This window comes from Bubalus kerabau, chromosome 17, assembly GCF_029407905.1.
Source record: "Bubalus kerabau isolate K-KA32 ecotype Philippines breed swamp buffalo chromosome 17, PCC_UOA_SB_1v2, whole genome shotgun sequence".
NCBI classification, from domain to species: domain Eukaryota; kingdom Metazoa; phylum Chordata; class Mammalia; order Artiodactyla; family Bovidae; genus Bubalus; species Bubalus kerabau.
The window spans coordinates 45,946,092-46,018,180 of record NC_073640.1 but is presented as its reverse complement, the minus strand read 5'-3'; the positions used below and the strand labels follow the sequence as shown (position 1 = coordinate 46,018,180).

At 43.6% G+C, this 72,089-nt stretch overlaps 2 long non-coding RNA genes across 6 annotated transcripts; both read left to right on the top strand.

The window, feature by feature from the left end:
* Positions 1 to 18,806: 18,806 nt before the first annotated feature.
* Positions 18,807 to 42,216, top strand: LOC129631833 (uncharacterized). 5 transcript variants are annotated; one of them, XR_008704192.1, is made up of 8 exons: positions 18,807 to 18,899; positions 24,285 to 24,549; positions 32,680 to 32,838; positions 36,556 to 36,680; positions 37,464 to 37,557; positions 39,104 to 39,188; positions 39,939 to 40,008; positions 41,072 to 42,216. It is a non-coding gene; the product is annotated as an uncharacterized LOC129631833 (long non-coding RNA). The 5 variants fall into 5 exon arrangements; XR_008704195.1 differs by lacking the exon at positions 32,680 to 32,838; XR_008704194.1 differs by lacking the exon at positions 36,556 to 36,680.
* A 20,891-nt stretch (positions 42,217 to 63,107) lies between these two features.
* Positions 63,108 to 65,332, top strand: LOC129631512 (uncharacterized). The gene is made up of 2 exons (XR_008704063.1): positions 63,108 to 63,361; positions 64,735 to 65,332. It is a non-coding gene; the product is annotated as an uncharacterized LOC129631512 (long non-coding RNA).
* The last annotated feature ends 6,757 nt before the right edge of the window (positions 65,333 to 72,089 follow it).

Genomic DNA, 72,089 nt, shown 5'->3' with positions numbered 1-72,089 from the left:
GAAAAACACCAATACAGTATACTAATGCATATATATGGAATTTAGAAAGATGGTAACAATGACCCTGTGTACGAGACAGCAAAAGAGACACTGATGTATAGAACAGTCTTACGGACTCTGTGGGAGAGGGAGAGGGTGGGAAGATTTGGGAGAATGGCATTGAAACATGTAAACTATCATGTATGAAACGAGTTGCCAGTCCAGGTTCGATGCACGATACTGGATGCTTGGGGCTAGTGCTCTGGGATGACCCAGAGGGATGGTACGGGGAGGGAGGAGGGAGGGGGGTTCAGGATGGGGAACACATGTATACCTGGGGCAGATTCATTTTGATATTTGGCAAAACTAATACAATTTTGTAAAGTTTAAAAATAAAATAAAATTAAAAAAAAAAAAAGAGAGAAAAAACCCAGCAAATCAACAACTCCACTGCAAAAGAAAAAAATCAAAAAAACCCAACAAACAAACAAAAGAAGAATCTGCCTTCCAGTGCAGGGGTCACAGGTTGATCCCTGGTCTGGGACCTGAGATCCCGCACGCGTGGGGCAACTAAGCCTACATGCTGCAACTAAGATAAATAAAAATAATAAATAAATAAATATTAAAAATTAAAAAGACTGATATGTTGTAAAAAATGGTTAAAATGGTACATTTTACCATAAGAAAAAGGTAAACTCAGGGTTCTGTACTCGGGCATCCTGGTTTGTGATGGCTCCTGGCTCTTACAACCTGGGAATCCTGCTTAGGAAAGGGTGCTTAAGAGAGTGAGTCCAGCCCTGCCTCCGTAAAGACTATGAACTCCAAGGCTTATTTCTGGCTGTTGAACTAATGAACTCATAGCTACTTAGGCATTCATTTGAACCCCTAGAGAAGCACAGCATATTAAAAATCAGAGACATCACTTTGCTGACAAAGGTCTGTCTAGTCAAAGCTATGGTTTTTCCATTAGTCATGTATGGATGTGAGAGTTGGATCATAAAGAAAGCTGAGTGCTGTAGAATTGATGCTTTCAAACTGTGGTGCTGAAGAAGACTCTTGAGAGTGTTTTGGATAGCAGGGAGATCAAACCAGTCAATCCTGAAGGAAATCAACCCTCAATATTTATTGGAAGGACTGATGCTGAAGCTGATGGTCCAATACTTTGGCCACCTGATGTAAAGAACTGGCTCATTGGAAAAGACCCTGATGATGGGAAAGATTGAGGGCAGGAGGAGAAGGGGACGACAGAGGATGAGATGGTTGGATGGCCTCACCGACTCAATGGACGTGAGTTTGAGCAAACTGCGGGAAACAATGGAGGACCAAGAAGCCTGACATACCGCATTTCATGGGGTTGAAGAGATTTGGATACAACTTAGCCACTGAACAACAGAGAGACACACTGGTCCTGCTAAGGTAATGTCTTTGGAGGCAAAGTGAGCATTTTCCCTTGGAGAAGGAAATGGCAACCCACTCCAGTGTTCTTGCCTGGAGAATCCCAGGGACGGGGGAGCCTGGTGGGCTGCCGTCTATGGGGTCACAAAGAGTTGGACATAACTGAAGCGACTTAGCAGCAGCAGCAGCAGAGTGTTTTCCCAGAGATGTGAGGTACAAACAGTTTTTTGGGTTGTCTTTGCAGTGTGCCAGGGGACTATGCCCATCTGTACCCATCAGAATTCCTTGCTAACAGGTTCCTGGAACTAACTCTGGTGATTATCAGCACATTAGGAATTTCCTGGAAGGCTCCCAGACAGCTCCAGAGAGGAAGGGAAGGCTAGAGAACAAGCCTTAGCAAAGAGGTGGAAGTCAGGTGGCCCAAGATATCTGCATAGTGTAATAGCTTCTGCAGATCCAGGCCCTAGAGCTGGAGTGAAGAGCTCACTTCCTGCATCACTTCTTTGAGACTCGGGGCCTGGGTCAAGCAGCTGATTGACTGACCAGGAAATGGGTCACGTCTCGATTGCAAGGGCAGGACACTGGAGGGAAAGAGGAGCCTTGAAGAAAATTGGGGACCTGAAAGGAAGGGCTCTGGAGGCTCAGAAGCTGCAGTGGAAAACGTGCCCTTGAACAGGCACCCCTCCCTGCTAAGACCACGTGGGAACTGAGGCCCCCTGGGCCTTCCTTCATCACACCGCTGCTGTGGGCTCCAGAAGGGCCTAGGAACAGAAGCAGAAGGGGCCTCTTTTTGTCCACCCCGGGGCCTAGGTCAGGGTGAAGGCCCTGTCTTGTCTTGGACACATCTGCCCCAGATCCTCAGTCCCAGCCCTTAGGCTGTGGGAGGGCATGGGTGGGCACCGTTGTCTTGGCTGGTAGGGGGCCACCATGCCATCTTCCAGCTGTTGCCTCCTGGTCTGTTTTGGGTAGAATGTTTACTATTGCATTTAATTAAGACCCCATAAATCTCCAGGAGTAACAGAGCAGCAGTTTGGGGCCTTCTCGCATCTTTACAGACCCACTGGGGGTGGGAAAACCAGCTGCAAACCAGTGCATGACCTCGTTTGCCCTAGAAAAATATGAATCTTGGCGAACTTTTCCCTTCTTCCCAAACATGCAGTAAAATGTTTACTTCCACGTAGTCTTTTAAATGCACCACTGATGCACTCACTCCCCAAGTATATCAGCAGATTTAAAAGGTTCATAAAAATTCCCTTCATAGGGCTACAGTAAACTTTTGTGCAATTGTTCTTCTGTGAGATTAGTGGTTCACAGACCATCTTTTTAAGTTTGATCACTGATTTGTCTGAGAGCTAATTATCAGCAGACTGGGGAACGATGAAGTTTATTTATTGCCAAGCGGGTGAATCAACATAGCCCATTAAGCCTCCGGGGTCTGATATCTTGAGGACCTTATTCCTCTGTGGAGCATGAAATGCCATTCTCTCTCCCCCTCCTTGTGCCCTTGTCTCCAGCACGGAACTCGTCAACGGGCAGCTCTGGGTATCTCAATTTGGGGCCAGCTCGGCACTCCCGGGGCGCCTCGTGGGGCTTGTGGTCTGCGATGTCATCTGCAGACACATGTGCTGCCCAGAAGAAAGCACTTTACGAGATGCTTAAGCCCCAAAGCCTGACTGGCAGGGGCTTAACCACACAGACAGTGAATCGAATTCTGCTTGCAAGGCAGGAAGGTTGAAGACATCATTGGCCACGTGCAACCTCACCTGTGGGCGTGGAGTGTGGGGATGGTTGTGATTCAACCACATCAAGCACGCTGTCCCTCCAGGTCTGTTGCTTCTGTGTTGTCCTCTGCCAGGTCCTCTCTCCTGTAAGGTGTCCACTTGGCTAAATTCCTCACCAACTTCCAACCATGCTCAAATCTCACCTTTTCTGTAATTTTTGGTTGGCTGTGCTGAAGCTTTGTTGCAGCATGGGGCTTCTCTAGCTGTGATGTGTAGGCTTAGTTGCCCTGCAGCATGTGGGATCTTGTTCCCTGACCAGGGATCAAACCCATATCCTCTCCATTGGAAGGCGGATGGATTCTCTACCATTGTCTGCCAGGGAAGTCCCTGGGACTAATTTTAAGGGTGGTAAAATATACATAACATAAAATTTACCATCTTAACCAGTTTTATGGGGAAGGCAATGGCACCCCACCCCAGTACTCTTGCCTGGAAAATCCCATGGACGGAGGAGCCTGGTGGGCTGCAGTCCATGGGGTCGCTAAGAGTCGGACGCGACTGAGCGACTTCACTTTCACTTTTCACTTTTATACATTGGAGAAGGAAATGGCAACCCACTCCAGTGTTCTTTCCTGGAGAATCCCAGGGATGGGGGAGCCTGGTGGGCTGCCGTTTATGGGGTCGCACAGAGTCGGACACGACTGAAGCGACTTAGCAGCAGCAGCAGCAGCAGCCAGTTTTAAGTCTACAGTTCAGTGGCATTAAGCTCATTCACGTTGTTGTGCAGCCATCAGCACCACCATCTCCAGAACTCTTTTCATCTTGCTAAAAGGAAACTCTGTACCCATCAAACAGCAACGGCCCATACCCTTCCTTGACCCCTGATAACCTCCATTCTACATTCTGTCTCTATGAATTTGACTACTGTAAATATCTCATGTAAGTGGAATCATACACAGGGATTCCTGGACCATTGGGTAATTTTTTAATTTTTACATTAAACCTTTAATTTTTAAATTAAATTAAACACTTGATAGGTACTCAGTGTTTCCTGAATGAATGAATGAATAATACTGCCTTGCTCTGCCCCTTGTAACCTTGCCAGGCGGTCAGGACAGAGAGTCCATCCTCAGGAGAGTCATTCTGCCAGTGACAGAGCTGAAGCGTAAAAAGCTGAAAAACTCAGGGCCTCCTGCCTCCACCATCGGGCTGGGGGACATGGAGAAAGAGAGAGTGTGAGCTAGCAGCAGCAGCTGGCTTTATGACTTCTTGCTGCTTAAGCATTATGATTCTGTGATGGAGAGTCTGGTCCCCTCTGCCTCATAAGATGACACCGAGGAAGGTCCCTCCCCTGCTCTGCCCCATGCAGACCTCAGAGCAGCTGCCCACAAGCCACCTTGGCAGTGCCTCTGCCTCGGACCTCTCAGGCAGTTCCTGGGCCAGTGTCCTCCAACTGTATTTCTTACTGTGAGGGAAGTAGAGCCAAAAAATTGCCCTCAATTTAAGACTGCTTGACCCCAATTTTATCATCCACCCTTCTTTCAGTGTTGTCTTTGATGTTATTTTATGTTGCCCTGTTGAAGATCCTGCCCTTGTTGATTAAGCTAAAACCAACCTCTCTATATATGTATGTAGTTTCTCCCTCGGCTGAAATAGAAACGTTCACACAAGTGGTACACTTAAACGTGGATGAGTTTTGGCTTCTTCAGCTAATTTCTCTCCCCCTAGGTAATTTCTTCATTTTGAATTCATGAAGACAATTTTATATAATGTTTATAATTGGCTTAACATTTTGATACCACTTACTTTGGTCTAGGCACCGTTCTAAGTCCTTCTCATGTAGGTCCTGTTTTTAGCTCTGTTTTTCAAGAAGGAAAATGAGACACAGACATGTAACCTGTCCAAGTAACATCAAAGTAACTTGCAGTAACTTGCCCAAGGCCACAGAGCTTTTAAGTGGAAACCCAACCCAACTGTTGATGATCATTCCAGAACCCAAACCAAGTTTCTAACTCAGACTGTAGTTCAGATCACTTGCTCTGGGGACTTCCTTGGCAGTCCAGTGGTTAGGACTCTGTGCTTCCACTGCAGGGAGCACGGGTTCAATCCCTGGGGGAACTAAGATCCCAGATGCCTTGCAGCATGAGCAAAAATAAATAAATTAAAAAAAATTAACAAATCATTTGCTTTGGTTCTGGTGCTGCAGTTATTAATATCTTTAGTGGACTGAAGAGGTGGAATGAAAACAGCAAGAGCAACCCAAATACCAGCCAACTGGTTATTGTAACGGGGCACTGGGTGTCCAAGGTTGAGCTGAAGAGCACCTGGAAGTGAAGGGCTTCCCTGGAGAAGACTCACTGCTAGGGGTGGGGGTGAAGCTCTGCCTGCTTGTCTGACTTGGGAAACTAAGAGCAGAAGGTAGGTTGGGGATGGGGTCTGAGAGAACCTGGGTTCCCCACCCCCCTGATGGCTGGAGGTGAGGATTAGAGAAGTAGGGGGGAGACTAATTGGGGGGTGTGTCTATTTACACCTCCCAGCATCTTGCGTCTGTTATGCCAAGGCACAGTTTTGTCCTGGAGGTGGTCCTAAGTACTGGGTATAACTGAGATGCACATTTCATACTGGGCCCTCTCTTACTGAGATTACTATGTAAAGGATTGATTGGTTGATTGATAAAATCATCACTCTCTGATCTCTCTGACAGGACCTGGAGATAGAGGAGAGGAGAGAGGAGAGGACAGAGGGTCCTAGCAATATGCCATTAGTCTGGAAAGCTGGGCTCCTAAGGAAAGGATTTGGTTGATGGAATTAAGAGGTTCCAGGGATAAATGTTTTCTTTTCTTCCTTCCACCTCCTCCTGTTATCTCCAGTCTTTAGTAAAATTTGTTTGTGCTCAGTTCAGGTGAGTAGGGCTTTGAGAATGTGAAGGGGGCTGGAGTCCATACCTGGAGCAAAGTAGGCTAGAAATGAAGGGACTCCAGCCATCCCCTCATTTCCTGAAGCCCTAAACTTTACTAAAAACTGGAGATAATAGGAGGGAATGTAAGAGTTCCTTAGCAAGAACAGAGAAGCTTGTGGCAATCGTCAGTGGGAAAGGCAGCAAGCACCTGATAAGGACATGTCAACTCTCCCTGGATGGCTACAGCCCAGTGTGGGAGGAAGGGAGGATCCAGGGTTGCCTGATTTCTCATGAAATGGGAGCAGGGTGTGAATATCATGGTGAAAGAAGACCTCAGAAGGCTGAGCTCTCAAGGACTGTAGGTTTTCTTCTGCTCAGATCTGGTCCTGGTCCAGCTCCTAACCATCATAGGGAGGAATGTGGATCTAAGTAATTGCTAAAAGAACAGTTTTTCCAGCAAACAGCGTTAATAATAGCAAAACCTGTAAAACAGCAAAATCACTGGGGCCCAACAACAAAGAAATCTCATTGAACATTGTGGTAGCATTCCCCAGGCAGCACTACTCTGGGGCCTGCTACTGATGAGATACCAGATAAAGGCCACCATCACAGATAACCATAGTGTTTATTTACAGCACTAGGGGCTAGGCAGTGCGTAGGGATCCAACACGTCGTGGGAGACTGCTGTGGGAGGGCGGGGAAGAAAGCCAACCCAGGACAAGCAGGGATGCTTGGGGAGCCCCAGAGCCTGCAAAAGTCCAATGACAGTTAGCAGATGCTGCAAGGTAACCAACAGACTTGATGAATACACATGTGTTCCGTGAGAACTTCAGAGTAGACTTAATACAGTTCTGGAGTCCTACATTAGCTAGATTCAGTGAAAATGTTATTATCTGTGTTTACACTTTAAAAAATTGGGATAAGGCTTGCATTCAGCAAACTGCACAGGTCTTCAGTGTATGATTCTGTAACTTTTGACAGAAATACACACCTGAAACCAACACCACATCAAGATACGAAACATGTCTATAACCCCAGAAAGTTCTCCTGCATCCCATGGCAGTGAATGCTCACCATTCATAGACAAATCTTGCTTTGATTTCTATCACTGTAGATTAGTTTGATCTGTCTGGTGTGTCAAAAAAAAAAATGAAATCATATACAATGGACTCTTTTGTGTCTAGCATCTTTCACTCAACATGTTTTTGAGATTTGTTCATTTTACGTGTCACTGAATTAGTATTCCATTGTATAATACCGCATAGATAGTTTGTTTATCCATTCTTCCACTGATGAATATTTGGGGTTGTACTCAATTTTTAGCTCTTATGAGGAAAGCTGCTGTGAACATTTGTGGACAAAGTTTGTGTGGACATAAATTTCATTTCCCTTGGGTAAATATCTGAAAGTGGAGTTGCTGGGTCATGTGGTAAGTGTATGTTTAAATTCCTATGAAACTGCTAGTTTTCAGAAGTGGTTGTACCTTTTTAAACCCAACAAGCAATGTGTGTTGTTTTACATTCTCACCAGCATTTGGTGTTGTTGGTTTTAAGAATTGTAGCCATTCTAGTGGTTGTAAAGTGGTATCTTATTGTGATTTTAATTTGTGTTTCCTGATGGGTCATGATGTTGAGTACCTCTCATGTTTTTTTTTTTTCCTTTTGGCCAGTCTTTTGTGAAAAGTATATTCAAGTTTTTTGGTCATTCTAAAAATGGAATTCACTTTTCACTGTTGATTTTTATGAGTTATTTATGTATTTTGTATACAAATACTTTGTCAGATATATGAATTGTGAATATTTCTTCCAGTGTGTGGCTTGTCTTTTCATTTTTTTAACAGTGACTTTTGATGAATGGGAATTTTTAACTTTGATGAAGCCCAATTTATCAGTCGTTTTTCTTTCAGAGGGAGTGCTTTTTGTATCTTCTCTCAGAGACTTTTACCTACCAGAGGTCAAATATTTTTCTATATTTCCTTCTGGAAGTTTTATAGTATTGACTTTGTAGTTAGGTCTATGATCTGGAAGAAGCACAAGCTGGAATCAAGATTGCCGGGAGAAATATCAGTAACCTCAGATATGCAGATGACACCACCCTTATGGCAGAAAGTGAAGAGGAACTAAAAAGCTTCTTGATGAAAGTGAAAGAGGAGAGTGAAAAAGTTGGCTTAAAGCTCAACATTCAGAAAACGAAGATCATGGCATCTGGTCCCATCACTTCATGGGAAATACATGGGGAAACAGTGGAAACAGTGTCAGACTTTATTTTTCTGGGCTCCAAAATCACTGCAGATGGTGACTACAGCCATGAAATTAAAAGACGCTTACTCCTTGGAAGGAAAGTTATGACCAACCTAGATAGCATATTGAAAAGCAGAGACATTACTTTGCCAACAAAGTTCTGTCTAGTCAAGGCTATAGTTTTTCCAGTGGTCATGTATGGATATGAGAGTTGGACTGTGAAGAAAGCAGAGTGCTGAAGAATTGATGCTTTTGAACTGTGGTGTTGGAGGAGACTCTTGAGAGTCCCTTGGACTGCAAGGCGATCCAACCAGTCCATTCTAAAGGAGATCAGTTCTGGGTGTTCATTGGAAGGACTGATGCTAAAGCTTAAACTCCAGTACTTTGGCCACCTCATGCGAAGAGTTGACTCATTGGAAAAGACTCTGATGCTGGGAGGGATTGGGGGCAGGAGGAAAAGGGGACGACAGAGGATAAGATGGCTGGATGGCACCACTGACTCTATGGACGTGAGTTTCAATGAACTCTGGGAGTTGGTGATGGACAGGGAGGCCTGGCGTGCTGCGATTCATGGGGTCGCAAAGAGTCGGACACGACAGCGACTGAACTGAACTGAACTGATAGTATGAGATAGGAGTTGAGGTTCATCTCCCCCCATATGTTTATTCATTTCTTGAAGCACTATTTGTTGAAAAGGCTTTTATTTCCCCAATTGAATTACATTGGTATCTTTGTTTAAAATCAATATGTGTGGGTCTATTTTTGGATTCTACTCCATTTCATTGGTCTATTTATCTGTTATTGAAAGTCGCTTGGTTGTGTGTGACTCTTTGGGACCCCATGAACCCCATAGAATTCTTCAAACCAGAATATTATGATCCTAATGAATATCAAGGAGAAGGCAATGGCACCCCACTCCAGTACTCTTGCCTGGAAAATCCCATGGATGGAGGAGCCTGGTGGGCTGTAGTCCATGGGGTCGCGAAGAGTCGGACATGACTGAGCGACTTCACTTTCACTTTTCACTTTCATGCCTTGGAGAAGGAAATGGCAACCCACTCCAGTGTTCTTGCCTAGAGAATCCTGGGGATGGGGGAGCCTGGTGGGCTGCCGTCTATGGGGTCGCAGAGAGTCGGACACCACTGAAGCGACTTAGCAGCAGCAGCAGCAGCAGTTAATATCAAACTAGATCTTAATTACTCTTTTTACCAATTAGTTAGGTAACACGAGTCTTCCAACATTTCTTTTTCAATATTGGTTTGCATTTTGTAGGTTTTATGTAGGTTTTGCATTATGTAGAATTTATGAAAAGGTGATAGTGAAACACTCAGTCTTGTCTGACTCTTTGCAACTCCATGGACTATACAGTCCATGGAATTCTCCAGGCCAGAATACTGGAGTGGGTAGCCCTTCCCTTCTCCAGGGGATCTTCCCAACCCAGGTATCGAACCCAGGTCTCCTGCATTGCAGGCGGATTCTTTACCAGCTGAGCTACCAGGGAAGACATTCTTATAAAAAGTGTGAATTTTGATTGCGACTATATTGAATCTAGATTAATATTGAGTCTTCCAATATTAGAAATCAATTAATATTGAATCTTTCTATCCATGAACGTGATATACCTTTCCATTTACTTAGGACTTCTTTAATTTCTATTGTAGAGATTTTCAGAGAAAGGATCTTGCGTGTACTTTGCTAATGTATTTCTAAGTGTTTTATATGTTGATGCTATTGTAAATAACATAAAAGTTTTTTATTTCCTTTTTTTTTTTTGCTGCTGCCAGTGTACAGAAATACCATTTATTTTCATATACTGACTCATACTACAACCTTGCTAAATTCACTTGTATTTTAGCAATTTCTCTGTAGATTCCTTAGGAGTTTTTAAATAAACCACCATACTATCTGTAAATGCATCCAGTTTTATTTCTTCTTTTTTGATTGTTCCTTTTTTCTTTTATCATCTTATTGTATTGGCTAGCATCTCCAGAATGATGTTGAACAGATATGCAGAGAGAAGACTTCCTTTCTTTGTTTCCAATATTACGGCAAGCATTTAATATTATACCAAAAAGTATGATGTTAGCTGTAGAATTTTTTATAGAGTGACCTTTTACCAGATTGATGAAGCTCCTTTTTATTCTTGGCTTAAAATTTTTTCTTCTACAAATGGGTGTAGAATCTTGATAAATGTTTTTTTCATATGTACTTGGATGATTTTTTTAGTTCTTTTTCTCTGTTAATATAATCCATTATACTGTTTTATTTATGACTGCTGAACCAAACTGCATTCTGTGTAAAGCTCTACTTGGTCATTATATATATGTGTGTGTGTGTGTGTGTGTGTGTGTGTGTTTTAATATATTACTAGATTGTATTTGCTAATATTTTATGAACAATTTTTGTGCTATGTTCATGGAGCATATTGATTGGTAATTTTCCACCCTTTCTTGTTAGGTTGAGAATCAGTGTTCTGTTTTTACAAAACTAGTTATGAAATGTTCTCTCATCCTCTGTTTTCTGAAAGAGTTTATGTAAGGTTGATCATTGTCCTTTTCTTAAAATAGAGTTCACATTGACATGCTTGGGTGTCAAGTTTGTGTTTGATTATGAATTCAACTTCTTTCATGGAATTTCAAGGTTTTCTATTTCTTCTAATATCAGTTTTGGTAAATAGAAGTTTTTAAGAAATTTTTCCATTTCATATAAGCTGTCAAGTTTACTTGCAATAAAATCATTCATAATGTTGCCTCTTTATCCTTTCAGTGTCTGTAGAAACTCTAGTGATGGCCCCCTTTTCACTTCTGATATTTATAACTTGTGTTTACTCTGTTTTTTTCTTTTTTAGTCTTTCTACATCAGTTTGGTTAATCTTTTTAAAATCTAAATTTTGGTTTTATTAATTTCCGAATTACTTGTTTTTTATTTCATTGATGTCTCCTTTTAGCTTTATTACTACCTTCCTTTTAATTATAGTAGGTTAAATTTGATTTAATTTTTATAGCCTCTTAAGATGGACACTTTAATCATTGATTTAAAATTTTTATCATTGATGTAAAATTTTATCACTTAAAAATTTCCTTCTAACATATCCATTAAAAGCTATGAAAAAGTGAAAGTAGCGGAAGTATTAGTTGCTCAAGTATGTCTGACTCTTTGTGAACCCATGGACTGTAGCTTGCCCGGCTCCTCTGTCCATGGGAACTGTCCAGGCATATAGTCTCTCAAATTACTGTCCTGGCTGCAGCCCACAAATTTTGATACATTGTACTTTTATTATCATTTAGTTTGACACAGTTGGCAATTTCTGTTGTAATTTTTTCTTTGACTCATGTATTATTTTAGATGTGTGTTGTGAATTTCCAAATATTTGCAGCTTTTCCATTGTGGTCAGAGAATATACTGTTTCATATTTCAATATTTTGAATTGTACTGACACTTGACTTTGATCTAACATATGATTAATCTTGGTGAACATTCCAGGCACACTTGAAAACTACATGCATTCTAGAGTTGTTGGGCACCATGTTCTAAAAGTGTCAATTAGGTTAAGTTTGTTTACAATTGCTTTTCAAATATTCTATATATTTGTTGATTTTTTTTTTTGTCTAGTTGTTTCATTAGTTACCAAGAAATGAATGTTAAAATCTCTGGCAATGATTATGGATTTGGGTACTTTGCTTTTAGTTTAGTTAAGTTTTGCTTCATGTATTTGGAAGCCCTCCTAATTACTACACTCTTTTTTTTTTTTTTTTTTGGTCATGCTGCTAGAGTCCTGGCCATGGCAGTAAAAGTGCTGAGTTTTAATCACTGGATTGCCAGGAAATTCCCTCAAGTTTTGGATTTTTATTTTTTTCTGATGAGTTGTCTCTTTATCACTATGAAATATATCATGGTTATAGTCTTTGTTTTGAGGTCTATTTGATATTAATATAGTCAAATTACCTTTCCAGTTGATTTATTGCCATTTCTCATCCTTTTAAATTTAACTTAGCTATTTCTTTCTGTTGAAAATGTCTCCTATAGATAGCATGCAGTTGGGTCTTGATTTTTAAATCCCATCTGTTCTTTTCAATTAGAGAGTTTAGTCCATTATACTTAATTTAATGATTGATAGTCTACAAGTCTGCCATCTTGCAATTTGTTATCTGGTTGTTCCATCTAATTTGTATTTATTTGTTTTTCCTTTCCTGAATACCTTTGCATCATTGTACTCTTTTTTAGCGTTTCCATTTTAATTCTTCTTCTTATATATTTCAGTACAAAGAATCCCACCTCTTTCTTTGTTTTGTTTTAGTTGACCACACTAGGGATTACACTGTGCATTCTTAAGCCACCACCGTCTATTTTAAATTAATCTTGTGCCTCTTCATGTGACGTGTAAGACTTTTCACCAGTAAAAGCCACTTAGCCCACCATCTTTGTGCTATTAGCGTCGTATTTTTAATAATACTTAATAACCACCCAACATTGTGTTACTATTTTTTTTTAGTTAGAGAGTTGCCTGACAAATAAATTATTAAAAGAAGAAGAAAAAGTCTTTTATATTTACCCACATATTGACCATTCTGATGTTGTTTACTATTTCTTGTAAATCTGAATTCCCATCTGATGAGAAGTTGGCTGTCATTTGTATATGTCATTGTTCCTCTGCATGCTGTGAGCATTTTTTAATTGACTACTTTTAAGGTTGCTTCTTCATCTTTAGTTTTCACCAGTTTGACTTTGACCTGAGCCAGGTATAGTTCTCCTTACGTTTATGCCTTTTGGGATTCACACAAGAAGACAGGATTTCTTGTCTCTATAAGCTCTCACATTCCACAAATTTTGTGAAAAAATTGGTTGTTATTCTTTCATGAAGTTTTCTATTTCCTCTTTTTCCTTTCCGTCTTGGACTCTAACTATATATGTTAGACTGCTTGACATTTTTTTTTGCCACAAATCCCTGAGACTTTGTTCATTTCCCCCCAATATTTTTCTCTCTGTTCTCAGATTGAATACTTTCTACTAATCTGTCTTCAAGTTTACTAAATGTCTTCTTTGGCCAGGTGGTGCAGTGGTAAAGAATCCACGGGCTAATGCAGGAGACACAAGAGACACCAAGTTCAATCCCTGAGTAAAGAAGTTCCCCTGGTGGAGGAAATGACTCCATGGACAGAGGAGCCTGGTGGGCTATAGTCCATGGAGTCATACAGTCCATGGGGTCACAAAAAGTCAGACATGACTGAGCAAATGAGCAAATTTATTAACTTATCTGCAATCTCCAATTTTCTGTTAAGACTATAAATGCCAAGCATTCATTTCATTCACGTATTTTTCATTTCCAGAATTTTCATTTGGCTTGTTTTGGTGTATACACACATACACACTTATAATTTTAGGGGCTATATCTACTGTTAACTCATTATGATTCGCTCTTCTTTTAAGTTCTTAAACAGATACTTAGAAAGTTTCTTGAAGGACTTTTTCCTATTAATTTCAACACGTGGGCCATCCTGGGGTCAATTTCTTTATTGAATGAGTGATATTATTATTTTGGGCTTCCCTGGTGGCTCAGAAGGAAAAGAATCTGCCTGCAATGCAGGAGACCCAGTCTCTATCCCTGGAAGATCCCCTGGAGGAGGAAATGGCTATCCATGCCAATATTCTTGCTGTGATAATCCCATGGACAGAGGAGCCTGGTAGGATACAGTCCGTGGGGCTGGAAAGAGTCAGACATGATCGAGCGACTAACACTTTCATTACTAGTGGATCCTTTCCGTCCATTAGAGTCAGTTTAACTTGTTAGGATCTATTTTAATTTTGAGCTTGCCTTCCCTTTGCATTGTGTTCCTTAATCCAAACGCCTGACCTTTTAAAGATCTCAACTGGAGGCTTGGAGTATTCAGTGAAGTTTCTCTACCATGGCTTGACTGAAACTTTAATATCCTACAGCAGTACACAACTTCTCATATCACCATACCACTCTCAGCTCTGGGGCAGGAGACATTTGCTCGGCTTCCTGGACTGTAACCCTGAGTGCTCACAGTCCAGCCCTCAGCCAAGGTCCCATGGTGAACCCTCAACTAGATTTACAGCACCTATCTTTGTGAGGCTCCCTCTCTTCTGTTCTTCTGCTCTACACAATTCAGACACTTCACTGGCCCAGAACTCTGATCACCGTCTCATTAGCTTAGTGAAACTGCTGTTCCATTTGTACCACTCACCCTTGTGCCATGGCAGAAAGGTACTCCCTGGCAGAAAGCCAGAGAAAGAATGGGGTTCATCTCGTGTGTATGCCTTCTCTCAAAATTACAGTCCTGCGCTGCCTGTTGCACAATGTCTGAAAACAGTTGCCTCATATATTTGTCTAGTTTTACAGTTGTTTTTGGCAGGAGGGCAAGTCTCATATCAGTTATTCTGTCGTGGCTGGAAGCAGAAGTTCTTCAATTTTTTTTTTTAAAGAGAAGATTATTTAAAATATAAATGCTGCTGGTTTTTGTCTATATTGGTGCTTTAAATTTTAGCAGGACCTGTTTAATTTATGAATAGATTAGATGTGATTTAACTCTTTCTCTGATACTTGAAAGGTCCTTAATAAAGAACCAACTCTTTTATTTACAACTGGAGACACAGATTAACATTTATACTAAGCTATGAGAGAATGAGCCCTGGGCGAGCTGTCAGGAAAGCCGGGCCCTTTCCCTGACTCTGCCACTAACCAGAAGTGTTACCTTGGATTTCTAGCCTCAGCGCCACCATCTGTAAAATGAATTGAATGAGTTGTATGCCTTCAGGTCCCTTCTAGCTCTGACATTTTGGGACTGTCATATAGAATTCTGAAATTTCACTCTTCCCTGATAGCAAGCTTTTCTTAGAGTGGTGGATGGCAGAGATCCTGGGTATGCTGAGCCCCTGAATGGTTGGAACAAGCAGAAAACGAAAAAAGCGACTCTTGAGGCAGAAAAGCCAAATTTTATCAATTGACAATTTTGCATAAACCAACCTTCATTATGAAAGATAAGAGTATCAATAAAAAGGGTTCATGGAACCAGATGTCTACTGTATTTTCTAGACCTTTAACAAATGATGGTTGTCATTTTTTTTGAGCACCTGTTGTGTTCCAAGAGCTGGAATCAACACTTAGATTCTCTCTTTCTTTCAGTATTGCTCTCACTTTTTTTGGGATACATTATGTTCTTTTTTTTCCTCATAACAACTATCAGAGAAGTCTTACTATTCTTATTTCATGGATGGAAAACCTGAGGATCGTGGGGGTTTAGCAACTCCTTGAAAGTCATGTGGTAAGTGCAGTGGACAATATTTTAACCCAAGGTTTTCTAACTTGCTATCCACTGCACTCCTAATGCTACTGGGAGATTTCTATTTTTAACACCAGGTGACTGTAATATTGGCTGAAAGAACCCACAGCTTCTCTCTAATCTCTAACATAGGTATATAGTTTTACCATTTGCAAAGCACTTTTGTGTATAAATGCAATTTGATTCTTTCAAGAACATTAAGATTATGGTCCCTTCACAGACAGGAATCGGAGGCTAAGTGAAATTCTCCAAAGAAACACTCATTGTTCAGTAAGTGGTGAAGCCAAGATTTACACTGAGCTCTGGCTGCCTCCCAGGCTCTACACATGATCTCCATTAGTTGGGTCATGGTTAGGAACAAGGGCTTCCCCGGTGGCTCAGCAGTAAAGAATCCGCCTGCAATGCAGGAGCTGGAGGAGCTGCAGGTTCAATCCCTGGGTCGGGAATTTCCCCTGGAGGAGGGCATGGCAACCCACTCCAGTATTCTTGCCTGGAGAATCCCACGGTCAGAGGAGCCTGGCAGGCTATAGTCCATAGAGTCACAAAGAGTTGGATACAACTGAAGCGACTTAGCACTCACTAGGAACGGAGCTAAACTGATCAAGGCAGTAATAATGACTAGTCGAAGGTGTTCAGAGGAGAGTAACTGCTGAGAGAGTTACTGCTGCTGGGAGAGTAAACTGGTGCATCCACTTTGGAAGACTGTTTGCCTTTATCTTCTAAAAATGAATATGTATTCCAACAGTTCCTCTCCTAGATATAAACCCAACAGAAATGTCTGCCTGTGCATGAGAATGTGCACGACAGTAACCAAAATGACCACCATGAATAGATTGAATACATAGCATCTCACTTCAGACCTCTATAACCAAACACCATAGACTGAGTGCCTCACAAGCAACAAAAATTTATTTCTCACAGTTCTGGAGGCTGGAAGTCTGAGATCAGTGTGAACATGGTCAGGTTCCAGTTTGCGCCTATTCCAGGCTGCAGACTGTCCACTTCCAGTTGTGTCCATACATGGTGAAAGAGAAGGCAAGGAAACTCTCTGGAGTCCGTTTTATAAAGGCACTGACTTCATTCATGAGAGTTCCATCCTCATGACCTAATTACCTTCAAAAAGCCCCACTTCCTAATACCACCCCTTTGGGGGTTAGGATTTCAACATAGGAATTTTGGGGGATTATAAACATTTAGTCCATTGCATATAGACGGTACAATATTCATATAATGCATTATTAAACAGGAAGAAAAGTGAGTAAACTACTATTACAGTACTTGTAACACCTTGGGTGACTTTTTTTAATTAAAATTTTTATTTTACTTTATTAAAAAAATTCTATAGTGCTTTACAGTTTTCAGAAGTTTCACACACATTTCGTATAATCCCATAATAACCTTTTTTAAATTCCCCACTCCAATGTTGCCCTTCCCCCTTCTCTCGCCCCACTGGTAACCACTAATTTGTTCCCTGTGAGTCTACTTCTTTTTTGTTTTATTCACTAATTTGCTGTATTTTTTAGATTCCACATGTAAGTGATACTATACAGTATTTGTCTGTCTCTGAGGTGGATCTCTTTTGAAAGAAAGAATCCAGACACAAAGGAGCATACACTGTATGACTCCATATATATAAAAGTCAAGACGTTGGCAAATACTATCCACATTGTTAGAGATCAGACAGTAGTTTCCTTTTGGTGGAATGGTGAGATATTGATCCGTAGGGGGCCCAAAGGGCTTCCCTAGTGGCTCAGTGGTGAAGAACTTGCCTGCCAATGCAGGTGATATAGGTTTGATTCTTGGGTAGGGAAGTTCCCTTGGGGAAGGAAATGGCAACCCACTCCAATAGTCTTGCCTGGGTAATTCCATAGACAGAGGAGCATGGTGGATTGCAGTCCATGTGGTCGCAAAAGAGTTGAACACAACTTAGCAACTAAACAATAACAACAACAGAGGGTCCAAAAGGTGCTTCTGGTGCTTTCTTGATCTCAATGTAGTTGCTTCAATGTAAGTTTCTTTTGGGCTAATGAATTGAGGTGTACACTTGTGACTTGTGTATTTGTCCACAGGTATGTTGTATGATGTGAGAGTTGGACTATAAAGAAAACTGAGCACCGAAGAATTGATGCTTTTCAACTGTGGTGTTGGAAAAGACTCTTGAGAGACCCTTGGACTGCAAGGAGATCCAACCAGTCCATCCTAAAGGAAAACAGTCCTGAATATTCATTGGAAGGACTGATGCTGAAGCTGAAACTCCAATACTTTGGCCACCTGATGTGAACAACTGACTCATTGGAAAAGACCCTGATGTTGGGAAAGATTGAAGGAAGGAGAAGGGGATGACAGAGGATGAGATGGTTGGATGGCATCACTGACTCCATGGACATGAGTTTGAGTAAACTCCGGGAGTTGGTGATGGACAGGGAAGCCTGGCGTGCGGTGGTCTGTGGGGTCGCAAAGTCAGACACAACTGAGTGACTGAACTGAACTGATGTATTTCAACAAAGAGTTCAATGAACACAAAAGCAAAGAAGATATCAAATTTGAGGCTAAATGGTTTCTTTAAAAAAATCTTGATTGTATCTGTCTTTCTGGGTTTATCTATCTTTTAGAAAGCAATTACTTAATCTGACTTGTAATCTTAATTAAAATTTTAGAAAATATATAAAGCACAAGTGACTTGGTCCTGCAGTTCACCTCATTGCACTAGTTCTTAACTAGAGGGGTTTAATCACCTGATGTAAGCTTTATAACTTGAGAGTGGCAGTTATTAAACTTCTGGACACTAGCAGATCAAAAGCTCACCTCTAGGAATCATTTTTGTGAGCCTATCAGGCTCTGGAGATGCAGTGGTCATATGTAGTCTGGATGCTGAAAGATACATGGCATTCAGTGTAAGTGGCTATACTCTGTACTCAAGCTGTGAAATGAACTCTGGGCATAGTATCTTGGTTATTGGAACTGAAGACTTTTGGTCCAGCCAAAGATTAGATATCATGATGCTTTGAAGCAGACAGTTGCTGCATTTTACCTCTCAATGTCTGCTTCCCCTGGTTTTACTGGGTGGGGCTCTCACTTCACTTCTTCTCTGAGTCCACATGGTTTGGGGAAGTTTTTGCCCAGGTGAAGCCTGTGACCCCTTCTAAGCCAATCAGTGTACTCTATCCCTCTGGCTGCAGTGATTGGTTCAGGCATGTGCATATGACCCAAGTCAATCAGGTCCAATCAGTTTCAGTTCTGAGCTTTGGTTTGGACTCAACTATAGGCCTATGTATTATGTAGACACGAGCCTTAGGCTGCCAGTGTACCCCGGTGAGCTGAGAAAGAAGGTTACCCCAAGAAGCAGAGGCAGAGATTGGGAGTGGTAGGTTTCTGATTCTTTCCTGCCCAAAGCCAACTCACCCTTTGGACTTTTCACTTATGTGAGCAAATGCATTCTCTTTCTTTTTTTTATAAATTTTTACTGGAGTATAGTTGCTTTGCAGTGTCCTGTTTGCTGTACAGTAAAATGAATGACATGGCCCCTCTTTTGTAGATTTCCTTCCCATTCTTATGTCACCACAGAGCGTTCAGTAGAGTTCCTTGTGCTATACAGGAGGTTCTCATTAGTTATCTGTTTCATACATAGTAGTGTCTGTATGTCAATCCCAGTCTCCCAGTTCACCTCACCCTTTCCCCGCTGCTTGGCACCCATAAGTTTGTCCTCTGCATCTGTGTCTCTATTTCTGCTTTGCACATAAACTCATCTGTACCATTTTTTTAGAATCCATGTATAAATTTGTTTCTCTCTGTCTGACTTGCTGCATTTTGTGTGACAGTCTCTAGGTCTACCCACGTCTCTGCAGATTGCACTATTTCATTCCCTTTTATGCTTGAGTAGTGTTTCATTGTAGATGTGCACCATATCTTCTTTGTTTCTCTGTTGATGGACATTTAGGTTGCTTCCATGTCCTGGCTGTTGTAAATATCACTGCAGTGAGCATTGGGGTGCGTGTGTCTTTTCGAATTATGATTTTCTGTGGATATATGCCTAGGAGTGGGATTGCTGGCTCATACAGCAGCTCTACTTTTAGTTTTTTGAGGTACCTCCATTACTTTTCTCCATAGTGGCCATACCAATTTACATTTTCGCCAACAGTGTACGAGGGTTCCGTTTTCTGAATACAATCTCTTTCATTTCAACCCTATTTGGGTTGGATTTTCTGTCACTGGCCTCCAAAAGTGTTCTAATTGTTATGCCCACCTTATTCTCTCTGGATGGGTTTTGTCACAAGAATCGTAACAATAATTCTCATGGCCACCCTCTCATGGCTGTTGAGGAAAAAAAAGAACCTAAGCTCAAGTGCTGGGAAAATTTCTTTGGCCTGAAGACAACAGCGACAACGGTGATAACAATACTGGCAAAACCCCAGACTTTTCCAAACTTCTCAGCAGTCGCATGGCAGGTTCACACCATCTTCTGTTGGCAAGATGTGGCAAATATTGCAGCTCAACGGTAAGAGTGAGAAACCCATGTCCCGAGCAGTTGGGTGGCTCTTCTCAGCAGGCTTAGCTCTATTTAAACCTCCCAAACTTTGCTCTGTGTGTGTGTGTATGTGTGTGTGTGTGTGTACACGCATGTGTAGGAGGGTTTGGACTCTCTTCCTCTTTTGTTATGAAGGAGAACAGGGAGCAGATTGGAACAGGTTGTAACACTTCCGCACGCCCATGTCCTGGTGCTTATTTCATAGTGCCGTCTGCCAATTGGCGTCTGGATCCCGTGCCTCTTTGATTTATGTATTTATTGTAAAGCAGCCAAATTTCAGAGAGAGGAGAGGAGATTCTAATTTAATAGTAAGAGCAAGGTGTAATTTCTTATAAAGGGAGGGAAAGGCACCCGCATTCTTATTTGATGTCAGAAAATAAGACTGCTCAAGACTTCTCCCACCCATCTAAAAATTAAGACATAAGATGTGGTTCCACCAAATGATTAGTTCGGTGTTTTATAAGAGATGATCATTTTATTTGTGAATGGGATTTTAAATTAGGTAGGTATTACATTAGGAAACAAAGACACCCAGAATAAAAAACCCCAACCTTTCAAACAAACAAGCGAGCAAGAAAATCCCTTAAGTCTTTTTTTTTTAATACCTTTCTTTTTCTTTTTCTTTTTGCTGTGCCATGCGGCTTGCACTATCTTAGTTCCCTGACCAGGGACTGAACCCGTGCCCCCTGCAGTGGAAGTGTGGAGTCTTAACCAATGAACTGCCAGGGAAGTCCTAGAAATCCCTTAAATCTTACCACCAATCACTATTTTCCCTTTTAAGTTGGTTAAAAATATTACCTAAAGGCCAAGAATTTGTGTGTCAGAGTTAGACACCATTGCACAATGTTAGGGCTGAGATGATGAGACCTGTGATGGAGCCAGTAGGGGGCCTAGATAGGTCTGTGGAATAATTGGAAGGTGAAGGATCAAAGTGGCTACAGGGGTAAACGACCCCCAGAACTCCTCCAGCAAAGGGCTGGGCAGGCCTTGTTTGCCTGATTTGCATCCAAAACTCTGGGGGTGGGGAAATGGTCCCCATCACCTTTCCAGGCATGTTTTCCACCTTGGGTACCACCCTCCTCAGCTTCCCTCAATGTAAATTCATTCTATTAGGCTAAGTGATGCTGTTCAGCAAAAAGAGTCACTGTGTGGTGGGTGTGGGGGCAGTGGGGGCCACGAGCAGGGCCTAGATGGGCAGTGGCCTTGTCCCCACCTCCCCCAGCACCTGACACACAGTAGGGACTCAGTCACTGTGCTGCAACCATGGGATTCCACTTGTCCGGTTCTGAAATCCATTTATCTTTACCCTGCCCCACCTCCCTGGCTCCCACGTCTATCGGCGCTGATCTCTTTGTGTACTGGAGTTCTCATACTCTCCCCATCACTTCTGGGAAGGCTGGTCTTCTTGGATGTGCTGTGACTTCACAAGGGTCGGCTGGGAGTTCATAACCTGGTTCTAGCCCCGAGTGAGTGATATGGAGGGTATCTCAAACTCCCACCATGCCTCAGTTTCCCCTTCTTTCAAAAAAGCTATAATAATATTTATCTTTTTATTGCTTATGGATATTATGAAATTAAAATGATAGATGTGAGAGGAATTAGAAGAAAAGCCCTATGCAAATTCACCAGTGTGATTAGCATTCTTGCTATTCCTTTTAATATTAGGTCCCTAAATGATCACAGTCTTCAGTTAAAGACATGATCTGGGAACAGAAAAAGAAATAAAAGCTGCATCTACCTGCAACCTTGGAGTAGAAAAGTCCCCTTATTCTCTTTCCTCTTTCAGAAGAGAACTTGGTGTGATCGGGTCATTGCATGTAAAATGCTTTAAGAATGTGATCTGTGCTTCATCATTTTAAAATTCAAACATTCCTGAGCCTTTTTTCCCCTCACCCCGTTCATATTTATCTTCTTGGTCTTGCCTTCATTGGGCACCACATTTGTATTGATAAATTGTAGGTGGTAGGAGATGTATTGATGGGATGGAGACAGTTCAAAATGTAGAGTGCTGTGGCTTTGCATATCATTACACCTAGCTAGCTTTTTGCCTCCTGAAAGCTGTCGATTTGTGCATTATTGCTATTCAGGCTGATAAATGACAGTAATTGTTCTTAAGTTGAAGAGCTGGTTTAATATGCTGTCTGGCCTGGGAATTTCCTGAGCACCAGGGTTAAACTCGCGCTCCACTCGAGCTAGCAAAATGGCCCTTTTTTCATCTCAGACTATAGAGTTAATTGAATTACTCGCTATTCATGCAGTTTGTAGCCTTGATTCTAAAGATATCATGAACGGAAGGGGGAGGGGGAGACTTTCTAGGGGACTCTGGGTAACCGTGGGGCCTGCGTCAAGGACGTGACCCCTTCCCTGAGTGGAAGGCAGTTCATGTTCTGCAGCATGGTTTGCTTTCCTGCCCCTCTGTTTGCTCTTGGTCATTTTGGAGGAGCCTTCTGGGGTTCCCCAAACCTAGAGGGCAGCAGGATTCTGGAAGATGCAAAAATGATGTCTCAGAGGCTATTTTTGCCTATTTTCTAAAATTTGGAATCAGAGCACGGAGTTGCTTGCATTTTTTTTTTGTTCACTTTTTAAACTTTTGGGTTTTAATTCGTACTATGATCTGGGTGAAGTTTAAAGTTGCCACTTAGCTGTGGGGCAGCCCCAAGAAGGTTTCATTCTGTTTTCCTTCCCAGTGACTCAGCTTCTAACCGAACCATTCAATCCAAAGGGCTCATCCCAGCTGTTTTGAGTCAGAGGATTCTTTCTTGGGCTGAAGGTGGGGAAGGAATTAACTGCAGGAAACTGGGGAAGAGAATCTGCCTTTCAATGAATGTCTCATCTGACTCTGGTGTGTGGGCAGAGGTTTCCAGAAAAGTTCACGCAGCAACCTCATCTTCATCCCATCTTCCTGGTATCTCTGGGCTGGTCTTCCAGGTCTCCCCTGGATAGAATGAACCCAAAGACAAGTGCAAAGCACACAAGAGACCCAGCTTGCCTCATATTTACCCTCTAGCATTGAGATGACTCAAAGTACCAATGAGCTTCAAAATTACTGACTTGCTTCTGTTTGGGAATCAATGGCCGCTTCCCCTACTCATGTACCCCTGTCCTGGCCCAAGGTTAAAACCAGGTTATTTCTCCAATTTATTGGACCATGGCCACACGCTTTCATGTATGCGTTATCTGGGGCTACTTTTGCACTGCAGGTGTAGAGTTTAGTAGCTGGAACAGAGACCACAATGCTCTCAAAGCCTAAAGTATTTACTTTCTGAAGATTTATAGAAAATGTTTGATAAACCAGTGCCACAAAACAATCCTGCTGAGGTTCAAATGCTGCCTTTCCACACGTAAGCTGGATGTTCTTGAGCAAGTTAGACTTCCTATGCCTTAACCTCCTCATCTGTAAAATGAGAATTATACTGCAGCTGCATATGTTGTGTGTGAGGGCCAAGTAATTCAAATGTATGAAGTGTGCTTAAAATAGTTTGTGGCACATAGTTAGAATTCTATAAGCATTATTTGTCATTGTTATATTTTGTCTTTGAAAAGGTTCAATGATTACATATTATGCTGGTTTGGAAAATTGTCAGTAACAATCTTTATTAAGTGAGAAAGTAATTGAAAATATGAAATTGATTATCAACACATTGTTTTATGTAAGTCCCACAAATAAAAATGCAGGGAAAATATTTGCAGGGCAGGAATAGAAATGCAGACATAGAGAACGGGGTTGTGGACACAGTGGGTGAAGCAGAGGGTGGGACGAGTTGAGAGAATAGTATTGAAATATGTACATTCAGTTCAGTTCAGTTAAGTTCAGTCGCTCAGTCATGTCTGACTCTTTGCGACCCCATGAATCGCAGCACGCCAGGCCTCCCTGTCCATCACCAACTCCCGGAGTTCACTCAGACTCACGTCCATCATTACCATATGCAAAACAGACAGGGGGAAGTTGCTGTGTAACACAAGGAGCTCAACCGAGTGCTCTGTGACAACCTAGAGGGGTGGGATGGGGTGGTGAGTGGACGACAGGAGACATATGTGTATTTATGGCTGATTCACGTTGTTGTGTGGCAGAAACCAACACAACATTGTAAAGCAATTATCCTCCAGTTAAAAAAAATGCATAGGGAAAAAAATCCAGGTTATTTCTCCTATAATTGTTCAAGCTTGTGTAACAGTTTGGAACATTATTAGTAGATAACCCCCCCTCTCCCTTTCTCTCTCTAGATGGAAGGAAAGTTTGGTACCACGTGATGTTCAATGCCCCAGCTGGAAACATTTACCTTGTTTAGATCCAACTTCAGGAAAGTTTGGGATGCTATCTCTGCACGCCCTGTCTTTGATCTCAGTTCTCAAGTGTGCCCACGGAAGCAGGCCTGAGGGATGTGACCCCACCACAGAATACCTGGAGTACGGAAAGATTCCCATTTAGAGACATTCATCATTTCTCATCATAGAAGCTCATAAAACCCATCTTTTGCTGTCTGATAAGGTATGAGATAATGAAGGAAGACTGCTTAAAATGTAAATCATTTGGATCTGTTGGTAACACTGTTTAGAATTAAATTCATGTGTAATAGAACTTCCGATCAGAAATGAGCAGTTTCCCAGACAAAGCCATCATGAGTTCCATAATTTCATATGGATGCTTCAACACTAATGGAGCTGGTGCAGTTCACTTGATAATGCTCTGAGCAGAAAAGATCATTTTTCCTAGTTCTGTAACCATGCAAACATGACGGCAGATCACTCACTCCAGTTCTTCCTGTCTGGTGTCCCAGAAGAGTACATCTCACACCTTACCTGGAGAGAGGTGCTCCTCCCGGGGTGGGAGAAAACCCTCCCTGAGATCAAAGAGTGACCTGCTGAGCCTCCAAGGGCCTGACAACAGTCAGGGTCCCTCCTTAGGCTCTGGGTCTCTGCTGTTGCCCTTCCTCTGTCCCACATCTGGGAAGGGCCAGCTCAGAACCCAAAGTGCTTCCAGAGGCTAGACTCCTCCAGGGCTTTGTTTGGGCTCCTTCATGAAGCCCAGTGCCCTCTGCAATAGGATGGGTACCGCTCAGGGCATGTGACATGTTTAAGTTGCTACAGAGGCATGGCTATAACTGATATTGAGTCACATATCATTTTTCCTTCAATCCATTTTCAAGGTTTCTGATTATGTCAAAGAGAAATTCTTCTTTGGTGTGAAAGTGTTTTTCATACCTGAACTCACATGTTTGCTAATCTTCTTTTATGAAAAAAAAAAAAAACAAACAAAAAAAAAAACAGAGGACGGGCCTTGAACTCAGAATATTATTCACAGGACAGTATCCAGCTGCAGCAAAAAAAAAAAAAAAAAAAAAGCTACTTTTTAAAAAGGTATTTATTTTGTAGTTATGTTTTATTGTGACAAATGATACTAACTTTCCTTTGTGGTAATGACAAAGATTCCTTCTAAATAAATTCCTTTAAATAAGAAGAGTCTGTTTAAGAAGAGTATTATGTAAGTATGAGTCCAAATGATGCTGGTTAATGGGAATGATCTTGAAGGTGCCATGTAGTCTGGGAAACTGCCAGATTGCTGTAAGGTGCTGGAGGCAAGAGGGCAGGGCTTGTCCCCTAGAACCTATCATTGCACAGAATTCACTGCATCTTAGCACAGATTCAAAACTACTTAAAAAATACCACTGTCTTATTTTCTGTTTGAAAAGGGTATCAACGTTCTTCGTAGAAAATTTGGAATATATAGAAGACACACACTCAAAAAGCAAAGGAAATAAAAGAAGAGAAAAGGAAGGAAGTGAAAAATCCCCTAAGAGCCCATTTGCCAGAGATAGCCATTACTAATGCCGTGCTTTATTTTCGTTTGTCTTTCAGCATGTATACATAAATGGGGGCTTCCCTGGTGGCTCAGTGGTAAAGAATCCACCTTCTCTGGGTCAGGAAGATCTCCCAGTATTCTTGCCTGGGAAATCACATGGACAGAGAATGACAGAGAATCTTTGTCATTGCCCCAAAGGGACGTCAGTAACATTTGTCACATATAATGTCTGCTAATTTTTTTTTTTTGCTCATTTTCAAATTGGCTTGTGTTCTTTAACTGTTGAGTTTTTAGGATTCTTTGTATATTCTAGATGCTAGTTCTCTGATGGATGTGTGATTTGCAACTCTTTTCTCATAGTTGGGTAGCTTCTCTTTTTATCCTAATCACGTGGCATTTGCACACTCCCAAGCTTTTACTTTTGATAAGGTCCATTGTGTCAATTTCATATACTTTTAAGCTTAATTGTATGCCTGCCTTAATAATGAGAACCAATGCTGCGTTAAAAATACGTATTTCCTGAGGACCTACTAAGCCCCACACACTTGTTTAGGGTGGGGGACACTGCAGACAGAAGAATGTACCGTTCTTGCTTATATGGAGTTAGACAGATAAGTAAAAATATAATTTCAGAAGTACTTCTATAATTGTCCTGGTGAAAAATGGTCTCAAGAAAAAGAGTAGGGATTCTAAGAGGATGAGACAGAGTCTGAAAAGACTTGCTTCCCTGGAAAAGCATCGTTTGCAGAGAATGAGGAAGAGCTGGCCAGATAGAGCAAGAGGCGTGGGCACAGGGACCAGCCTTGGAGTGAGGGACCTGGCGTGTTTGAGGAGTAAGACAGCCTGTGGAGGGGCAGGTCTTACACGGCTGCTGTGTGGCACGGACCAGGCGGCACTGTGGGCCTCGGCGGCAGTTGGACTTCACTGTGAGACCTCCGGGAGGCAGTGAAAGGTTTCGTAGGATGAAGGACCTTTGTGAACCACTTACTGAGCTTTGCAACAAACAGCATCATCTTTGTTTTACAGACATCTCAACCTTGCATTCATGTGAAGGGGAAGATGGATACTTAGATGAGCTGTTGACTTATTTATGGATCCTGAGTTCTAGAAAACTCCGTACTCAAAAACGTCACTCTAGAAATTTCACTTTCTGTCAGGTTATGCAAAATGGTTTAACTCATGAGCAAGATACCAATACCTAGAGGAAAAAAGAACAGCTTTGGGGTCTTCCCTGGTGGTCTCGTGGTTAAGAATCTGCCTTGCAGTGCAGGGGATGTGGGTTCAATCCCTGGTCAGAGAACTAGGGTCCCACATGCCACAGAGTGACTAAGTCCGAGCACCACAGCTAGAGAGCCCACGTGCTGCCTGCCACGTCCCACACGTTGTGTTGGGCCACAGCTAAGACCCAACACAGCAGCTAAATTAGCTAATTAAAGAAAAACAGCTCTGGCAACTTCTGATGCAAGTTAGATGACATCAAGGATGGCCAGAGGGCTGAGGTTTCATGGGTGTACATTTTGGGGATTGGATCATTTCTGTTGGTTGCTGTCAAATGCTAGGACCTGCTGTGCCCTGGGGGAAGGTTAAGGATGAGATGGGAGTGGGGTGGGGGGGGGAGGCCTGGCTGTGGACAACAGGTTGATATAGATGAGGCTTGGAAGTGCATGTGGTGACTGGGTCATTGTGGGGTCGCCTTCTTGAATTTACTTCTGTGTTAGGGACCATTTCTTTGCACCCTGAACTAAGCAAAATTCTGGAAATGCCAGCCCCCTGGGAAATTGCTTCGCTTCACCCCCCTCCCCATCTAGGGTACCAGGCTAGTAGCACTCTAGGGCTGTGTTGAGACAAAAGGACAAGAGTAAAGAATATAAAGGGTTCTGGAGGTTACCATGTGCCCAGAAGTCTCACTTGTAAAATCCTGGGGACACACCCTCCTACGCTTTAGGGGCATGGCACTTAGCCTGAACCTGTAGTTTGACCTGTGAGATGCTGTAAGGTCTGGGATGGCAAAGAGCTTGTCTTGAACCCTAACAGTGTCCTGAAGGTGTGTTGGAAATTGGAGGTAATGCTTTATGGGTGTTTCTCGTGCCACCCCAGGATGCACCCAGGGCTGTGTGAGGTGGTTGACATCTTGGTTCCACGGTGCCCTCACCCCCAACCTGAGAGAGGAGGTGGGAACCGGCACGATCATGAGCTCCTCTGAGGCTGCACACCCACCGACTTGGCTCTTTGTGGGGGTGGAAGGGAATAGGCCAGTTGTAACACCAGCTGTCAGCGCACAAACTGCTTAATTTCAAAATCACACCACAGACAGAATTAAAAACATCACACTTGAGTTAAAGTGAGCGAAACAAAGAGAAGCATTTTCAACACAGAGCAGAGCGACCATGTGTAGTGTGCTCTGTGGGACCCGGGAGCTCTGGAACAAAGTCTTTCCTTAGAGATGCCTGGGAGGCCTATTAAACAAACAGATAACCTGTAACCCCGTGCCCATCCCCAGTTTAGAATAACTGATATCTGCTGGTTACTACTCATTTTTTCCCTGGCTGGCCCGTCGTGTAACATTTGGCCAATTGTTGACTCACGGCTGCCGCAAACCCACCTTTATTTTAACCATGTAGGAGATGGGAGAGGGTGGGGCGGAGAATTTGCTGATACCTGTGGTGCCTGCCTGCCGTGAGGGTGGAGGTGCTCCCCCAGCCTCGCCCCCGTCTGTAGGGCTCGGCCCGCCTCCCCCGGTTGCGATGTTCAGCACACAGTTTACAGTGCAGTGGACTGGAATGGACGCATTTAGACATTCTGTTTGACTCTTAGATATATATATTTAAAAGTAGACACAGCTTCAGATGAAATGCAAACCAGCAGCTCAGGGTAGTGGCAGCCCGAGTATTTGGAACGTGTCTGAAATACTTAATGGAAAGAAAAGCCTGAGTCACCGTTGGACTTGGAGGGTTTCATCAGGCTGTGGGATGTTATCCTAGACTGGAATGAATCTCCCCAACTCTGGACTCCTTTGAACACTTAACGCTTCTCCTAGGGCAGGTCCCTACCATTCTACCTTCTCTATGTTCATCCCCTGGTCATTTGGGGGTGCCTAAGCGTTGTTCCTGGGGAGACCAGAAGCAAGATATGGTCCTTGGCTGTTTATTTCCACACCTCTCTGTCGCCCTCCCCTGGATGCACTCTGAGTATCTTGAGGGCAGAGGTAATGTCTTGTTTGTCTGTGTATCCTCTGGGCAGAATTTAGTGCCTGGCACTATCTGTGGGCACCCGGAGAGCATGGAGTTGGAAGTGGCATAGGAATGCTGGCCTTTCCTCCTTCATCCTTTGCTTTGCTGCCATGTTGGGTTCAGCATCCACTCCTTCAGTCAATACATTTCTGGCTGCCTCTGTGTGCCCAGCACGTCGCCGGATGCCGCGATTGGGTCATGCAGTCAACCTGGGTGTGTGTGTTGGGCTGTCTTGGGGCTGCCCTCACCATGGGTAGAATTTCTGGCTGTGCTGTGACTGCCTCAGTGGCTTTGGACAGCTAAGACCCCTGGATAGGGTAGAAAAGGTAGTGGGGAGGGACACTTAGAACCCTGCCTGTCCCTGAAGGAGATAGTAGGCTTATGCATTTTGGAGTAGGGGCACCCAAGCTCTGGGCCATGGACGGTACTGGTATGTGGCCTGTTATAAGCCAGGGTGCCCAGCAGAAGGGGAGCAGTGGGTGAAACTGAAACCATCCCCACCCCCTAGGGACCGTGGAAAAATTGTCTTCCACGAAACCGGTCTCTGGTGCCAAAAAGGTTGGGGACTGCAGTTTTCAGAGCACTTAGGAGATTCAGTGCATGTCCTGATTTACTAGTCCGGAGAACCTCTAATGGGTGAGCCAAACGCTCAGATTTTTAACAGTTTAGTTTTGGAGGAGGATTTGCAGGTGCACACAAGGTCCAAACAAGAGATCCAAGGGCTCATACCATGGTTGACACACATTTCTAGCATGGTTCAGCCAGAGGTGGGTCCCTGCAGTGTCCACCCAGGGACCAATATAGACCACTAAGCTCACTCTTGAGCTCCCCTTTCCCTTGACCTTCTCCCTGGGGAAGGATGGAAAGCTGCAGAAATAGGACACAGGGCCCCGGGAGTTGGGGGATGAGTGCCTCATGTTTGAGGGTTTACGGGGCTTTCAGCCTTCCTCGGGGGGAGTTTCTGGAATTGCCATAAGGCAGTGCCCCAGCTTTGGCACGGGTCTTGCTCCTGGCCGGAACAGGTGTTCGCCCCGCTCCCCACCCCACACTGCCCCCCAGGCCTCTCTCTGAAGTCCTCCCAGTCATGTGGGCTCTGAGCTGCCCCTCCCCTCCCCAGTGAGATGCTTCCAGGAATTCTCACCTTCCCCAAACCACGAGGGGAAGCCCCTCCTTGCCTCATTTGACTCGATCACACTGCTTCTTCCTCTCTGAAAACTCAAAACAGAGAAGTACACTGTGGAGGAAAACTTATTTTTTCTCTCTTCACTCTGGAAGCCAGCCTTGATCCGAATGTTCCTATAGCAACATTAATTCTCCAAGTTGCACCTACTGTATAATAAGTTATATATATAGAAGACCTACTGGGGTCCAAATACCCCATATGTGCAAGCGAATGAGTTAATGCTGCCGTGAGAATTAGCAATGTTCCGTTTCCTGATTTTCATGCTTTTAAAGTTGCAACCTGTGTTTGCTGGGGGGCTCTGGATGGAAGCTTGGGGGAGCAGTGGAGGTGGGTGCAATTCTGGCAGAGAACTGCCTCCACAGCAGATCGAAGGATGTCTGGAGAATTTTTGCGTCTCGAGATGGAAATAGACATGGGGATGCCAGTGTCCTTCCTAGTTGCCACGAACTTTTCCTCGAGCTCAGCTCTGGCTGTCTTGGCATCCATGGTTGTCTGATGGTGAAGCTGGGCAGTAGGTGTTCAGAGTAAGAGAAGAAACAGGTAAGACAGACAGACAGGGCCCAGTCTCTTTGCTGCTTGTGTCCTGGGGGTGGGGTTGATCCTAGGCCAAAGTTTCTGCCCCACCTCTTTCCTTACAAGTTGGTGGAAAATAAAGCCTTGGCTGTGGGAAAGGTTTGAATCCCTTGTGGGTCTCCTGGAGGTTGTTTGTATTGGCTAGCCTCTGTAGTGTTGGTAAGAAGCTAATAGCCATGATCTTGGTAAAGATGATGATGGCTTACATTGAAAGCCTTGTCACAGGCCCGGCTGCTGCTCCGAAATTCTGTGCAGTGTGTCCTTTACTCTTGCAACAAGATCTGTGCATCTCCCATTGTACAGATGGAAATATTGAGGTGTAGATGCAGTTAGCCAGTAGCACTGGAGCTGGAGGAAGAGCTCTCAAGCCTCTGTGACCAACAGCATGCTCTATACCTTGCTATGACAGGTGCTGATGGGGGCCCTGCAGGCCTGGTGACTCTTGGCCTGCTCTTGCCTCTTTTAAACCTTCCCCTGCTTCCTTCACCTGGGACCTGGGAGCCCACAGTTTGCCTTTAATGCATAGGCTAACCCTGTAGTGGTGAGATTCCTTCCAGCTGGATAGGATGCTCTGAGGTGGGTTGTGAGATGCGGGGAGGCCGAAGGTCTCCTTGGGCACATGTGTAGCTGACTGCCCCTCTCCTCCAAGATCCAGTGGACACGGGGACCTAGACACTTCCTGTCTGGCAGTTCAGGTGTCCCTCATCATCTCTGGCCCTGCTTGCCCTCAAGAAGCTTTTATGCCGAGCTAGCCCGTGGCCTTGGTTTGGGCTTCAGGCCCCACTGGACCCCAGGCTAGGACTCCGAACACCACCAACCACCAGAGGGCGCCATCTTCAGTCCACTGGCTGCTCTCAGATGGGAGCTCAGGTGTGAACGTGGGGTTTTAGAAGAATTACCTTAAAACCGGACAGTGAAGAGTCCAACTCCTTTTTGACTGTTTCTTCCTGCATTTAATGAGAGGCCTTTTCCTACTCTGCCTACAGCCAACAGATACCCTGAAGGGGTGTAAAACTCAATAGACACTCAGGCAGATAAAAAAACTCGTAAAAGTTCTTGGTTTGAAATCTTCTTTTATGGCCCTGGATGGGAAGTGTTCCTAGAAAGCTGTTTTGGGAAATGAAATGGTCCATTTGTCCCCTTGAAAAGCTGAGCTGAGCCCTGGGGGGCCTCTGTGGTCCTGCCTCTGCCTCTGGCCCTCTGGAAGGATGCCCTTAGGAGGGATGGACCGCAAGTGAGGAGCATGAAAGGCTGCTCCTTGGACTCCAGAGCCTGGGGTGGACACCCTGCATGAACCTGCATCCTCCCAGGGGCCACCCCCCAGCCCTACTCCATGCTGCTCCCCACCCCCATCCCTGCTAGGAGGCACAGGGCAGTGAGATGCTTGCCAAGAAGTGCCCAACTTGGTGCAGATGGTGGGGGACCACAGTGGTACTGAGGAGAGACTCAGGTGGACAGGACATGGCTTAGCTCATGATCTCATGGCCTGGTGGGCAAGCCTAGTAGGGGAATGGCAACTGGGGTGTGACCTCAAGCTCTCATATTTATTGTTTCCCCACCTTTTTCATCCTGACTGGACAGGATTTTTCTTGTGGAAGGGACAGCACAGCAGAGCACAGGGAAGTAAAAGCCTATTCCTGATTTTCTGAGTTTAAACATCCATTAGTTCCTTTGGGTTGTCATAATAAAATATCACAGGCTGAGGAGCTTTGTTATTATTGTTGTTTAGTCGCTAAGTCGTGTCCAACTCTTGGACTGTAGCCCACCAGGTGCCTCTGTCCATGTGATTTCTCAGGCAAGAACACTGGATTGGGTTGTCATTTCCTTCTCCAGGGGATCTTCCTGACTCAGGGATTGAACCCACATCTCGTGCACTGGCAGGCGGATTCTTTACCACTGAGCCACCAAAGAAGCCCTAAGGAGCTTAAACCACAGAAATTTATTTTCTCACAACTCTGGAGGCTGGAAGCCCAAGATCAAGGTGTCAGCAAGGTTAGTTTCTTCTGAGGCCTCTCTGTTTGGCTTGTATATGGTCATCTTCTCTCTGTGTCCTCGTGTGGCCTTCCCTCAGTGTGTGTCTGTGTCCTAATCGCTTCTTATAAGAACACTAGTCATATCGGATTAAAGCCTACCCTAATGAGCTCATTTTAACTTAATTACCTCTTTAAAGGCCCTTGCTCTTTAAACCCGAAATATTCGGGTTTCCCTGGAGGCTCAGCTGGTAAAGAATTCACCTGCAATGAGGGAGACCTGGGTTCAGTCTCTGGGTTGGGAAGATCCCCTGGAGAAGGGATTGGCTACCCACTCCAGCGTTCTGGCCTGGAAAATTCCATGAGCTGTAAAGTCCACGGGGTCGCAAAGAGTTGGACACGACTGAGCAACTTTCACTTCACTTCTCTGAATATTCACATTCTAAAGTTCTGGAGGTTACAACTTCAACATACGAGTTTTCAAAGGTACAAAGAGCTTGACTGATGTAGCTTATTAAGAAAAAAATATTGCAAACCATCAGTAGTAACTTGATTTATTTTTGCTATAATATTAATTATTAAAAATGATAACAAAATTTAATAATACTTATATGGAGAAAAAGGAACCGTCCCTCATACACCACAGGTAGAAATGTAAATTCATGTAGCCACTGTGGAAAATAATACAGATGTTCCTCAAAAAAAGTAAAAATAGAACGACCATATGATCCAGCAATTCTGCCATTGGATATATATCTGAAAAATCCAAAAATACTAATTTGAAAAAAAACAAAAAATAACAAAAAACAACATTAATTTGAAAAGATACAGGCACCCCAATGTTCATAGCAGCATTGCTTACAGTTGCTAAAATATGGAAACAACCGAAGTGTCTATCAACAGATGAATGATAAGCAAAATGTATATATATGATGGAATACTACTCAGCCATCAAAAAGAATGACATTTTGGTATTTGCAGAAACCTACATGGACTTGGAAGGCATTGTTGTTGTTGTTCAGTTGCTCAGTTGTGTCAGACTCTTTGTGACCCTATGAGTCTGCAGTGTGCCAGGCTTCCCTGTCCTTCACCACCTCCCGGAATTTGCTCAAACTCATGTCCACTGAGTCAGTGATGCTGTCTAACCATCTTGTCCTCTGTCGTCCCCTTCTCCTCCTGCCCTCAATCTTTCCCAGCATTAGGGTCTTGTCCAATGAGTCGGCTCTTCGTATCAGGTGGCCAAAGTATTGGAGCTTCAGCCTCAGCATCAGTGCCTCCAATAACTATTCAGGATTGATTTCCTTTTAGGATTCACTGGTTTGATCTCCTTGCTGTCCAAGGGACTCTCAAGAATCTTCTCCAACACCACAGTTCAAAAGCATTATGCTAAGTGAAATAAGTGAGACAAAGAAAGACAGATCCTATATGATGTCCCTTATATGTGTAAGTCTGTAAATCACAGCTGGTGAATATAGCAAAGAGGAAGCAGACTCACAGAAAAGAGAATGATGGTTGCCAGTGGGAGGAGCAGTATAGGGTAGGGGAGTAAGAGGTACAAACTAGTAGGTATAAAGTAAACACAAGGATATATTGTACAACAAGGGGGAATAAAGCAAATATTTTATAATAACTATAAATGGAATATAAAGTTAAAAGTTATGAATCACTATATTGTATGCCTGTAATTTATATAATGTTATGCATCAATGATACTTCAATTAAAATATTTAATAACACATTGAATTCTTCCAATGTGTGAGGCATACTGTGCTAAGTATGGTCCCTACACGATTTCATTTAATCTTTATAACCACTCAAGGAGAAAGATAGTAATATTCTTGACTACAGATCTTACAAAAGTAGATTTAAACTCCTTGTGCTTATAGCTTTTAGACAACTCTAACACCAGGTCTCATTTACAAATTAGAAGCTAACAAAATTATAAAACCAATACATTTGAAAATGAAACATTTTTTAATGGAAAAGATGATGCTGTTTTGTTGTAATGAATTCACAGCTTTTAACATGATTCTGGGACTGACATATATGACCTAGGTTCTTTCCAGATTGTTAAGATTGCATATCTTGGGAGTGGGGTGGGGACATTGCTGATTCAATTTTTCCACCACTTTGTTTAACTTGAAGCATCATCGGTGTCAGCATGGGAAATTCTTTCTTTGCCTCCTTCTTCCTTGACCTCTCTCATTCTTTGCTGAAGAGCAAACAAAGAGAAGATAACTTCGTAACAACACGTGAAAGTGAAGCTCTAAGACAGTCAAGTTTAACAAGAAAATACCATTGATACAGTCTGATGGATCTGAGATAGCTAAAATTTCAAAGCAATATAGAATCTTAAAGGTTTGACCCTGCCCTTCCAGCAAGGGACGTGAATCTAGAGCAGGGGTCCCCAGCCTCCAGGCCCAGGACAGGAGGTGAGTGGCAGGTGAGTGAGGAAAGCTCCATCTGCCATTCCCCATCATTGCCGTTATCACCTGAGCCATCCCGCCACTCCCCATCCTCCCTCCACCCCGTGGAAAAATTGTCTTCCCCAAAACCAGTCCTGGGTGCCAAAAAGTTTGGGGGCCACTGATCTAGAGAGAAGGAGCAGGGATGAAAAGAGACGAAGAGTGTAGGAGAGAAGAGAGAGGAACAGAGGGTGAAGACCCCAGATGTCCACCTGGGTGAACTCCATGTGGACCCAGAGGTGACTCAGTGGAGGTAACCATGGACATATAATGTGCTGTCTCCTGTACTCTTCTGATGGATCCCAGGTCAGCCTTCCAGGGCGCGCATCCCCTCCCCACTCTGAGGCTGGAGTAACACAGGGCTTACACTCCCATGAACAGAATCCTGTAACTCTGCTTGGCCTTCCCTCAGCCCCCAGGCCCATTCACTCTGGCCCCCGCTCTTTAGTCTTTGCTGATTTTTTTTTAAATTTATTTATTTATTTTTGGCTGCACTGGGTCTTCGTTGCTTTGTGAGGGCTTTGTCTAGCTGTGGTGAGTGGGGACACTCTCTAGTTGTGATACTTGGGCTTCTCATTGTGGGGGCTTTTCCTGTTGTGGCGCAAGGGCTATAGAACACATGGGTTTCAGTAGTCATGGTGCATAGGCTCAGTTGCCCCACAACACATGGGATCTTCCCAGACCAGGGATTAAACTCATGCTCCCTGCGTTGGCACACATTTTCTTAACCACTAGACCACCAGAGAAGTCCTAGTCTTTGCTGATTTGAAGAGTGTGCTTTCTATCCCAACAATGGAAAACACAAACTTGGGATGGAAATCATTTGATAGTTGATAGGTGATCCAGAATATGTTTGTATTCATTGTTTTTTTAAAAATGGAAATATAGTTGACATATTACTACAATGTCATGTTAATTATTGCTACATAGCAAAGTGATTCAGATACACACACATACACACATATATATACATACACACACACACACTCACACACACATACACACATGGGTGGCTCAGATGTTACAGAATTTGCCTGACCTGGCTTTGATCCCTGGGTCAGGAAGATCCCCTGGAGAAGGAAATGGCAATCCACTCCAGTATTCTTGCCTGGAGAATCCCATGGACAGAGGAGCCTGGTGGGCCACAGTCCATGAGTTTGCAGAGTTGAATACCACTGAGTGACTAAGCACACATACATATATACAAACAATCTTTTTTAAAATATTCTTTTCCATTATGGTTTGTTTTAGGATATTTTCATTCTGTCTTTTAGATGGATTTTAACTGATGTGAAAATACTAAAAAAAAATATTGACAATTACCAGAAGGAGGTATGGACTCTTGACAACATATCCACGGGTCTCAGTTTGAGAGTCTCACATGTTGCCTACAGGAGGAGTAAGTAGTGCCCCAAAGATAGAGGGAAAGGCTTTTAAGTTTGTGGGGCCATTCACTGACTGGGCAACTTCAGGATGGAGCCCTCAGCCCTCTGGATCTTAGTTTTCTGAAAAACAGTGGTATTCACAAATGGCTGCTGCTGCTGCTAAGTCGCTTCAGTCGTGTCTGACTCTGTGCAACCCCATAGATGGCAGCCCACCAGGCTCCCCCGTCCCTGGGATTCTCCAGGCAAGAACACTGGAGTGCGTTGCCATTTCCTTCTCCAGTGCATGAAAGTGAAAAGTGAAAGTGAAGTTGCTCAGTCGTGTCTGACTCTTCGCGACCCCATGGACTGCAGCCTACCAGGCTCCTCCATCCATGGGATTTTCCAGGCAAGAGTACTGGAGTGGGGTGCCATCGCCTTCTCTGATTCACAAATGGCGGCAGGGGCCAAATGTGACCACAGGACGTGTGTATGCGACCTCTATCAGCTGGGGTGGGCTGCACCACTGGGCGGTGTGGTACGTGGAGGGGACCGCCGTTGTGTGGTGTCTGGGGTTGATCCTTCTGTCCCAAGGTCTGGGCATGGCGGCAGCTGGTGGGGGCAGGGGTTCTGACTCCTGTTGGGGCACCTTCTGTGATGAAGTGAAGTGAAAGTTGCTCAGTCGTGTCTGCCTCTTTGCAACCCCATGGACTATACAGTCCATGGAATTCTCCAAGCCAGAATACTGGAGTGGGTAGCCATCCCTTTCTTCAGGGGATCTTCTCAACCCAGGGATCGAACCCAGGTCTCCCTCATTGCAGGTGGATTCTTTACCATCTGAGCCACCAGGGAAGCCCTCTGTGATGAGAGAGAGATGAATGGAATGTACCCCAACCATGATGTTTGATTGTAAAGGTGAGGATGTGAGTGATGGCTCCTGGAGAGGTTCACGCTGGGGGTGGGGGGCACAGGAAACCTGCATCGTGCTCAGGGACCCCAGAGCCCAGCCTTCCTGGAGGAGCTTTCTCTGCTAGGATAACCTGGGACAGAATCCCCCAACTAAACGTGGGCCAAGGCATGCCTTTAGGGCAGGGCAGGAGGAAGGCACTGGGGGCTTAGCGAGGCATCTTCCCTGGAGGCCGCCTTTGGAGGCCCGGTGAGCAGGTACACAGTCCCCTCCAAGACGTGGGCATGGGTAAAAGTAGTGAGTTCACAGCTGCATGGGCTGGGAGGGGCCCTTGGAGTTAAGCAAGGTGGCTGGAGTGGGCAGGGGACAAAGCAAGATGAGGCTGCAGAGATGAGCGAAGGCCAGAATCAGGTTGGCTAAGTTATGTCTTGCTGTCACAGTGGGCAGTGACCCACCTGGCATTCCATTCTCCATAATGGGGGCGGAAGGGATGCAAGTCCCAGACTGAGAGCTTGCATGACCTCCTGCGGCAGGCACTGCTTTCCCCTCCTCCATCTTCTGGAGCGCTGGTAGGCTCTACCTGCAGTTCCAACAAGGACCTGAAGGGGGTGTCCCACCTTTCATCGTCACTCTTCAGTCCTCCAGCCTCTGAGGCTTTGCTGTCTCCATCTGTCAGCAGGGCTGTGTACTGAGTGCGTGTGCTTGTCATGGGAATGTGCATGTGGGGGTGATGATGGAGGACTGCAAAGACAGGAAGATGAAGCTGGGACAGAGCCCAGAGGAAAGGCCTGGACACAGATGCTCACGTGCAAAGGGAAATGCCTGGGGACCAGTCTGCTGCAGACACCATGGGGTTAGTCCCCAAAGGAGCTAGGCTATGCCCTCCCCTTCTTGCTTGAAGTCTCTGCTTCTTGCATGGCTGGGGCACAGTTTTTTCCAGAGTGTAGTTGCTAGGTGTCTGTCTGTGCATCAGATCAGAGGCTGCGGAATGGACTCTTCCAGCCACCTGCTGCCCTCTTAATGAGGGGTGCACATGAGACCCAGCTCGGAATAGTTTCCACCCCCGGAGCTGGCAGGGCCCCAGGTTAACTTGGTGACTCCGGGCCAGTACAACAAATTTACTGTTATTCCCGCTTGGTAATTAACACCCTTGCTGCCTGCTCCAGCAGCTGATGCAAGAGAGATTTAAGGGAATATTTTAATCTGAAATCTAGCGGCGGGGAGATAAGAGTGGCGTGGCGAGGCTGGGCTGCAATCGACATATTTATCGTCCGAGGCTGACCATCCAACGAGTGAGTTCTGCTCGTCAGTTCAGATGGATAGCTAATCACTTTCTGTGTTTATGATTTCAATTTCTGTCCTTCGTGGGGTTGTGGTGAATTAGCTTGGTGCCATTTTCTAAAATATCAAGCATTTTTATACATTAGGTATAGTGAATGGCAAATACTTGATGTAAAGTCTGCAGTTTTACTCCATAACCAGATTGTAAAATATGAACTGAATTAATCATAACTGCGAAGACTAATGGTACGTTTTCTCTTATTTTATCTTTAGTGCCTTTCAGATCATGTTTTAAAACCTTCCCCGTCTGGCGTTGGGAACGCAGCCGCGGCTTGGTGGTGGATAGCAAGAGGCAAAGGTCAGACCGGAGGCTGCACAAATATTGTGTGCTGGATTTATTGTTTTAATTAAGAGCGTGGCAGTTCATCATAAACTGTTTATGGCGTTTCTGCACAGTGCAGCATTTTGAAATCAGCTGTTTTAATGAAAACATAATGTCATATCTGTCAAAGTTCTAAATATTTTGAAAGTGAAATATGGAAACAAGAACTTTGATTCTAGGCTTACCGAGATTAGCTCATTGAATTGCTTTTAAATCCCTTAAGAGGGTCACATCATGGGGACCGTATGGTTTCATGTAGGTGACTGGGGAAAAAAAAATTCTAGGAGGTTCTCAAGCTGGTTATTTAATAGTGAAAATACAAGTTGAAGGTTAATGGATCAAGAAACCAAACCATTACGGTTGGCGTTGGGGTTTTCGATTAAAGATGCAATAATGGGTGTGCAGGGCCTGGATGCTAAGCTGTTTGGGGAGGCCTAATTGTGCTGAGAGGGAGCCGGGAACCTCTCAGGGTAGGAGAGAAATGGAGGCGCCCCTGTCCTCCTTTTCCAGGGGTGAAGCTTTGACATTGCCATGTTTGCAACTAATTATTTATAATGACCTCAAAGATGATGAGGTTTCATGGACTTTTCAGGCTGAGCAGTTTGCAATCCTAGTAATTCCCTCTCATGGTCGCCGGGCATCTGTGTAGACATGTCAGCCATTCCTGGTTACATTTGTTAGGGGGTCGGATAAAATATTTGTCTAATCTGGAAATTGTATTTTTAGCTGTACTCTCATTGGAAACAGAAATTAAGCTTGTCATTAGATGCCGGGCCACAGGAGTTGACTGAACAGGGTAATGTATGTTATATTCTGTGCTATACTTGGTCAAGTTTCATATATATCGTATTCCACATTATTTTATTAACTTTAATATCTGCACTTCCTATTACCAGACATGCCCCTCATTCAAAGCACAGAGGCACAGTTCTCTAATCAGAAGTGACAGGCTATATACTTTCTCTCAGCCATTACTTGGTAGCCTAGAGCAAAGAACTCTGTTTCCTTGAAAATGTTTTGAATTGGGTTATTTTTATTGAAGTATTAAAGTAATTCTTCAGATTTTAGGCTATTATTTAAGTACTTTTGGGAGAATACAATAACCTCCAGATTCTATAGGCTTTGTTACTTTAACAATCCGAGCTGCTAAATGCATCTTTTTAATGCTGGTTATATAAGTGTCTCAGAACTCATCTGACCAGCGGAGGCTAAGAGCATTCAGGTAATTATAGAAAATTAGTAGGCTAAATTAGTTTAGGAAAGTACAGAAGTACAATATCAACAGTGCTTGCACAGTCTAGGCCTTGCTGGCCAGATTTTTCAGTGACAAATTGGCTTTTCTGATGATTTTATCTTTGTGCTTTGGTAATTTGGTTGAAATAACCAATTGATTGGGTAAGAAAGCTGAGCTTGGGTGTGGGTTGGTGTAGTCTGAGAATGGATGGATGACTTCAATATGAATTCTAATCTGTGATGTTGGAGGAGGTGGCAATGGCAAAGGTTAGACTTTGCCCTGTGAGTTTGATCAGGAGAACCCATGGCTGGATGGCCCCATTACTGGGGGCTTCTCGGGGGTCCCAGCTCAAGCCACAAGGAGATCTCATGAGCACCTGTCTATAAGTGGCCACATTTTACCAACAGCGTTATAAAGAGAAGCCTATTCCCACGTACTTCCTGAATCAACATGCTCCTGACACCCACATGGGCAGAGTCTTACTGCACTTTGGGTGCCCAGTGATGAGGGAGTCAACAGAAGTTTAGCAAAGGACTAGACCTCACTGAACACTCAACACTCACCAAGCCACCAGTATTGGGCACATTGTCTTATTGAATCCTCCTTGTACTGGCCTCCTTTCCAGGCAGCAGAAGCCAAAAGAGAGGATCCCATCTGCTCGAGGCCAACTGAGCAAAAGGCAGAGTTGAGATTGGAACTGAAGTTCATTGTCAAGATTCTTCTGCTCTGCCATCTCCACCGAACCTGATGAAGTAAAAGAGATTCCACTTCATCTTTTTCCTTTTGTCAAGTCTCAAGTTGGTTTTGTTTGCAAGCCGTCATTTCTTATGTGACTCAGAGATGAGAAGACGTCAAGAAGCTTTTAAGAAGTATAGTTTGCAATATATAACTACAATCCAAGAAAATCAGTATTAGACCACTGGAAAAACACCTGGACCCACAAGCCTCCAATATACTCATTAGAATTAACTTACTAGTGTGGGAAAACTGACATGATTAACTCTGTGCTAACTGTAAATCTGAGAACCTGCTAGATATCCTGGGACATATTTGGAATTCATTATAAACCCCACAAAACTCTAGCCAATAATCTAGGCATTCTGTTCTGAGATCAAGCACATGAAATAGAAAACTTCTGACACTTGGTAGGATTGTGCATACAAAAAATAGGGAAGTAGGGACTTCCCTGGTGGTCCATTGGTTAAGACCCCACGCTTCCAATGCAGAGGGTGTGTGTTTGATCCCTGGTTTGGGAACTAGATCCCATATGCCAAGCAGCACAGTCAAAAATAAATAAAGTCCAGATTTAATCAATTAAAAAAAAATAAAGCAGTGTAGAAAATAGGGAAGTGTAAATCCTTGGCAGATTTAAAAGCAAAAGTGGCTTTAAAAGCAACCAGCTAGACATCAGATAGAACTGTTTGGGTATCACCATTTGGTGACCACTCTGGATGTCATGGTTCTAGCCATCAAACCAGGGCATGGCCCAACATGCTGAAATGCTGTGGTTGTTCTTTCTATTAACCTACATGTGTGCACCAATCGAGTGAGGTTTACAAATGCATAAAGCCTTAGATCTTTATAGTAGGTTGGCACTGGTTACCCTCATTTTACAGATGAGGAAATTACATTTCGTTGACCACTTAGCCTAAGGAATCCAGTTAAACAAAGCACAGTTGAGTTGGAGACAAAGGGAGAAAAGTTTTTAAGGAAAGTGCTCGAAACATCCTTTGTTGTGTGTCTTGCTTGGGGACTGTCTTCCTTCTGCTGTGATTGGCTCTCTGTGGCATGGTTTATCACCACTGGCAGAGATGGGGGGTGTTCACCAAACATGCTCTCCTGTTCTCCCAAATTTCCCAGCTCCCTTGTGAATACAGAGAGTATGCCTTATTCTGGTCCAAGGGCTGCTGCCAGGCGAAAGCATCGAAGCCCCTTTGTATGGCTACCCATGGCTCACTTCCTTTGCTCATCAAGGCCTCTGTTAAAATGTAGGAGCCACAAGATCAATACAGCCCGGACCACTGAGTTCCATGGAATGTAGACAGCTGTCCTACGAGTCTCCCATAAGCTCACTGTGTTTTGTGAAAGCAAGAAAGGAACACTGTTAAGCTAGTGAGCTTTGGGGGTTGTTTGTTACAGCAGCACAAGCTTGTGCTATCCTTGCTTGCACAACTCTCTAAGCATTGGTTTTGACAACGTCTCCCCTCTTCCCAGGGCCCAGAAGTGGAGGCTTGTCGTCCTCCTCCCTCCATCTGGTTGGCTTTCGCTCAGGGATGACTGACTTGTCACGAAGCCATTTGTGATCTCTGTATTAGGAACACGTATAAGAATGAATTGTACTGTTTGTGTAGATGTCTCCATTGACTCCTCCTTGCTGAAACTGACTGTAACAAGTGGTCGGGGTTTCCACCTGAGGGTAATTCATATTTATTGGGGCTGCCACCGACTCCTGATTTCATTTGCATAAACTACCCAGGACAGAAGAGGAATCTCCCCGGACCCTGTTTATCTTGTGGAAGTGGAGCTTACTCCAGAGGGTGGATCACTCCTCACATGGGCCTCTCTCTCCATCCCTTTTAGCGATGAATAATCATCAGTCATCAGGAAAGGGGATTAAAAAATAGATTTATGGCTATTTCTAAAAGTCAGAACTAGAGGATGAGTAAACACAACAGATGTATAAGGATGTAAGTAGAAACACTATTTTACAATAACATGCACGGAAACACGTTTATGTCCTGGAAACGATGAAAAATAGCTCTCTTTAAATGATTTAACATTTGCTCTTCCTTATATACAGTTGAGCTTCCAGTGAGAGAACAAAGATGCTCACAGCTCTCTTGGCTTTTGTGAGACTCTCTCTGAAAATCTTCTGGAATGTTCCATAAAGCCAGTGTATGGTTCAGCAGGACTTGGGGTGGTTCTTGGCACACATATACATGCATATTGTCCTATTTCCCCATCTCCCTCATACATGTGGGATCACCACTGGAGCGCAAGAGATCTCATGGCCAGAGTCAAAGAAGAAGGTCGTCTGGAACAAAGTCTGTTAGTGATGCTTCCTTCTGGGGACAAAGGAGGGTGTGCCTTCTCACCAGGAGCCGGCCCTGTGTGCCTGGGGTTGTGCTCCTGTGAAAACTCCATGTTCAAGGCCACTCTGGGTAGCTCATTTCTGCTGATGGTGGCAGATGACAAAGCATTCATTGGAGGAAAGCTGATTTCATAGTTTTGGCCCTTTACAGAGGCCTCAAAATGTGGGCTGTGTGGTCGACTGGATTGATCACATGGAAAAGGATTCTAAGAAAATGTGCTGATCTAGACACCTAGACATATTTCATAGTCCTTGAAAGTGGGTAATGTAGTACCTTTTTTTAAATTATGTATTAATTTACTTTTGGTTGCCCTGGGTCTTCGTTGCTGCCTGTGGCCTTTTTCTCTAGTTGTGGCCAGCAGGGGCTACTCTCTGTTGCCGTGCATGGGCTTCTCACTGTGGGGGCTTCTCATTGTGGTGGCTTCTCTTGTGGAGCGCGGGCTCTCGGTGTGTGGGCTTCAGTAGCCACAGCACACAGGCTCAGTTAGTTGCGGTGCATGGGCCTTATTGCTCTGTGGCATATGGGATCTTGCCGGACCAGGGATCAAACCTGTGTTCCCCTACACTGGCAGGCAGATTCCTATCTACTGTACCAGCAGGGAAGTCCTGTAGTATCTTAAGTGGTGGATTCTTTGGAAGGGTTTTGCCTTGGGGTTTCTGAGGACCTTAAAGACCAGTGGGGTGTGAAGCTGGCAGAGTGAACCTCTGCAATGATGTGGCTCAGGGGTGGTGACAGCCACATGATGTCACAGCAGAACAGATATGAAAAGCCAGCTGACCAGTCCAGTTTGGTCCACACACTGGGGATGAGTATCTTTTCCTAGAATTGACTTCTTAAAGTCACCAACTGCTTGTTTTGTTGTCTGGGTGACTGTAGGTTTTAAAATTTTGGTTCCGGAAGTTCCCTGGAGGTCTGGTGGTTAGGACTCACTGGTTTCACTGCTGGGGCCTGGGTTGAATCCCTGGTGGGGGAAACTGAGATCCCGTAAGCCACACAGCATGGCCAAAAAAATAAAACAAAACAAAATAAAATTTGGTTCAACCCAGTGATTGGGGAGTGGTACGAGAACAGCGTGTTTGGAATGGAGAATGGAGTTGAGGGTCCAGGTCTCAGATACCTTTGATACAAACAGATCTCTTCGGGGCATAGCTTGGATACTGGAGGTATGAGTTAAAAAAAATTTTTTTTTATCGGAGTATTGTTGCTTTACAATGTTGTGTTACTTTCTGCTGTACTGAAAAGTGAATCAGCCATGCGTCTACACGTATCCCTGCTTTTTTTGGATTTCCCTCTGCTTTAGGTGACCTCAGAGCATTGAGTAGAGTTCCCTGTGCTATACAATATGTTCTCAGATGGATCTAGAGGTTGTCATACAGAGTGAGGTAAGTCAGAAAAACAAATATTGCATATTAATGCATATATGTGCAATCTAGAAAAATGGTACAGATGAACCTATTTGCAAAGCAGAAATAGCGACACAGACGTAGAGAACAAATGTATGGACCCAAGGCAGAAGGAGAGGGTGGGGTGAATTGGAAGGTTTGGATTCACATACATACACTGCTATGTATGAAATGGGTAACTGATGGAGGTATGGTTTTTATGGCTGTCCCCCCGATCCTTGTGCAACTAACCAGGTTTTATTTCCTTAAGAAAGTGGTCTGAATGAAATTTACATGTGATCACAAAATTCCCCTCAGAAAAATAAGGCCAGAATTTGCAATATTTAGAAATGAGAGGCAGACTGTGTGGCTTGTCATCTTTGTTTTGTGCACACCAGATCACAAGCACGTGGGTGTGTGTGTGTGTGAGCGCACATGGGTGTGACGCCTCTGTATCATTGCCAGCTTTGGAAATCTGTGACAGAAAAATAAGATCACATAGGTGTGTGCTCATTCTACACGTGTCAAATCTCTGGTTTCAGGATTATTGAACTGGCTTCCATCTTTTTCTCTTCTGCAGGGGCACTGAGCAACCTTCATACTAATGCAATATTAAGGACCGCATAATTAGCCACCTTAATAAATTTTTTCCAAGATGGATAGGTGATGTTTGGCTTTCTTCAGAAGAAAACCTTCCTCTAATAGTATTCTGAGGGAATCTACGGCAAGAACAATGAACAGAAATATCTGGAAATATATTAAGATATATGTGCATATATTGGACATTAGCATCATACACTAAGCATATTGGGAATATGCTTCAAAATATTTCAAACATTGTTGACCTTTGTTATATAATCCCAGGCTTGGGGAAACATATTTGCATAGACTTAGCAATATATTGTAAATAACTACGTAGGACACTGTGTATTTTTCCTTAAGATGCAGTATTATAAGCAAGACATTAAATTATGCCTATCAGACAAAGCAGCCGGATCTCTACATTTTTTTATAGCACATTCTATTGGGAAGACATCCCTGCTTCTAAAAAGCACATGCATTAACTGCCTGATTCATGTGGTGACATGTGGCATATCCAAATGCGTTATGGATCTCTCAGGAATAAAAACAACATAGCAAAACCATCACCTTGGGATGTTCATTGAGTGAATATTTTACAGACACACTCCTTTTATATTTATATAATAATTTAGTGTTATGACAATTTTTTTAGCCGAGTTGGCAGTTTTTCTTTTTTATAATGGTATTATATTTGTGAGCCTATTAAGTGCATATGGGATAAACTACAGAAAAAAGTATTTTTCATAATTCCTCAGGGTGCTTGTAGCAAAAAAAAAAAGCATATTGGTTTAGAAAAATGTTAATAAAAGGTCAAGCAGAACTTTCCAGTGCTTAGCATGACAGCAGTGGCAATTTTGAGGCCTTTTTTGAATTGTATATCGAGGAGACGTGGGGATTTATGGGGCTTCCAGGAGGAAAACGGCGCCTAACGTCCTTTCTGGAAGAGAGACTGACCCTTTGCCAGGGCTGGTGAATTTTTAAACAAAGAATCGAAACAGCGTGTTGCTTTCCCCTCTTCATCCTTGTCTCCTCAGCCATGAGCCCAGGCTGGTCTCTGGCTTGGCCTGGGTCCCCAGGAGCAGCACTGGGCGGCTGACATCGGGGCCGATGCTCTGGCACCTATCCAGCTGGGCATCTTTCCAGGAGCTGGGGAGCCAATGCTGAAAACTGGGGTTCTTCTCCCCTTTTCTATCCTCTGAGGTAGAACAGCACAGCCACCCCTTCAAACCAGAGGGACAAGGCGGGTGCATCCGGAAGGCTGGGGCCGTGCCCACCTGCAGAGCAGGAGTGCCGGGTGGTCCAGCCGATGGCCCACGTGGGACTCCCCCAGCTCTCGCCCGACGCATCCCGTTTCTCCTGTGACCGGCACATCAGGTAAGAAAGTGGAAAAGCGCTGCATTTCTTAATCTCTTTCTCTCTTTCCTTTCAAAGAACTTATAAAGGCACAAAAATAGAGTGTGGTTATTTGGGGATTTTTATTTAGCGGTTGTCTGCATTTTAGCATGTTTCAGGCAAACCTATCCACTGTGATTCTGACCAGCCTCAAATTACACTTCCTCAAAATAGACATGTTCTCTGTGGAGAACTGGACAGGGAGTGACTGCCTTGGAACAGATCCAACCTGGGTCCCCAGTGGTGGAAGCCCAGGCACCCAAGCGCCTGGACTGGCAGGACCCACCCTCCCACGTTGTTCGGCAGTGGCCCTTGTGAGAAAGGTGGGGAAAGTCCCAGGATCCATAGGAGATGAATGGATGATTTGTCTCAGGATCTGCCTGATAGTTTTGTGTGTCTCATCAGCTCTTACATCCCGTCGGCGCTGCACTTAATGTGTCATTTCACAAATGACAGCAGAGTTGCTCATCAGAGCCCAACCTGGCTCCTTCCTGTGGGAAGAGGGGGCTTGTCTACTGGCACCGACTGGTCTAGCGGGCAAGACCCCCAGGGCTGGGAGTTGGGGCTCCAGTTGAGTTGTGGCATCTTAAGTAGGGAACCGCTGACATGCAGTTGTCTGTTTTCCGCCTGTGATGTCCATTCCTGGATGACCAGGTACCTCTTTACATGTGCCACGCTCTCAGCCGGGTGCCAGGGACACCAGGGTTGGTGAGGTGCTCTGTCCTTGTCCTTGTGGCTTCAGAGACGCTTCCCCACGAATGCTCAATTATAGCCGTGGTGCGCGCAGTGAGGACAAAGCCCTGGGCCTGTGACAGTGTGACGTGGCAGGGCTGAGTTGAGGGGGAGTCGCAGAGGTAGGGGTCATCTCTATTTTAAAATTTGAGATTTTGCTCATACAGATTTCCCCCATTAATTTAGATGTTTAAAAATATTGCACTTATCCCAGTTGTTGAGTGTTTGGCCCTGTTCCTGTGAATCAGGGCGACTAGACCAGGTCTGGGGTTGGTGGAAAAGATGCCCCCGAGGAAGAGGGGTTGGCCTACAACCAGATGCATGGCTATTGAATGACCAGGAAGAACATCCCAGAGAGAGGGACATGCATGCTCTGTTGTAGATGCAAGAGGGCTTGGTGTGCTCAATGTGAGGCAGAACAGAGCAGAACAAGGGGCTCGGTGAACCACCTCCCCACCCCCTCAGACATTCAGGGCAGTTACCTCCCAGCAAAATGCCCTGTGACCTCCGTCCATGGCTTCCTGTGAGCAGCACGCTCGTGTCCCTCACCGCTGGCTTGGTTTTCAGAGGCGTGAGTAAGATGTGCCAGGCCGCAGGTGTGCACAAAACGAGATCTTCCCTGTGGTTCTCATGTTCTTCCCCAAGGGGTAGCATGGAGGGGCCCAGCCAGCTCCTCTGGGCCACCAGCCATGCCAGGTCAGGGAGTTCAATGAATCGTGTTCCTCCAAGGCCACTTTTGGACCCAAAACACTGCTCTATAAAGGCCCTGACTGCCCAGCCTGGATGGTCCACTGCTGCCTGCTCAGTTCTGCTGGACTCTGTGGGGCCACACAGCACAGGGCAATGCCCTGTGTTCCGCCTCTTCCAGGGGTCCCTCCACGCATGGGTCTTCTTCCTCCAGGCTCCCTGGGCTGGAACCGTCTCTCCCTTTTCTGATGATCTCAGGCCTGAGGAGGGCTTGGGTGCCATGGATTCTCAGGACACACTTGCCAGTTCCCAGCTTCCTGGTTTTGTCCTTGGGTCCCTTGATGGAACAGCTCAAAGGGGAGCGTTCTGAATTAAAATGTGTTGTGTCTGTTTGGTGAGCCGGATTATGGCAAAGGTCACTGCAGGGGGCACCCTCCTGCCGGCAGGTGTATGTGGGGTGGGGGCAGGCGGGGAGGCGGGGTAGTGAGTGCTGCTTTTGCTGTTGATGGGCTCTCCCCTGCGTTTCCAGCGGAGGGGCATCCCCGGTCATGGAAGCAGCAGGACAGAGACCATTCCCAGAGCACATAGCCTGGTGGGACCGTCCAACGCTAATCCTGGGGAGTGGGCGTGGCTGAGTGTCTGCTGAGGAATCCCATGTTGGGTTAAAACAAAAAGAGTCAGTTGTGTTAATGGGAACTTCCCTGGTGGCCTGCAGCAGCCACAGGTTCGCTCACTGGTCAGGGAACTAAGATCCTGCACCTTGTGAGTTGGGACCAAAAAGAAAAAAAGATCACCTTGATGTCTATTAAATGTGCTTATCTATATCCTGATTTGCGTCACCTCTCATCCCTTAACTGTTCTGAGACAGAAGGAGTTGAGGAACCCCTCTGGACATGCAATTGTCATGGACAGTGGTGGTGGAGCTGCCTCAATGTTCCTGGGAACTCACTGGCTTGGTTAGGACCCTGGACAGACAGACGCTGAGCTGGTGGGGAGGACTTTTGAACTGGACAAAGGAGGAACTTGGAGCACAGACCCTTATCTGGGGGGCCGCCTTGCCCTGCCCCTCAACCATGAGCCCTCCCCACCCTCTGGGGCAGAGCTACCTACACCTGAACACTCAGCAGGGACTCACCCACCGGGCAGTTCTGGTCCCCGTGCGGAGGGGCCGGAGCTGATGGGCTAAAATTTGGGGCTTGATGTGATGCTGTGGGGGTACTCATCCCTTCATCCCCCTTCCTGCTCTGGACAGTGGCACAGAGGGCTTCTCTCAAACATAGCACAACAATGCCTTTAGCCTCGGTTAATGAGGGGCTTTTGTGTTCATTACGTCATTAGAGTCTTGGGACCAGCCTGGTAATTAGAGCCATCTCACAGATGGGGAAGCAGAGACCCAGCTTGGTCCAAGTTTCCCTGCTGCCAAGTGAGTAGCACGTGCTCAGCTTCCAGCCCACCTGCCTCTGCTTTGCAGGCATCCCCGGGGGCAGTTCTGACTCTGGCGAGTCCTTCCCCAGCAGCACTTACGGAGTGTCTTTTGGACCGTGATTTGTCACAGAGGTGAGAGCCACGCAGATTCTGATGCTCTCAATATGAAATTGATGACGGCATTGAGCTTGACCCGGCATTGAGCTTGATCCAAATGCTGTGTTGCCTTTGGATGCAAAACCGGGAGAGAAACAAGCCATTGGGTTGTGTCTACACATCCCTTCCACTCTCCCCCGTGCCTTCCTATATTTAGTAAACACTTGTTCAGCCTCTACCGTGTTCCAGGCGTCTCACTGAGCGCTGGCTGAGCAGTGGGTCGAGATGCTCACAGATGCTGCGTGTGTTCGCTCAGCTTCTTTTAGGTGAGTTTCTTTGTTGTTGCAGCCAGAGTGGAAAGAAAACGGCTCTGACTTCATGCCATGGTGATGCTGTCCAGGCTGGACCATGGCATTTGGCCAGCTGTGATACCTCAGGGGTCCCGGGGGCACATCAGAGACTGCTGATACTAAGATGTCCATGGTGGGCTCTGCATGTCACTTCCCGAGACCTTTACATGCCAAGGCAGCAGGTTCTGGTAGCACCATGCCTGGGGACTCTTTGGGGGATGCCCTTCTCTTATCACATTCCTTGTGTGTGTGTTAGTTGCTTGGCCATGTCTGACTCTTTGTGACCCCATGGACTGTAACCCTCCAGGCTCCTCTGTCCATGGGGATTCTCCAGGCAAGAATACTGGAGTGGGTAGCCATGCCCTCCTCCAGGGGATCTTCCCAACCCAGGTATCGAACCTGGGTCTCCCACCCTACAGGCAGATTCTTTACTGTCTGAGCCACTAGGGAAGCTCCAGAGACAAATGGATTACAGTTAAGTGGCTGAGAGGACCTCAAACTGGAGTTGCAGTATCTGCAACCACACAGGGACCCCCTTCTCTGGTGCCCTCACATTTACTCAACAGGGTGATACCTCTGGGCATTAGGGCACTGATTGAACTCCTAAGCTGCCTGGTATGAGAGAATCCCCCTACCCCTATCCTGACCGTATGGCCCTCTAGATACACACAGAACAGCCACAGCCAGCTCTGGGTGAGGATGAGGGAAGTCACTAATTCCTCTCTGATGTGTTTGCACAGAGGCTGTGAACCCTAGTGTCTGAGCCCTAGAAAGGCACAGGACCAACCTAAGACTGTCCCCAGGGCCTGTCCCTCAGGTCCTCTGTTCCCCAATACCCCAAGGGTGCTTTCTGGCTACAGAGAACCAGAGGAGACCCAGACTGCTTCAGAAACTGGGGACCTAGTGCACAAAGAAATAGAAATAGGGCACCAGAAAAGGCAAAGACATTATAATTGATGGTTTATAAGATACATAGGTTTAGAACAGTTTTACAATAATAATTAAATTTTGAGGGGTTCATTTTTATTATCCAAAAGATGATAATGATTTAAAAAATGATTTAGTAGGGAAGACACAGATTCCTCCCCCTGCCCCCATATAAACACAGTGGACTCACATTGGGAGAAAGTAGGTCCTAGAAAGTCATTAGTAATATCCTAATCCTGAAAAAAAATGTAAGATCACATACAGTCCTCCTTCCATAACATGGGGCATTGAATGCAGGAAAAACTTCAGATCCACACTTTTTGGAAAGCATGCCTTCTGTGCTGGTCCATGTGATGATGGGAAGGTGGCAACTCTGACTCCATGATTCCTGTTCTCCTTTCTTCATTTAGCTACCAACTGGTCAACATTTTGGACTCAAGGAGAGTTTCTGGGTTCGGGAGGGATAGGGTGGTCATCCCCTCAGCTTGTTCACTTTCAGGAATGTCCAGACCTACTGAGGGATGAGCTTCCTGAGCATCCTCAGTGACTATAAGAAGAAATCCCTCCAGATTCCAACCCCAAGATGCCCTTGTGGCTGCTCACTAAATTAGCACAGCGTGATGGCCAGCGCTGCCCAGTTCTCACAAGCCAGGCCACTCCAGCCCAAGCCTGGCATCTGGGGTCTCCAGTGCCTGGGGTCTCTTGGCTTCTGAACGTGCCTGCTGTGCACCACCCTCAGCCCAGAACCAGTGGTCTCGTGGGCAAACAAAACTGGATCACGTCATTCTGCACAAAACCTCCAATGACTCCCATTACATCCAGAAGAAAATTAAAACTCCCACTGTGGCCTAGAAGGTTCTCCAGGCTGTTGCCACCCATCCTTTCCCTCGATGTCTCGGACCCCCTCTTCTGCTATCTCACCTTTGCTTTCTCTCCTGCAGTTACATTGCTGCTGCTGCTGCTAAGTCGCTTCAGTTGTGTCCGACTCTGTGCGACCCCATAGACGGAAGCCCACCAGGCTCCCCCGTCCCTGGGATTCTCCAGGCAAGAACACTGGAGTGGGTTGCCATTTCCTTCTCCAATGCATGAAAGTGAAAAGTGAAAGTGAAGTCGCTCAGTCATGTCTGAGTCCCAGCGACCCCATGCACTGCAGCCTACCAGGCTCCTCTGTTCATGGGATTTGCCAGGCAAGAGTACTGGAGTGGGGTGCCATTGACTAGCTTCTTCTTTTCTTTTTTTAAATATGTATTTATCTGTGACGGTTCTTAGTTGCATCAAGTGAGATCTTCCGTTGTTGCTGCACATGGACTCTTTAGTTGTTGAACTCTTCAGGTGCTATGCATGGCTTAGTTGCTCTGCAGCATGTGGGAGCTTAGTTCCCCGACCAAGGTGGATTGAACCCGCATCCCTGCATTGCAAGGCAGATTCTTAACCGCTGGACCACCAGGGAGGTCTCTATACAAGCCTTCTTACACCTTCAACCTTGTGCTGTTCCCTCTGCCAGGAATCCTTGCTACTCACTTCATTCCTCTCCTGCTGAGAGCGGCTTTCCCGAAGCCTTCCCTAATAGCTCCTTTCCCCAGCCTTCTTTATCCGATATCTGCTCAGCACATATCTCACCCCAGCACTGCTTCCTTCCTTGGTTGTCTCCCTGACCCTGGAACTCCTTAAAGGTTCATGCCTGGCAGCTTTTAGAATGTGCCTTGCTGTTTTCTGAGAAAATTTTCTGAGTCTGTTTTTTGAGAAAATTTGATGAATAAGTGAATGAACAGCCAAATGCACTGCTGGTAAGGAATGTAAATCAGTACCTTTCTAGAAAAGCCCTAAAAACTGTTTTTCTCATTAACAATTGATAAGAAATCATTAAATGGAGAAAATACCAATCAGCAAAAATATTACAAATTACTTACATATGAAATTAACTATTAACTACATTCGCCTTGTAAATTACTGTATAAAATGTGTTGACAATGTACTGACTTTAGATTCTAACGTGTATCAACAAAGTGTAAATAAAATAGTGTTGAAATACAGAAACATGAACTGTATAAGAAAGTATTGCTTTGCACTGCTAATTCCAAACTAGCAGATGCAAACTAGTGTATAAAGGATGAATAAACAAAAAGGTCGCACTGTTTAGCACAGGGAACTATATTCAATATCCTGTAATAAGCCATAATGTAAAAGAATATGGGAGAGAATATATATTTATGTATATATATGTATTTTCTATACAGCGGACATTAGCACAACTTTATAAATCAACTATACTTCAATGAAAGAGAAAAAAGTTTTGATAACTGCATATGGAGTTTACCTGTTTATCTGTGTTGATTATCTGCACAGACTCAGCACCATGGATGCAAAAAACAAATTGCAATTATTTTTTGGAGGTACACCCCTATAGTTTTTTCCCATGTGTGTAGAGAACATAGTTACATTTTTATAATTTGCTTCTTATTACTTAGTAGTATGTTATGAACATCCCTAAAAGTTATTAGGGACATTTCTTTAACATCATTTTTAAGGACTCCATTGTATGGAGAATATATATAATTTTCTACTCTTCTATTTTTAGGCGTTCGGTTTGTTTCCAATAACAACAAACAACTTACAGCTAAATCCTTATACATATCCATAATTGATTCCTTTGGAAGTAGAATCTTTGGCTCATGCATTTTTAAGGAATTTGATAGTATTACTAAATTACCCTTCATAAAGGTCACCTAATTTATCCTATCATCACTGGTGTTGAAACAATTCATTTTGCCCCCTCCATAAGCACCATATATTATCATTGCTTTTATCTTTACCAATACAGAAGCAAAAATGATTTCTCATTTTTGTTTCAATTTGTGATGTCTTTGAGCATCTTTTATGTGTTTATTTGTCCTTTGTATGTATTCTTTTGTGAATTGCCACTCAGGTCCTCAATACATTCTTTTTCTGTTGAAGTATTTGTCTTTGTTATTAATTTGTAAGAAAGCTTTCTACACTGGGGGCATTAACCTTCTCTCTGCTATATATGTTAAAGATGTTTTTTCCCTGTTTTTGCTTTACCTTGAAATTTCAAAACTGCATTTTTCACTTATGAATATTTCAGAGTTGCAGAACTAAAATCTAGCTATCTTTTTTTTTTTCTTTCTAGTTTCTGCCTTGGGAATTGGTCTTAGAAAAGGCTTCCCCATTACAATTTATGTAAATGGTACTTTTGTAGTTTCACTTAAAAATTAAAATCTTGAATTCATATACGATTTGTTTTGATATATGACATGAAGTAGGGTGCTGGCTTTACTTATTTTTTGAACGAGTGATAGAATGTACCCATAACTTTATCAGTTATCCATCCTTCCCTCACTGATATAAATGCCTTCATAAACGTATATATATTTGCTGTTTTAATCATTGGTGGGACTTCCCTGATGGTCCAGTGGTTAAAAATCTGCCTTCTAATCCAGGGGATGAGAGTTTGATCCCTGGTTGGGGAACTAAGATCCCACAGGCCTGGGAGCAACTAAGACCCTGCACCACAAACTGCACAGGTCACATGCTGTAGAGCCCTCGTGCTGCAACTAGAGAGAAGCCTGCACACTCTAGAGCCCTCATGCTTCAGCTAGAGAGAAGCCTGCATGTTCTAGAGCCCTCGTGCTGCAACTAGAGAGAAGCCTGCACACTCTAGAGCCCTCATGCTTCAGCTAGAGAGAAGCCTGCATGTTCTAGAGCCCTCGTGCTGCAACTAGAGAGAAGCCTGCATGCTCCAGAGCCCTCGTGCTGCAACTAGAGAGAAGCCTGCACGCTCCAGAGCCCTCGTGCTGCAAATAGAGAGAAGCCTGCATGCTCTAGAGCCCTTGTGCTGCAACTAGAGAGAAGCCTGCACACTCTAGAGCCCTCGTGCTGCAACTAGAGAGAAGCCTGCACACTCTAGAGCCCTCGTGCTGCAGCTGGAGAGAAGCCTGCATGCTCTAGAGCCCTCATGCTGCAGCTGGAGAGAAGCCTGCACGCTCATTGAAGAGCCAGTATGCCCCAGTGAAGATCTGACACAGCCAAAAAGAAAAATTATTTTTTAAAGAGTTGCTTTCTGCAATATATTTTAATAACTGGCTGAGCAACTTGCTTCTAATTTCTCTTTCTTTTCCCTTTTTTCCTTTAAAAAATGTTTCCTGGAAATTTTTTACTTATTCATACTTTTGGATGAAATTGGAAATCAATGTGACAAGAATCTCAGAAAACTTCTGATGGAAGTTGGATTGGGCTTGCATTCAGTTGAAAGATTAGACATGGGGAGATTGACATGTTGACAGTACGGAGCCTTTCTGTCCAGGAGCTCGTGGTTTGCCTTTCATTATTTACTTGAGCACTGTTTTGTGTTCACCCATCATTTTCTGTAACGTTTTTCACGTCGATATTGTGCATCTAGAAAATAGTGTCATTAAGAACCTTGAAAAACTAATTCCCTTAGTAATTCCACCTTTATTGATCAGTCTTAACAATGTGAACAAAGGTCTATACATAAAGATGTCAGTCACAGTATTATTTACATTATAACCTGGATTAGATGAGTTAAACATCCGAGATACTTTAAATGGACAATAATTGGAAGGCGATTAGAGAACTTTTAATTCAGTCATAAGTCGAAATATTATGCAGCCCTTAAAAAGATACTCCATATTTATGGAAATTACTTTAGTGGAAATGTTACATAGGAAACCAGGGTTGAATATTATATGGACACTTTTATATTGTATGTTCATCTTCTATATGTATTGGTGGGATGGTCACATAATAAGAGGAGAAAAATATACCAAAATGTTAATAAGAGTGGTTATATTTAGGAGATGTGTTATGAATGATCTCTATTTTTAATTTGGGGTTTTCGGTACTGTCTCATTTTTCTGCACTTCGTATGTATGGATGCCCTAACTGGAGCAAAGTGAACATTTATGGGAAGTGAGCCTGCAGACCGGGCTTGTGGCTCTAGCGGGCGGGCAGGCGAGTTGGCGCTGGTCAGTGCAGTGCCGCGCGCGGCCGGAGGGTGGCAGTGTCCGCTCGCAGACTCACCGCGCGGCCTGCTGACCTTTGTCAGCCTCGGCGGCCTCTCGTTTATCACTGATCACAAGAGTGGAATGAACATATTTACTTGTGTTTTGCTTTCCACTTATAATATCTAGTGGCATGGGAGGGAAATGAAAACAATTGTTCATAGGGGAAATTTATGAGGTTCATCTGGCTGCGAGATTTCCGTAGTTGCCCTGCGCCGCCCAGGGACTTGGATTGCTTTTTGCATCTTCAGGCGAGGAGGCAGGCGCGTTTCCATCTGCCGGAACGCTCTTTACTGTTCGTCATCTTGGGTTTTAGAGGCAGTTGCCTCTGAACGGCAGACTTTTCCAGACTTCTTTTCCTTCCCCTTAAGTTTGAGGGGAGCCCAAGGCTCCCCCTTTGGGGCTGTCACATCATCTTCCGGTGTATCAGAGTGGTCCCGATTTCAAGCCAGGCGCTCCAACAGAGGTCCAGATTAGCCAGGATTTCCTGGCTATCCAGGGATGTTCTAAAATTCCTTCCTTTCGAGGAGCTGGGATGGGGCTCTGCTGACCCCTCAGGAACTTTAGGAGGCCTCTCCAGCGTCATGAGATAGGAGATGGAGTGTGGGTGTGGCCAGTCCTTACTCTCGCAGTCCTAAGCTACCTCCTGAGACCTGTGGTCTCATATCCAGAGCTGGCGTTGGGGAAACTGGGGTAGCGACACCAGAGAACTGAGGGCTTTGTTGGAGAGGTGTGCCTGGGTGGAGGTGGGAGTTGTGAGTGGTGGGGTGGGCTTCTGTCCCTGTCCAGCAGAGAGCCGGGCCAGGCCATGGGAGTTACTGACTGTAACCAAGGCAAGGACAAGTCAGTGAGTCTGTTATATCTTCAAAAGACCCCTTGAGCCTCAGGCTCATGGAACTTGCTCCCAGGAACCTGGAACCAGGTGTGCCTGAAGCCCAGCCCTAGACAGAAACGTCCAGGGACTGAGCTGATCTGTTGCTCTGCTGAACAGCCTCCTCCCAGCCTATGGGACACACCCAGCCTGGGTAGAGGATGCCAGGGGCTCACCCTCCAGGTGAGGCCGAGAGGGCTGTCCATGGTGTGTGTTGTTATTGTCCATTCGCTCAGTCGTGTCCAACTCTGCAAGCCCATAGACTGCAGCATGCCAGGCTTCCCTGTCTTTCACTGTCTCCTGGAGTTTGCTCAAACTCAGGTGGCATTCTGGAGTGGGTTGCCATGCCCTCCTCCAGGGGATCTTCCTGACGCAGGGATCGAACCCATGTCTCTTATGTCCTCTGCATTGGCAGGCAGGTTCTTTACCACTGGTGCCACCTGGGAGGCCCATGGAGCTGAGTGTAAAAAGAAGAAGCCAGGCTGGCTATACCGGGGACGCATGGTAACAGAAGCATAGAAGCAGGAGATGTTAAAGCCACAAGAATTACTGACATGAACTGTGGAGTCTTTTGCATCACTTGTGTGTGTATGTGTATGCTAATATTGTCTACAGTGGGAAAAGTTGTTCATGGTTATAATGGATCCTGGATTCTGTTTTCTCCTTCCTTCTTTTCTTTCTTCCCTCCTTCCTTTCTCTCTCTGTCTCCTCTCCCTCCCTCTTTTCCTCTCTTCCTCCCTTCTCCGCCCTCCCTCCATGCCTTCCTTCCTTCCTTCTGTCTTTCCCTCCCTCTTTTCCTTTCTCGGCTGGGGGATGTTTTCATGACGTGACCTTGGGGTGGCATGAGGGCAGAGCTCACAGGGTCCTGGCTCCAGACCAATACCATCTCGTGGTGGTGGCTGGGGTCCCTCCAGCTCTGTGCCTGCAAGGGTGTGACAGGGTGTGGCCACTGCAGGACGCAGCATCAGGCCAACTGGTGAGCTTTTGATGGCAACTGGCTAGCAGGAGGGCCTTGGGGGCGGGGCTTGGCCGAGGCCTTCTGCAGCTGCAGCCCCAGCACCTGTGAACACCGCCTGAGCCCCCTCTGCATCACTGAGGGATCAAGTCTTCCTTCAGCCAGAGCTGGTGTCCTCTAAATGGGAAGAAAGGGAAACTGATTCACTCTCTGTCTCGAATATATAAAGACCTCATGTTGTCATCGGCGAGGACCCTGGTTTACATTTGCTGGGAGACAGCGTCTCGATGTCTCTCGCCCACAGGACCCTCCCTCAGCTCATTACAAATCCACCTCATTTCCCCAGCAGTCTTACAATCAAATTACTCAAAATTGCACTGCTTTATTGCATATTGCTAAACTCCAAGATAAGCAAATACCCAGATAATGAACAATTATTTATGACAAATTATTACTTTTACATATAAGATGAACCATTTCCGTTACGTGCGGTAAAGGTGACGGCCCCTCCCTGAAAAATGAGCCTGCGGTTTTCATGTGGAATGGGGCAAGCACCCTCAGAAGGTTGGGTCTGGGCGGGGCTGCCTCTGTGCAGGTTCCTGCCAGCTGTTCCAGAAACTGCGTTTACAGGCTATGGGAGCCTCAGGCCGGTGGGGCAGGCAGTCCGCTCTTTCCACCAAAGGCAACCACACTTGTGTCCCAGCCTGGAACTGGGCGATTTCCGTGATGTTTCCCCCTTTCTCCATCTTTGAATATGTAATGATGAAAGCATGAGAGAATGTGACATGCTTCACTAATTGCATTTGCATTTAAGTGTTCAAAATAATATATTATTTGAAACTGAACTTTTCTTAAATTATTTATGGACTCACTAAAAGTATGCTTTGGTTATTTCATCCCATTTCCACAGTTCTTCTTGTGAACAGAATCGTCTCCCAGCTAATTATAACATACAGTATTTCTCCAGCAGTCTTACAATCAAATTATTCAAAATTGCATTTCTTTATTGCATATTGCTAAAACCCAAGACAAGCAAACATCAAGATAATAAACAATTATTTATTGCAAATTATTACCTAATATATAAGATTAACAGCTTGTAACTATTAAGATTAATACATGTGGTAAACTGTATTTATTATACTTATTTTGTAGCAAATATCTTTGTATAAAACATATGTTTATGTATTGCAATTAATGAGAAAAAGTGTAAGATTAACAATTTATGTTGGGTTTTGTTTTTAGATTTATGCACACTGTAAAACTTATTTATTGCACTTATTAAAAGTATTTAATGATGGACTTTTAGATGCTATATTTTTAATGTGCAAATATAAACTAAAGGAGTATTAAATTACAGAATGGAAAATTATAACCGAAGTCAAAGAATCTAACTATTTTCTGCTATAAATCTGCTTTAAAAAAATCATCACTGGAATTACTGAATCTTTAAATAGTGGCCTTTATGGTACATAATGAGTTCCAATGAGTTATCCTTTGAAAGGCTTTTTTCGTCATTAAAACTAAACTCAACATTTTGCTCTTAAAGATAAATGTAGCCAACAGCGCAAACAGCGGAATCATTTCGTTTTATGATGAGAAGTTGAAGTAACATTGGAAGGAAGAGGCGCACGGCCGGACAGGTCCCCCTGAAGGTAAGGGAGGAGGGCCGGCTGGCAGCCGAGGAAGAGCCCAGAGTGGGTGCCGCTGGACTGACAGGTGATGAGCGTCCTGGGGACCGAGGGGGTGGTCCCCATTTTTGCTACCCTGGCTGCCTCCGGGGTGGAGACGGGGACAGGTGTAGCCAGGGCCGTTTCTTTGTCACAGAACTGGGTAGTGACGCACACAAGGCGGGGAGTGCTGACTGTTGAACAGCAGCGAGGCACGGCTGAGCCATCCTCGTTTTCCCCGGCTGCAGAGGCCCCGCTGCTTTGCTGGGAGAGGGAGATATATTCTAGAAGGCAGAGCAAAGGAGCAAAAGAAACCCCTCGGGAAAACCTGCCCAAGTTTTGGGCCACTTGTTTTCAAGAACTTGTAGGAGCAAGCAGTAAAAATGAGTCATTTCAGGTTTGCTATGGAGAGAAGTCTGCTGTAGCTGAGAGCTGCTGCAGACACGGAGCAGTGCGTCCCCTGCCAGCCTGTGGCCATTGGCCTGTCCCTGTCAGGGGTCTCATCCCATCCCATGTGCCTGTGGGTCCCCCAGGAAGCTGGGGTTGGGGTTTTGACACAGATAGCAGAGACCCCAAACTTTGTTTGGTCCCTGTGCGCTACCCAGGGACCCCAGACATGTCCTCATTCCTCTGGCCTGTAGGTGGGGATTGGCCAGGGGTGTATGCCTCCCCTCCTGCCCACTGCATGGAGGGGTTTGGGCACCCTAGGAGGTGGCGAGTGGCTTTCTTCTTGGCCTGTGCTAATCCTTCTTAGGAAGACGAAGAAATAAAAGGTGGAGGTGGGAGTGGGCAGGAAAGAAGGGAAGTAGGATCCAGGTCCCAACCTGCTCAGAGCGCTCTTCTCTGGTGGAAATTTGGAAAATCCATTCTGCTTACTCAGAAGGCAAGTGTTCATTTTCTCAGCAGCTTCTGTTATTTTTTTTCAGATATTGAAAGCTTTCTTCCCTTTGCCCCAAAATAATCATTTTATTGGTAGTGGGGACACGTGCAAAACTTCCCTGAAAAAACGTGCATAAAACATAAAATTCTGATACTTTGTGCTGGCGGCATCCTGGGTGCTGTTTGGTGCTCTGGTCCTGGGGTGTACCAGTCAGCATCCCTGGGCACCTCCAGGGAGGATGTAGTTCTCTCTCTCCTTCCAACTTGGCTGCCTGTAGCAGAGGGCAGGCTGGCAGGCTTCCATCTCTGCTGGGTCCCCTAACTCACTCATAGACTTTCATTCATTAACTCACCCACTCACTCATTTCTTCATTTGTTAGTGAATTAACTCATTTGTTCATTAATGAATTTATTGCTCAGTTAATTAAGCAATTCCTTTCCCTTCCTCCCTTCCTTCTTTCTTCCTTATTGCTTCATTCAGTGAGCCGTGGTTTTGCCTGCTTCCTAGGAAAGAGCCCCAACTGCCACAGCCCCTCAGTTTTTAGGGTCGTGGCACTGGTCAGAAGTCGTCATCAGAGTTCCGAAGTGATGCTGGGTCTGCACTCCCAGAGACACTGCCCTCTGGGAGCCTCCTCTCCAGCAGTTCCTGTGCCAGGAGTTGGGGCCCCATGCAGGGATCACAGCTCGGGGAACATGTGAGCTTTGGCTGTGGAAGGGTTGGTAACAGAAAATCCACGCTCCAGAGGAAGGATCCATGCTAGACCTTATTTTCCTTGGGAGTCTAAGGAATTAAACTTTCTCCTGTGCTCCTAAGGGTTTATCACATGAGAAGAGTCAACCTCCCTGTAATAAAGGACGCTAATGTTAATAGCGAGGTGACTTTATTTTAACCCCCCAAACTGGTCGCTGTTTATTTGTAGACTTGATGGTGTGCAGAGGCAAGGAACCAGCAGCCCTGCTGGCTGCCTGGGAGAGGAGTTTCCAGGAGGGTAAAGTATGCTTTCTTCTGACCCAGCAGGCTTCTCTGGGGGTTTATCCTGAGGACATTATTTAAAAATGAGCACAGTAATTTAGTACAGGTGTATTGTTATAGCATCTCATGTAAAAAGAGGTTACTGATGAAACAAGTCTAATCACTAGACTAGATGAAATGATTTTTTTAAGCTTTTTTTTATATTGCAGTTATTTTATAGTGGCTCAGATGGTAGAGAATCTGCCTGCAGTGCGGTAGACCCAGGTTCTATCCCTGGATTGGGGAGATTCCCTGGAGAAGGAAATGGCTACCCACTCCAGTATTCTTTCTTGGAGAGTTCTATGGACAGAGGAGCCTGGCGGGCCCCAGTCCATGGGGTTGCAAAGTGTCAAACATGACTGGGCAACTAACACTCTCATAGCTGAGGTTGATGTTGTGGTACCCAACAGAGCAGGTACGCAGGTACACGGGTTTCAGGTACACAGCAGAGCAACTCAGCCATATACATATACATGTATCCATTCTCCCCCAGACTCCCCTCCCATCCAGGCTGCCACACAACACTGAGCAGAGCTCCCTGTGCTATGCAGTAGTTCCTTGTTAGTTATCCATTTTAAATACAGCAGTGTGCTCAGACTTACATGCAAGAACCGGGGAGGCTGCAACAATGGTGAAAACCAGGGGTCGGAAGCTGACTACCATTTGTCTTTTTTCTAGAGGAGAGACACATCTGGGCAAGGAGGAGAGGCAGGGCAGAGGGGGCCAGTCCTCACCTGGGACAGTATTCCCTGCTTCCCTATGTGAAGTGGTCCTGGGCTACTGCTGGCTTTTCATGTTCCTCTAATTCACGCAGGCGGTGCATTTCAAAAGTGTGAAGTTGTGCACAGCCTTGAACGCCACAATGCTACTTTCAGGCGATGCTGCTTAGGAGAATAATCTTAAATAAAAACAGAAGATCATATACAATGATGTTTATTGCAACTTTATTTTTGACTTTTTATTGTACAAAACTAAAATAACATACAAAGTAGCATGAACAGAAAAGCAAACCCACATGTACCCGCTCCCCAGATCCAACTCCCAGGGCCCCTCCTGTCCCTTCATTTATTAAAAAAATAAATTTTAGTGGAGTATAGTTTCTTTACAATGTAGTGTTAGTTTCTCCTGTGCAGCAAAGTGAATCAGTTATTCGTGTACATATATCCATTCTTATTTAGATTCTTTGTTATACAGGTCATTACAGAGTATTGAGTAGAATTCCCTGTGTTATACAGTAGGTTCTCATTAGTTATCTTGTTTATACACAGTAGTGTGTGTATTGGAGAAGGCAATGGCACCCCACTCCAGTACTCTTGCCTGGCAAATCCCATGGACGGAGGAGCCTGGTGGGCTGCAGTCCATGGGGTTGCTAAGAGTCAGACACGACTGAGCGACTTCACTTTCACTTTTCACTTTCATGCATTGGAGAAGGAAATGGCAACCCACTCCAGTATTCTTGCCTGGAGAATCCCAGGGGTGGGGGAGCCTCGTGGGCTGCCGCCTATGGGGTCACACAGTGTCGGACACGACTGAAGCGACTTAGCAGCAGCAGCAGCAGCAATGTGTGTATGTCAATCCCCATTTCCTAGTTCATCCCACCCTACCTTCCCCCCTTGGTATCCATAAGTTTGTTCTCTACATCCATGTCTCTATTTCTGCTTTGCAGATAAGTTCATCTGTACTGGTGGCTCAGACGGTAAAGAATCTGCCTGCAATGTTAAAGACCTGGGTTCAATCCCCAGGTTGGGAAGATGCCCTGGAGGAGGACATGACAACACACTCCAGTATCCCTGCCTGGAGAATCCTCATGGACAGAGGAGCCTGGTGGGTTACAGTCCATGGGGTTGCAGAGTTGGACATGACTGAATGACTAAGCACAGCACACAGCAGTATCATTTCTCTAGATTCCACATATAAGAGATATTATCCAATATTTGTTTTTCCCTTTCTTTGTCCCTTGATTTATTGAAGCAAATCTCAGATACTGTGTTATTTCTTCCTTCAATAATTCAGAAGGCATCTGTAACAGACAAGGACTTCTTAGAAAAGCAGAACCACAGTAACTTTATCTCATTTTAACAAAAATTCCTTCATATTGTCAAACATCCAGTGAATGGTCAATATTCCCTACTTGTCTCAAAATCTTTCTTCTTTTAGACTGCTTTCTTGGGAATTTGAATCAGATAAGTTCCAGCCATTGCAACTGGTCCACTCATCTTTTCCATCTCTAAGTCCCCACCTTCTCTTCCTCTTTTTCCCTTAGAATTTACTGAAAGACCTGGATAAATTGTACCATTTCCTACAGACTTGATTTTGCTGATTGCTTTGTTTTTGTCACTCTGTTTCTTATATATCCTGTGACTTTGTCACTAATGGAAACCACAGGTATTTCCATGTAGCATTATAGCTATTGTGGGTGTCTCAAAATATAATCTGTGCTCATCTCTACTATGAAGTAGGAAATGGCAACCCACGCCAGTATTCTTGCCTGGAGAATTCCATGGACAGAGGAGCCTGGTGGGCTATAGTCCGTGGGGTCACAAAGAGTTGGACACGATTGAACGCACACACACATCTCTACTAAGAAATTATAGGATCTGTCACTAGATCTTGTTATTTGATTAGCAAACGAATATGCACATTTATTTTGGTTTTTGCTCATTTAAAAAATTCGACTAATTTTTTTTTTAAACTGATGAGTTTTTGAGAGTTCTTTTTCTTTATTTTCTGGAAGAAATCCTATAGAATAGCATTAGGTTTTCTTTAAACATTTGATAGAATCCATCAGTAACACCATCTAGGCCTGGAGATTTCCTTTATGGATATTTTAAATCTCAAGTTCAGATTTCTTAATCATTATAGTCTAGATTTTAGTTCTTTGTCAGATATACAATATTTTCTGGACCTTGTCTTTTCATCTTCTTTACATGATCGTTTGAAGAGCAAAAGTTTTGAATTTTGATTAAATAGACTTTATTAGCTTTTTCTTTTATGACTAGTGCTTTTCCTATCGTTTCTCCTGTCAAGGACTTTCTGCTTAGCTCTAGATTCTAAAGACTTTTCTCACGTGCTATTTACTAAAAGTTTTGTAGTTTTACATTTTAGTCTGTGATCAATTTGAGTTAATTATTTTGTAAAGAGTTACACTTTATATCAACGTTCTTTTTGTTTGTTTGTTTTTGCCTGTGGATGTCCAGTTGCTCCAGAACCATTGGTTGAAAAACAGCATCTTTCTTTCATTAGATTGCTTTTGTACCTTTGTAAAAAGTCAGCTGGATATACGAGATATGGAAGCAGCCTGAGTGCCCATCAACAGATGAATGGATAAAAATGATGGACACACACACACACACACACACAATACTACTCAGCCATAAAAAGAATGACATTTTGCCATTTGCAACAACATGGATGGACTTGGAAAGTACTATACTTAATGAAATAAGTCAGATAGAGACAAATACTGTATCTTATCACTTACATGTGGGATCTAAAAAATACAACAAACTAGTGAATATAACAAAAAAGAAACACACTTACAGTTATAGAGAACAAATTAGTGGTTACCACTGGGATGAGGGAAGGAGGAGGAACTCTGGGGTAAGAGATTAAGAGTTTCAAAATACTGTGTATAAAATAAGCTACAATGCAATATTGTACAACACAAGGAATATAGCCAACATTTTATAATAATTATAAATGAAGTGTAACCTTTAAAATTGTGAATCTTGTACACCTGTAACTTATGTAAAATTGTACATCAATTATATCTCAATAAAAAATTTGCTGGGCATATTTTTGTGGGTTACCTTGGGGCTCTCTATCCCATTCTGTTGATATGCAGTTTTATCTCTCTGCCAATACACAATCTTTTTTTTTTTCAATACACAATCTTGATCACTGTAGCTATATGGTAAGTCTTGAACTTGGGTAAACCAATTCCTTCTACTTTATTCCTCTTTTTCTAAAATTGTTTTTGCTATGCTAGCTCCTTTGTTTTTGAAATAAATTTTAGAATACCATTGTGTGTAACATATATATATGTCTTTATGGAATTTTGATAGAAATTGTATTAAACCTGTGTATCAATTTGAGGAGAATCTATCTTTTTGTTGAGTCTTCTAATCTATGAACAATTATTTAGATCTTCTTTGATTTCTTTCATCAGCATTGTGTAGTTGTCTGCACAATGCTTATACAAATTTTGTTAGATTTATATCTTAATTTTTTTCTGAGAAATTATTAATGTATTATATTACAAAATTTTTGTGTTCATGCATTTATTGCTAGTTTATAGAAATATAATTGATTTTTGTATATTTATCTTTTACCTTGCAACCTAGCTGAATTCATTTGTTATTTCTAAGAGACTTTTTACAGATTTCTACATAGATAATCATATCATCTACAAACAGAAATAGTTTTGTTTTTTCTCTTCTGATTTGCATGCCTTTTATTTCCCTTTTTGTTTCATTATTGCACTAGCTAGAACTTTCACCAATATGTTAAATAAGAGCAGTGAGCGTGACACCTTGCCTTGTTCCAGATCCCTGGGGAAAAATACTGTCTTTTATCATTAAGCATAATGTTAGCTGTAGGTTATTTGTAGATTCCCTGTATCAAATAGAGTAAATTCCCCACTATTCCTAATTTTCTGAGATATTTTATCAAAATATTCTGTCAATATCATATCATCATATAATTTTTATTTTTTTAGCTTGTTAATATTGAACCAGCTTTGCATCCATGGAACATACCCCATTTGGTTACTGTGTGTAATTCTTTATATATATTGCTGAATTCTACTTGCTAATATTGTGAAGGATTTTTGCAGCTCCATTCATGTGGTTTCATTTTTTCCTTCTCCCTCCCTCCCTGCCTCCTGGCTCTTCCTCGCTTCTGCCCTCCCTTTTCTACCTTCCTTCTTTCCCTCCTTCTTCCCTCCTCCCCTTGTTCCCTCCCTCCCTTCTTCTCTTCCCCTCTCTTTTCTTTTTTTCTTTCAGTGTTTGATTTTGGTAGCAGAGTAATACAAACTTAATAATATGAATTGGGAAGTGTTTCCTTCTTTTTATTTTCTGGAAGAAATCCTATAGAATAGCATTAATTTTTCTTTAAACATTTGAGAGAATCCGTCAGAACACCATCTAGGCCTAGGGATTTCCTTTTTGGATATTTAAAATCTCAAATGCAAATTTATTAATCATTATAAGACTATTCACACTCTTGTTTTCACATTGGGTGAAGTATGTGTTTTTTGAAGAATCAACCCATTTTGTTTCAGTTGTCAAAGTTACCTGTGTGGAGTTGTTTACAGATTTCCTTATCATCATTTTTATAAGTGCAGAGTTTGTGCTGATATCTTCTGTTGTATTCCCATCAGGACAATTTGTGTTTTTCTGTTTTTTATTTTTTTGTCAGTTTGCCAGAGATTTGTCAGTTTTACTGATCTTTCCAAAGAAGTAACTTTTTGTTTCATTGATCTTCTCTATTGTTTTTAATTTCATTTATTTACATTCTTATCTTCATTATTAGCTTTCATCTGTCTTTTTGCTTTGAGTTTGTTCTGCTCTTCTTTTATTAGTGGCAGCTTAGACTATTTATTTGAGACCTTTCCTCTTTCCTTTCTGTATGCATTTGGTAGTATAAATTTCCCTCTCAGCACTGCTTTAGCTGTGTTCTACCAACTTCTGATTTTTGTATTCTCATTTTCATTGTTTCATTAAAAAATTTCCATTGAGATTTTTCATAATCCATGGGTTATTTATAAGTGTGTGTTTAGTTTCCAAGTGTTTGGAAAATTTTGTTATCTTTCTATGATTGATTTCCATTTGGTTTTATTGTGGTTGAAGAGCATACTCTACATGACTTAAATTCCTTCAAGTTTGTTGAGATTTTTTTATGGCCTAGGATCTAGCTATTTTTGTATATGTTCCATGGACACTTGAAAAAAGTGTGGCTCCTACTGCTGTTGTGTGAATGGTTCTATAAATGTCAGTTAATTCTTGGTTGATGGTGTTGAGTTCTTCCATATCCTTCTTGGTTTTCTGTCTAGTTTTTGACAGAAGAGACTTAAGGCTCTTAACTGTAATTGTGGATTTATCTCTTTCTCTTTTCAGTCCTGTCAGTTTTTACTTATATTTTGTAGCTCTTTTGTTTGGTATGAACACATTTAGGATATACACACATTCTAAGTGTATGTACGAGTATACAAGAATAATGAATATAAGAATGCAAACATATTCCTTAAGAAGTATACATTTGAATCAGTTCTAATGAGGTGGATGAAATTGGAGCCTATTATACAGAGTGAAGTAAGCCAGAAGGAAAAACACCAATACAGTATACTAATGCATATATATGGAATTTAGAAAGATGGTAACAATAATCCTGTATGCTGCTGCTGCTGCTAAGTCGCTTCAGTCGTGTCCAACTCTGTGCAACCCCACAGACGGCAGCCCACCAGGCTCCTCCGTCCCTGGGATTCTCCAGGCAAGAACACTGGAGTGGGTTGCCATTTCCTTCTCCATATGAGACAACAAAAGAGACACTGATGTATAGAACAGTCTTGTGGACTTTGTGGGAGAGGGAGAGTGTGGGATGATTTGGGAGGATGGCATTTAAACATGAATAATAATCATATATGAAATGAGTCGCCAGTCCAGGTTCGATGAACGATACTGGATGCTTGGGGCTGGTGCACTGGGACGACTCAGAGGGATGGTACGGGGAGGGAGGAAGGAGGAGGGTTCAGGATGGGGAACACGTGTATACCTGTGGCGGATTCATGTTGATATATGACAAAACCAATACAATATTGTAAAGTTAAAAAATAAAATAAAAAAAATAAGTAAATTAAAAAAATAAAAGAATGACTATATGGGTAAAAAAAAAAATGCACACATATTCTTGATGGACTGATCCTTTTATCACTATGTAGTATCCTTTTCTATCTATGGTAATTTTCTTTGAAGTCCATTTTATCTGATATTAATGCAAATATTCCTTTTATTTATTTAACATTTGCACAATATATCTTTTGCTTTCAACCTGCCTATACTGTTGTATTTGAAATGAGATTTTTGTTGACAATATGTCATTAGGTCGTGCTTTTTTTTTTCTTTTCTTCTTTTTAAAAATTATTTATTTTTTAATTAAAGGATAATTGATTTATAGAATTTTGTTGTTTTCTGTCAAACCTCAACATGAATCAGCCATAGGTATACATATATCCCCTCCCCTTTGAACCTTCCTCCTATCTCTCTCCCCATCCCATCCCTCTAGATTGATACAGAACCCCTGTTTGAGTTTCCTGAGCCATACAGCAAATTCTTGTTGGCTATCCATTTTACGTATGGTAGGAGATGGTGAGATGTATGGAAGGTCATGTTTTTTGATTCATTTCTACCACCTCTCTTAATTGGTATACTTAGACCATTTGCATTTAAGATAGCTATTGATATATTAGAGCTTAATTCTGCTATTGTCATTCATTTGTTTTCTGTGGTTTGTTTCTTTGTTTTCGTTTTTCTGGGTGCCTGTGGAACATTAAAAAGTTCTGCTTTGATTTATCTGTAGTGTTTTTGAGTGTATCTGTTTGTGTAACTTTTTAAGTGGTTGCCCTAGGCATTGCATTCTTTATATATAGCTTATCGGCTTCTACTGGTATCTTCAGTTCACGAGTTTGAATAAAGTATAGAAACATTACCTCCCTTTACCTTTATCTTCCCCAGTTATAATATTGTTTAAAATATTTTCACTAAATACATTTATAGTTACATCAAGCAGTGTTATAGTTTTTGCTTTGATCATCAAACATGTTTGGAAACCTCAAAAGAAGGGAAACCTATTACATAATATTTACCCATATTTTTATTTATTGTATTCACTCCTCTTTCCTCTGTTCCAAGTTTTCTTTTCTTTCTTTCTTTTTTTAAATAGAATCTTTTCTGTTTACAGAAACTTCTTCAGCCTTTCTTTTAGGGTAGGTCTGCAAGGGACAATGTCTCTTAGCTTACTTTCACTGGAGAATGTCTTGATTTCCCTTTAATTAATGAAGAGCAGTTTTGTTGGGTATAAAATTTGGGGTACACAGTCTTTTTTCCCCAGCACTCAAAGAATATTGCTTTATTGCCTCCATGATTTCTGATAAGAAATCTACTGTTATTCTCATTGCCTTCTTCCAGTGTTAACATATCATTTTTCTCTGGCTATTTTCAAGATTTTGTCTTTGTTTTTAGTTTTCAGAAGTTTATTGCTAGTGCGTCTTGTATAGATTTTTTAAAAATGTATACTGTTTGGGTAAACTTAGCTCCTAGAATCTGTGGATTTATGTCTTCTGTCAAGTCTGGGAAGTTTCAACCATTCTTTCTTTGAATACTTTTCAGTCCTGTCCTCTTTCTCCTCTCCTAGAATTCTGATGAAATTAATGTTAGGTCTTTTGTTATAATCCCATGGGAACCTGAGCCTCTACTATTTTTTTCAGCCTATTTTCCCCTCTGTTGTTCAGATTGGGTAATGCCTATTTACCTTCCAAGTCACTAATTATTTCCTCTTTCTCCTCCATTCTGCTCTTAAGTCCAACTACTGAACTTTTTTTTTTTGTTTTTGTTTACTGTATTTTTCAGTTCCTAAATTTCCCTTTGGTTCTCCTTTATATCTTCTGTTTATTTGTTGAGACTCTTTCCCCCACCCCCATTTGTTTCAAATTGGTCTGTAATTAATTGGTCATTGAAGCATTTTAAGTGATGGCTGCTTTAACTCTTCATCAGATAATTCTAACAATTTTTTTTTCATACTGTTGTTGGCATTTGATTGTCTTTTTATTTATTTATTTATTTTTTGTATAACGTTTTCTTTTTTAAATTAATTTTTGTTGGGGTATAGTTGATTTACCATGTTGTGTTGGTTTCTGCTGTACAGTAAACTGAATCAGTTATCCATATACATATATCCACTCTCTTCTAGATTCTATTCCCATGTATCTGGTTGTCCTTTAAAATTCAGTTTGAGATCTTTCTTTTTTGTGGTATGATGATTTTTTTATTGAAACCTGGAAGTTTGCATTATCTTAGGAGATTCTGGGTTTTACTTAAACTTTTTGTTTTAGATGGTTTTCTCTGACACTGTTGTAGTTGGGGAAAGGGGACGCTGCCTGTTAGTTTTGAGTTCAAAACGAACATATTTTGCAGCTCTGTTTGGTGCATACACATTTAGGATTGATATGTCTTCTTGGTAAATTAACATTTTTACTATTATGAAACGTCTCTGTCTTTGATGATTTCCTTTGCTCTGAAGTCAATTTTATCTGATAGAAATATAGTCTACTTCCAGGTCTCCCATGCTGTTATCTATGGAGGAAATAGGATCCTTACTGCTTTTGGATGTGGGTAGGTGAACTGGCTCCCCATGTGGACTCCACTGACAGAGTGATGGGCTGGCCTTGTTACCTGGGCAATGGTGGAAGTCTCGATTCTCCACCAGGCCTGCTTTAAACTGCATCAGGAATGGGAGGGGTGTTTTGTTACTGCCAAGAGAGAGGTGAAGTACAGGCTCTCCATTGTCTCCACAGACACTGTTGGGATTCTCCAGGCCAGAATACTGGAGTGGGTAGCCCTTCCCTTCTCCAGGGGATCTTCCCAACCCAGGGATCGAACCCAGGGCTCCTGCCTTGCAGGTAGATTCTTTACCAGCTGAGCCACAAGGGAAGCCCAAGAATACTGGAGTGGGTAGCCTATCCCTTCTCCAGGGGATCTTCCCAACCCAGGAATTGAACCAGGGTCTCCTGTGTTGCAGGCAGAATAGAGTAGAGTGGGTGGAGTAGAGTGGTTGATTATTGCCTAAAAGTTTTCTGTCTTATGAGGCTGCCCCTTTCCTTGTCCTTTGGCCAGAGAGACCAGACTTTCACTGGGACTTTCTTTTGAGTGTGCCTATTGTAGTTTCCAGACTTCTGGCTTCTTCTATTCAAAGTCTAGGATATATGAAGCAAAAAGAAAATCAAGGGAACTGACTACTATGTCATTTCTTGGGCCTTGAGGTCCTAGCCAATCTACTTTTGTCTTTCTACCTCCTCTGGGATCAGTGGCAGTCTCCCTTCCCTGATCACTCTCCCTTGGGGATTTTTCTATGTCATCTAGCACATGGCCATTGGCCCTCATTCATTTATTCAACAAAATTGGTGTTAGCCTATTTCTGCAGATACAGTGATTGAAAGACCTTATGAGTTACAGTTAGTGGAAGAGACAAAGAGTAACCGCAGGGTCTGGGAGAACGTTTTTTTCTTGGGCTGACCTTGCCTTGTCCTTGAGGAGGAGATTCTAGGGCTCAGGGTCTGGGCCTTGCTTCTCTGCCCAGGATGAGATGTGGCTCCCAGTCCCAGTCCCAGTGGATACATCTGGAGGTTTGGCCCCAGCAGGACACGCTCAGGTACTGAGCATCTATCTGCCAATGCTGAGCCAACACTGGGATGTGGAATGTGAGATGAGAGTGAAGAGGCCAGCTCCTGGCAGCTCCGGGCCTGGGCAGGGCTGGAACGAGGCTGTGGAAACAATCAGTG